A 72,089-nucleotide genomic window follows, 5' to 3' on the forward strand; every position below is an offset into this window, starting at 1 on the left:
AAAAAATATTTAGAGTCAATTTACGTGCAATTGGTGCAAAATAAGGAACAAAATAACTGTGTTTTATAATATTGTCTGAAATTGACCCAACTTGGCAACGTTAGAGTAAAATTGCTCTTAGATGTCAACTTTAGAAGTAAAATTGCACTATTTTAGACGTTACGAGTTAAATTGCTCCTACCTAAAAGATTTTGAGAATATAAAACCTGTTGAAACAAGAGTTGTACAATCACAGAGGGATAGGGATTAAGAAATCCTATCAACCCACAATTGCAACTCTAACCGTCCCTCGCAAACTGAGGATGAGGGCAAAGTTTTAGACGATCTCGGAGAATGTAAAATGCACACTTAATAAAGGCTTGGTTAGAATATCAGGAACATGATCCTCACTTGGAATCAATCGTACTACTAGAAAACCAATGTATACTTGTTCTTAAACAAAGTGATAATCAAGTTCAATATGCTTACTACGACGAGTATGAAAAGCTAGATTAAATGTATACTTGAACAGGGCGTGGTCTTGGAAACCAAAACTCACGGAGAAGAGGTTGAATATAGAGCAGCTCAGTTGTAGCATTAGGAATCGCTTTGTATTCATTTTTAGTGGATGAGCGAGCAATTTTGGTTTGTTTATAAGTATGCCATGAGATCAAACTTTTTCCAAGATAAATGTAGAAGGCTCTAGTGGATCGACGATCATTAGGGCAGCCACTGAGTTGCTATCAGAATAACAATGCATCGTAGTGATGAGTGATGTAGAAAAGATTAGTTTAAGTTTCCAGGAGGCTTAAATATAACGCGGGGTGGGTTGATACATTTCCAGTGCTTATTTGTATGACACTGGAAAAATTAACATAAAAGACTATGCAGGTTGAGTTAATGTGAGGTATTGAAGCACCCGATAATGTTGCGATACTCATCACATGATTTGAGCTGAGTGACAAGCTCTCGAGAAAGATTTGGAGTGATTGCCATTTGTGACGAGAAAGGCTCGCAATCAAACATATTTACACTCAAAAATATCGTCAACATACTTTGCTTGAGATAGGTGAAAACCTTTACTCAATCTCAATGCCCAAAAGTAGGATGTATGCCCTAGATTTCGAATGGGGAATTTTTTTTCATTATCCACTATAATAGACTGAATTAAGCCTGGATTGGTCCCCGTAATCAACAAGCGATCCACATAGATAAAATGAAAGTTTTAGCAAAATCTGTGACTTGTATGAAAAGAGAGTTATTAGCATAAGACATGACAAATTCAAGGCTATTGGGAAATAGTTTTAGTCTGATGAATCACTCACGATGAACCTATTTTAAAGCATATAATGATGTTTGGAGGAGGCACACACATGATATTGAAAATACATATTTAAACCTGTCTGATTTATTTCTGGATTGTAATTTTTCTGACCTGCACTATTTTTTTTTATATGAATGTTTTTTTTACTAAAAAAAATGTAGACAAAAGATATAATTAAGTCTCTGAACTTTACTAGTTTTAAAAATTAAGCCTCTCATTAATTATTTTTCCACATTGAGCATTTGATCATTGATTCAGTTATGGATTCGATCCTAATTTAAACTTTCCGTCGAGTTTGGGCGACACTTATCGTTAGGACGATTCGGCCTATTGTCATGGACAAATAAAAATAGGAGTTTATTGACTAAGATAGATAGAAAGTAAAAAGTAAAATGAAATTACAGAAACCAATTTCGAGTATGTTCCTCCAATCTTGATCTTCTTTTCTTCCATTTTGCGATTTTCGGCATTAGAATCGTCAAATCGATCTTCTCCCTTAATACCAAAATCTATTTCTAGCAGGTTTTTCCAAGTTTGATTTCCAATTTGAAAGAACACAGTGGAAATCAATCAATTTTTGTAATTTCTTTTTACTTTTTACTTTCTCTCCCCTAGTCAAGAAAGTTATTTTTTATTTGTACACATAGAAGTGAAAATGTCTAGGCCAACATGCCGAATCCCTCAAAGACTCGTGTTGCCCAAACTCGGCGAAAAAGCTAAATAATAGTCATATCCATAACAATGATCAAGGCCTCAATATTATTTAATAATTGATCATTGATCTTTAAAGATTTAAATCTCATGGGTTTAATTATGTTTTTTTTTTTTGTTAAAAATGTATTTATCATTATTTAGTGGCATAATACCATTTAGCTCCTCAAACTAAGACTTTAAAGTTAATTAGCACTTCAAACTATAAAAATCATTAATCAAATTTCCGAACTAACAAAAAAAAAATCTCCAGAACAGTCCAATTCTAAAAAAAAATCATCTATCGATGACTCATCGATTCGAACAGTTTTAAAATCTTCTCTAAATCAATTTTGAATCAAGACACTGTTTATATCAAATAGTGACATCTTCTCATTTTAGGATAGAATAGATATTTAATTTAAGGGTAATTAATTTATTAGTCCCTATATTTTGACAAAACAGATTGTTTAGTTTCTGTATTTTCAAAAACACATGGTAAGGTCCCTAACCTTTTTCTCAGTAAACTGTTTAGTCCTTACGTCTGTTTGTTAGATTTTTTACCGTTTATGAATTCGAAAATGACTAAATTACCCTTTACTATTTACCTTCAAACTTCATAAGAGGAAATCCAATTTAGAAAAGGAAGCTATTTGTATGGAGAACAAGAAAATAAAGACCCAATGCTTAAGAATTTGAACGATTAACAAGAAAATCAAGAAGAACAATTGATATGCATTAGAATTTAAAGGAAAGGAAAATAAAGGAAAAGAAGAACGCAAATCCAAATTGACTAACAGAATCTTCATGAGAGTCTAACGGCAGGGACTAAACAGTTTACCGAGAAAAACGTTAGGGACTAAACAGTTCACCGAGAAAAACGTTAAGGACTTTACCGTGTGTTTTTGAAAATACAAAGACTAAACAGTATGTTTTGTCAAAATATAGGGACTAATAAATTAATTACCTTAATTTAATGATTTTGATTGATGGTTTTGACTATTTAGGATCTAACTGACTTTCAAGTTTTAGTTTGGATATTTAGTAGTTGAAGTATATCAATTATACGGGAGCTATCAGCGAAATTTTTGTTTCCATTGTTTGCAAGCAAATCATACATCATTTATCTGGTTTTCCTGCAAAAAAGAAATTAATCACTGTATCTAAGAATATGGCTGAATCAGAATCCATAGATGTTGAAAAAGATGGTGTCAACACTGAGAATTATTCAATTCAGACATGGACGAATCGCTTCACTCAAAAGGTAATTAACGACTCTGATTAATATTTCTCAGTTAATTTTGTTAAGTATATCAACTAATCAAAATTTCCCCCTTCAGGTGACCCTAGAACGCATAATCCTCATTACAAACACCATTTTCGAGCTTCCATCAGCTGTTTTCGATCAGCTATCGTCTGTGCACAAGCCAAAATACGCATTAATTAGTATGTTAATGTCTTTCACAGTCTTCATACTTTCGATTATTGATCTTGTTTACAAGGGTAGAAAAGAGAGTGTTCGTTTGAAGATGAAAGGGTTGATTCCGTGGTTTTATTATCCATATCCAAATTCGAAGCCGTTTGGGAGATTTCCTGATATTATTGGGTTAATTTGTGCTTTCTCTCAATGCGTTTTTGCGTCAATTGCATATGCCTATTTGAATCAGCATACTAATAATCCTGTTAACTTGAATGTTTGGCCTTTGATCTTTGCCTTAGGTCTATTGTGTTCTAGATTTTCAGAAAATCCACCTGAAAGGAAGCTAACCCATATTATGAGGAGAAAAAGATATAGAGATGTGTTTGTTGCAGATGTAATTTCTCCACAAAGGTTCGCCCACCCCCCACTTTTAAGGGGATTGAGCATATGAAACTGAATTTCATCATCTGACTAAGTTTCAATTGAGCAAAGATGTAAATTCTACAGTTCTTTTGTGCAATTATGGAAGGTCTGAACAAGGAGGGGGCCGCTATGAGGCAAGAATGAACCCTACATTGGAAATTGAGAGGGGTTGATTGGAGTATATTAGTAACATGTTGACGCGTTTTAAAGCCCGAAGGAGTGAGATTTAGACCAAAGCATACTATATCTACTTGGACCAGACTGTTACAAATGCTAACAAGGCGGAAGTTGGTGGGTGACCCTAGTCCTGAGGACCGTTCTGGAAGTATTCAGGCCGAGTTGTGACACAAGAAGGGATCAGACTAGAATTGTTATTGAGCAGAAGATAAGAGCAAAAGCTTCTGACCAGAAAACAAGCGAAATATCAACATCAAGTTGGTTTGATTATGTAAAGTTCCTCACATGCAATGTAATGTTAAGGTATCTCTCGAATACTATTTATTTTCGTTTTCCTAATTAGAATAAGAACTGAAAACTTGAATCCTATTATGAAAAGGATTATACTTTTACGTCTATATATTACAAGGTAATTTGCTTATTTATTTGTGTTGAGAGTTTTGGAGTCGTATTGCTAGAACTTTTGACAGGGAGAACAACTACATTCAAGGATATTGACAATGAAGATCATAGTTGTCAAATTGAGATTCTACTCGTGAATCGAAATCCACATTTTGTGAATCGAATGGAATTGTAAGATTCGGTTCAAATTCATAATATTATAAAAAATAAAATATTTACCATGGTGAACTCAAAATATTATCCAATATTAGTCTTGAAATTCAATTTTAATGTCAAAAAAGAAATCATATCAACCAATTACTAACAATTCAACTCTAATGCAAATGCAATCCTAATAAAACTAATACACAATGAAACACTTTGAAAGTTTGAGCTTATGACTCTTTTTGCCTTGTTGTCAACTTGATAATGATGGAATGATACTAGTTTGAGTTGATAACTTGATAAATAACAATAAGACTAGAGGATAGTGGATATAGTAGTTAGTGTTGTTGATGTTTTTGATGAACACTAATGAAGACCCGACTCGAAATAGAGCTGAATCGAATTGAATGATTTGAATCACGAATCACAAGATTCTGTTACAATTTAGATTCCACTCGAAATAGAGCTGAATCGAATCGAATTGTAAGATTCGAATAGTGAATTGTAAGATTCTAACAACAGATGAAGATGCAATATAGATTATTTTGCAGTGCTTAAATTTTTGCCAAATCAAAATTTCCAAATTTTGGACAGCAGGATAAGTCCATCTGCATTAGAAAATGAAGTGGAGGCAATTAACTTCATGACATATGAAGATCAAAAAGACTTTTATTAGATTATTTTTTTTATGGTTAAACTCTACCACCACTCATACAATAAGACTTTTTATTCCAAAGTGTTTTTAACAATAATAAACAGCTGCATCAATCAACCAAAGGCTGCATCCTGCAGCTTTTTTTTATACCCATTAACCGGCCGGGAGAGTTACTGAACTCCCATTAACCCTCCACTAAAGATGCTGTTATAGATAGCACGAGTGATATAAGAAGACTCAGAAGATGGAGTAGTACTAGTATTAGTAGTAGTTCCTGGATCAACATATAGTGCAAGTTTCATGCCACTTTCACAGTGTCCAGTTACTGCACTGATAAAATAGTGAGTTCCTGGTGTTTTGAGTTCAATAGAGGTTGATCCACTGCTGTCCGTTGTTATTGCTTCCCCAACTCTGCATGTCTTGTAATCACTACCATTCACTTCATCCACTGTGTCCTCTCCTCCATAATTGAACACTAATCATCAAAATATTATAGCAGTTATGTTGCGATTATCAATCATCAAAGGCAAACAAACATAGATGTGTGAGAAGAGAGTAATTACCAAGGGTATCACCAACATTAAAAGTCTTGTCAGTAGCCCAAATGCTATAATCAACACCGATTGCCCAGCCACTGGAGTCTCCAACAGTGTAAACAGTGGCCACACACGGACTCACCACCATACACACCACTAGAGTTGTAGCAATAACACCTAATAATCCACAACCTGCCATTCTAGGAAGAAGAATATTTCTTAATGCATTGTCGTTGTTGTTATAGGATCTGGATGGGTTTCTTTATATATATTATAATGTGGTCCTCACGGCTTCAAAACGCGTCTATATATATATTAGAAATACATCTTGCTAATATATACTTTAGTCACTATCTCTCCCAATTTTTTATATGGGATTCAATTCATTTATACGTACATCATCATTCTTTAGAACCACTCCTTGCTTATTCTTTAGTTTAAACTTTTGGATCAAATGGTTCATTAACATGTTCAAATCCTGACTGTGGTAGAGGATTCAAATCCTAACAATCCTGTAAAGAACACCAAATGGCTATGCACTAACTATTTTTTAAGAAAAAAAGAAAAGAAAAAGTAACTTAACATATGCTTTAGATGAATAAATTAAATGTTATTTAATAAAGTGGAACTTTAGAGGAGTTTTTACATTGGAAAGGAAAGTATTTTTGAAAATTTTGTAATTTAATAAGATGATACTAAAAAATAAAGGAAAAACGAATCTTTCCATTTGAGATGCACTAATACCATCTCATATGCAATAATAGAGACATGCATTTTCATTTGTAATGAATTCTGAGGGAGTATACTGAAGAACAGCTAAACTTCAAAGAAAATCAAAGTAGAAAACCAAAAATTGAAAGTTGAAGGGCTTATTTCAAAATTTTACCATCAATGGTCCCGTGCTTACAAAATTGTACTTTTTAGAAGTTTGTGAATGATTTTTTTTCTATTTTAGAAATTCTTAAGAGGTCTTTAGTGACACATATGTTAATATATAATTGATTGCTATAGGGAAGATGTCAGGGCGGTCCGGTGCATTACGCGTCCCCGCCTCGCTTAAACGAGGATCCGGGGAGGGGTCCCACCACAAGGGTGTACTGGGGGCAAGCCTTCCCCTGCCAATATTTTAGCAAGAGACCGCTCCTAAGACTCGAACCCGTGACCTCTCAGTCACATGACAACAACGTTTACCGTTGCGCCAAGGCTCGCCCTCCATAGGGCAGATGTCAATGTCACAAAATAATAAATCGGGGGAAAACGGAAACATTTTATAGGTCAGGCACAAATAATACTTTAAGTGTATCCTTTTTCCATCAATAGTGAGCATTGTTTTTTTTATGTTTTGTTTATGAAGAGTCAAATTTTGACTAGTGGAAAGTCAACAGGGTACCTTTCACATATCCATCTGAAGTCTATGTCTTGTGGAGCCAGATGAAGAAATTAGCAGCTTATGTATTTTATTGAATAGTCAACATACTTCTCTTTCAATTTTCAATCTATAACCAAAATAACATTTGAAAAATCAACTTACCTTTGGGTTTTAGTTTTTGACAGGAAGTTTGATAGTCAGACATAGTATGGCTCAATCTCTCCAAATAGAAGTTGAACAGGAAGCCAAGAGCAGCGAGAAGACACATAGTAGCGAATATAGCTGCAATCAAAAGGTTAGCAAAAGATGGAGATCCCATGTTGCACGGAAAACGGAATCTGAAATGGGCACCGGAAAACGTTATTTCTAAAAAAATATGGAAAAGAAACTAGAGTTTCCGTGCAACATAGTGGAGATGATGTAACAGCATGTTTTTGACATGATTATGAATGATATTCATTGCTAATTATTCTTTTGCTGTAACAGCTTACTTCCCTGGAAAGCATCTTTCTCATCATGAACTTCCTCTTGGAGCTTCCATCAGCTGTTTTCGATCAGCTTTCGTCGGTGCATAAGCCCCAATTTGCGCTACTGAGCATGTTAATGTCATTCACAGTCTTGATTATTTCTGTCACTGATCTTGTTTACAAAGGTACACAAAAAAGAGTGTCTTTGATGAATAAGGGATTGGTGCCATGGTTTTATCACCCGTACCCAAATTCCAAGCCTTTCGGAACATTTCCTGACATTATTGGGTTAGTTTGTGCTGTCTTTCAATGGATTTTTGCATCAATAGGGTATGCCTTTGTGTCTCGAAACACTGACAATCCTGTCAAAGTCTCTACTTGGCCTATATTCTTTGCCTTCGGTCTATTATATACAAAACTTTCTGGAAATCTTCTACAAACAACGTCCCACTCGAATCTAAGGAAACTCCATAGAGCAGAGGCATTTACTCTAGCTGAACTTGCTGCAGCCACCAATGATTTCTCAGCTGATAACAAGATTGGGAGTGGAAGGTTTTGCGTTGTTTATAAAGGGCGATTGCAGGATGGTCGCGAAGTGGCGATTAAGAGAAGGGATATAAGTCAACAGAAGAAGATTGAAGATGATAATGCATTTGAATCTGAACTGGTGCACTTGTCAAGGCTTCACCACAAACATCTAGTCGGACTTGTAGGATACTGTGAACAAGGAACCGAAAGGCTTCTAGTTTTCGATTACATGATGAAAGATTTATATTCTCTGTTGTTTCACAAGGACAGTAGCATCAACATGATTGATTCCTGGGTAATGAGGATCAGGATTGCATTAGATGCTGCGCGAGGAATCGACTACCTTCATAATTATGCAGTACCGCCTATAATTCACAGAGCCATAAAGTCCTGCTGCATATTACTTGACACGAATTTGATAGCTCGGATTTCAGACTTTGAACCGGAGTACAAATCAAAGATGGCAGCAGAGAGAGATGGTTATGTTGATCCTGAGTACAATGGTGGAAATGTCTTAACTGCAAAGAGCGACGTGTATTCTTTCGGTGTTGTATTACTAGAACTATTGACAGGAAAGACGGCTATATTCAATAACAGAGGCAAGCTGATAAATTTAGTAGAGTTTGCAGTTCCTAAAATATTGGGGAATGAATTACCCCTGATTTTAGACCATAGGATTGGTTCACCAGAGTCCGCGAATGAAGCTGAGGCAATTGAAATGGTGGCATATACTGCAGTTCATTGTGTAAATCCAGATGGAATTAACAGACCAACCATTACAAGCATTGTTAATAATTTGGATCGAGCTTTGTCTCTACTCAGTAACAGTACTAGGACTATCGAAAAGTCCCGGTGAATAAAAGAAGCTACCGACATCGATCGTCAGCTGCGCAATTTCAGAAAGGCGACAATCTTGATGCAACACCTTAGTCCTCGACATAGATGATCAAATTCTTCATTTCCACTATCACTGTTTGTATTTTGTACAATGAGTTTTTTTTTTTTTTTTTTGAGTATGTGTTTTCAGTTTTTACAAGTATGTGAATACAAGTTTTCTCCTGTTATTTTAGAAAGGCTTATTGCATCATTTGACTCGTGAACTTGTTCAAAAAGCTTGATTGGCCCCCTAAACTTTCAAAGTGTTCCGATAGCTCTCTTAACTTGCATATAATGTTCAGTTAGCCCTTTAAACTTGCGTAAAATGTAATAACGTGTGCAATACATCTTACACATTTAACTTGCTTTTTTTGCAACCGAGTAATCAATTGATTATATTTTAAGCAAGTTTGGGGAGCTAACTGAATATTTTATGCTAGTTGAGGGGCTATGGGGACACTTTAAAAGTTTAGGGGTCAATCAACCTTTTTGGATAAGTTTAGGGGGGCAAAATGATGTATTAAGCCTTTTAGAAATCATTGAAAAGTTCAATAAAAACACGAAACAGCTTGTGAAGAGTCAAATTTTTACTAGTTGAAAGTCAACGGGTACCTTTCAGAGACGTATATGATGAGAAATGGATAAATCTGAAATCTATGCCGTGTGAAGCAAGATGATGAAAGTCAACAATGAAGTTTGGTCCATCTGTATCTATCTGATGTATTTATTGAATAGTCAACTAGTTGATGAAAGCAACTTATGACCTCTGTTTTTCTTTCCATTACCAAAATGAATTTTGAAGACTAATTTGCTTCTGGGTTTTTTGGTTTCTGCCAGAAATTTTGATACTCCCACATTCTATGGCTGAAGCACTCCAAATAGATATTGAAAATGAAACTGAGAGCAGTGAAAAGGCGCGGCAGGGTATGGCAGATCGCTTCAGTCAAAAGGTTTGTAAAAAATGGAGATCATAACAGCACGTACAGGGCCGGCTCTAGAGGCAGGCTGCATAGGCGTGCGTGTTCGATATAATTATGAAAATTTTATGATATTGTAAGATAGTCAAATTCTAATTATACTTTTGCTGTAACAGGTTACTTCCGTGGAAAGCATCTTGCTCATCATCAACTTCCTCTTGGAGCTTCCGGCAGCTGTTTTCGATCAGCTATCATCAGTTCATAAGCCGCAATTCGCGTTACTTAGTATGTTAATGTCTTTCACAGTCTTGTTTATCTGTGTCATTGATCTTGTTTTCAAGGGTAGACAAGAAAGAGTGTCTTTGATGAACAAGAATTCCAAGCCTTTCGGAACATTTCCTGACATTATTGGGTTAGTTTGTGCCTTCTTTCAATGGATTTTTGCATCAATAGCGTATGCGTTTTTGTCTCGAAATACTGATAATCCTGTCAAAATCTCTACTTGGCCTATATTCTTCGCCTTCGGTCTATTGTATACGAAACTTTCAGGAAATCTTCTACAAGCAGGGTCCCCCTCGAATCGAAGGAAACTTCATAGAGAAGAGGAATTCACTCTGGCTGAACTTGCTGCTGCCACATATGACTTCTCAGCTGATAGCTGCAAGCTTGGTGATGGAAGGTACGGCATTGTCTATAAAGGGCGGTTACGAGACGGACGTGAAGTGGCAATCCAGAGGAAATACATAGGTGAGCAGAAGAACATCAAGGAAGATAGTGAATATGAATCTGAACTGGTAAACTTGTTAAGGCTTCACCACAAACATTTGGTTGGACTTGTCGGATACTGTGAATAAGGAACCGAAAGGCTTTTAGTTTTCGAATACATGACAAACGGAATTCTGTATGACCAGTTGTTTCACAAGGATAATAGCATGATTCATTCCTGGGTAATGAGGATCAGGATTGCACTAGATGCCGCGAGAGGAATTGATTATCTTCACAATTATGCAGTCCCGCCCATAATTCATCGAGCCATAAAGTCCTCGTGTATCTTACTTGACACGAATTGGACAGCAAAAATCGCAGACTTCGGATTGACGGGGCTTGAATCTAAAGAGGATTACAAATCAAAGGTTGTAGCAGGAAGAGATGGTTATGTTGATCCAGAGTTCAATCGTGGAAATGTCTTAACCGGAAAGAGTGATGTGTATTCTTTCGGTGTTGTGTTACTAGAACTATTGACGGGAAAGACGGCTATATTTGATAAGGAAATGAATCTAGTAGAGTTTTCAGTTCCGAAAATCTTGGGGAATGAATTGACAGTGATTTTAGACCATAGGATTGGTGCACCTGAGTCTGCTAATGAAGCTGAGGCAATTGAAATGGTGGCATATACTGCACTTCGTTGTGTAAATTCAGATGGATTTAACAGACCAACCATAACAAACATACTTAATAATTTGGAGCAAGCTTTGTCAAGGATTAACGAAGAATCCAACGGTCGACGACGAGGATGATTAAGAGTCCGTTGGTTTCACATGCTCCTGTTTGTTGTTTGCTGTTACTGTTAGCTTGCTCTTACTGTTTGCTATTACTGATACATAGTAGATATTAGGGCCTGCTTTTGAAAAAAATCTACTTTTCAGGGTATAAAACAAACAGGATGTCACTAACTAAACACCTAAAACTCTTTTTTTTGAAATGAAAAGGCAAACATGAGCATGAAAAGGAGATACCAAACACTTCTTAGTTGATTTTTCTGTAAAAAACAGTTGTTTCGAATTTTTACTAAACAATTTTTTTTCTCCTGTTTAGATTTAAAAGGCAAAAAACAGTTTCGAAAATTGAAAACAAACAGGCACTAAAATCTGTTGAACAACAAAAACTGCTGGCATCAATCAGCTGAGCATTTCCTTGGACATTTCTGGTTTTGAATTTGAAAAGTTTTATCTGTACTATACATCCTATTTTATTTTTATGAATTGATATTTACCGTCCCCAAATTACCAATTACCGCCTTTTATTCGACAATTTTACCATTTTCATATTTTTTTTTCAAAAACTATGGATGGTTTCTCTTCGGATCAAAACTGAAATTCTAAAGAGAATTGACGAGTTACAATCCGAGAATCCCGGAAATGGATGATTATGAGTCGGAGAAATTGGACGAGGTACATTTTTCGTGGAAATATACGTTATTTCCCCTAGACGGTCACGAAAACCGCCTGGCCATGGACCAGACGTTTTTTTTGTGGCTGCCTGGCCATTGGCCATGCGGTTTCTGTGACCGCGTAGCCATTGGCCAGATGGTTTCCGTGACCGTCTAGGGGAAATAACGTATATTTTCACGAAAAATGTATCTTGTCCAATTTTTCCGACTCGTAACCATTCATTTTCGGAGTTCTCAGGTTGTAACTCATCAATTATTTTCAGAATTTCAGTTTTGATTGGAAGAGATCATTCACAGTTTTTGAAAGAAAATCGGTAAAATTGTGTCCAATAGGGTAACTAATAATTTGGTGGCGATAAATAGCTAACACCCTCTTCCAAAATATAGTGAATTACATTCCTAGAATCTTAATGATCAAATCTTTATAGATTTGGGAATTATATATGCATAATCTTAATGCGTATAAAGATCAAATCTTTATAGATTTGTGAATTTGGGTTCCATACATCAATAGAGGCTTCGAGTTGCGTCTTTATTTACATTCTTCTTTTTGTTAGTTTAAAGTCCCAATTAAATGAGGAATCATTTATGTAATTTGTATTAATTAAGAACTTATTTATGTAATTTGTAAATAATAATTAAAAAAAATATGAAAGTTGGACCACCGAAATTGGTGGTCCAAGTAAATGAAGTTGACCACCGAAATTTCGGTGGTCAACATAATGGGCAGCAGCAATTTGCTGCTGCGTAATTAATTGCCTAGGGCCAGCAATAATTGCTGGCCTTGTCTCCTCCTTGGCTTATAAAGCCAAAGAGATGCTTAATTTTATTTTGGATTTTGAGGGAGATTGAGTGAGAGCAAGGAAAGGTGAGGGGAGTAAAGTGAGGCAGATTTTTCTGCGAAAATTGAGAGAGAGTTTGAGTGTGTAATTTTGAGGGTAGTCTAATTATTTTCGGGGAGAGAAAAAATAGTAAGATAATTAGTTTGGGGTTTTTTGGGAAACACCTGAGTGCTACTATTTTGGTTTTATCTCATTATAACTCTAGAAATTTTCTAGAGAACGCCCTCTTTGTACGCCTACTATTTTATAGTGGAAGAATTTACTCTCAACCTTGTTCGTGGACGCAGTCTATTAAATTATCGGTCTCAATTTTATTGATTATTTTGCTCGTCAATAATTTTACGGAATAATTTTTCAGCGTTTATTCCCAACAACTGGTATCAGAGCCTAGTTAACATGGAGGCAAAATTGACAAGCAAAATGGTCAGTCTAAATGGTTCGAACTACCACATATGGAGAAGCAAAATGAAGGATCTCCTATATGTGACGAAGATGCATCTTCCGGTGTTCGGGACAGACAAGCCCGACGGCAAGTCGGATGGAGACTGGGGTTTCGAGCATGAGCAAGTCTGTGGATTTATCCGACAGTTTGTTGACGATAATGTGTATAATCACATTGCTGGCGAAACTCATGCACGAACGTTGTGGAATAAGCTCGAAGATTTGTACGCCTCAAAGACCGGCAACAACAAATTATTTTATTTGACCAAATTGATTCAACTGAAATATCGAGACGGTACTTCTCTCGCAGACCACTTGAATGAGTTCCAAGGGATCGTGGATCAACTTTCCAGTATGGGGCTTAAAATTGAAAATGAGCTCACTGCTTTACTTACACTGGCTTCCTTACCGGAGTCATGGGAGACTCTAAGAATTTCACTTTCAAATTCAGCACCAGATGGCAAAATTTCCATCGAGTTTGTCAAAAGTGGAATTTTAAATGAAGAGATGCGGCGCAAGATGCAAGGAGCCTCTACACCACAATCAGATGTTCTGGTTGTAAATTCTAGAGGAAGGAGCGAAGCTAGAGGATCCAAAGACAGAGGCAAGAGCAGGGGAAAATCCAACAAGTATGCCAATGTTGCTGCAAGAAAAAAGGCCACATCAGAAGATTCTACAGGAAGCTCAAGCAAGAGAAAAGCAAAGGCAATGAAGAGAAGAGAGATGACAGTACCGACGACGAACGAGCAAACGTTGCTACCGAGTTCAATATTGTCTACGATGCTGATATTATCAATCTTGTAACCCAGGAGACTAGTTGGGTGATTGATAGTGGTGCTACAATTCATGCCACGCCTCGAAGGGAATTTTTCTCATCTTACACACTAGGAGATTTCGGTGTTGTAAAGATGGGAAATGACAACTTCTCTAAAGTTGTGGGAAAAGGTGACGTTCACCTAGAAGCTGAGAATGGCATGAAGTTAGTATTGAAAGATGTCAGGCATGTTCCAGATATGCGCCTGAATCTGATCTCCGTAGACAAGCTTGATGAAGAAGGCTTCTGTAATACCTTCCGCAATGGCCAATGGAAGCTCACCAAAGGTTCGATGGTGATTGCAAGAGGCAGAAAGTATTTAAGGATGTATCTTATACAGACAAAGCTCTCTCAGGAAGCGATCAACGCAGTGGAGAATGAAAACGCAATTGAATTGTGGCATAGACGCCTCGCACACATGCCTGAGAAAGGCATGACAAAATTGGCCAAGAAAAATATGCTGACTGGATTGGATCATGTTAATTTAAATAAATGTGCTAACTGTCTGGCCGGAAAACAAAATAGAGTTGCTTTCAAGAGTTCCTCTCCTTCTAGAGTGGAAAATGTATTGGATCTGGTACACTCAGATCTATGTGGGCCATTTCCAAAGTCACTTGGTGGTGCTCATTATTTTGTGACTTTCATAGATGACCACTCTAGAAAAACATGGGTATACACTCTAAAATCAAAAGATCAAGCCTTATATGTTTTCAAGCATTTTGTAGCCCAGGTTGAGAGACAAACTGGCAAGAAGCTGAAGTGCATTCGGACAGACAATGGTGGAGAGTACACTAGTCCATTTAATGTGTACTGCAAGGAGCATGGTATTCGACATCAACAAACTCCTCCAAAAACACCGCAGTTGAACGGGTTGGCTGAAAGAATGAACAGAACTTTAATGGAAAGAGTCAGATGCTTGCTTTCACATTCAAAGTTGCCAAAGGAGTTCTGGGGTGAAGCTCTAGTCACAGCAGCTTATATTCTGAATCTTTCACCATGTGTCCCGCTGGATTACGATGTTCCAGAAAAGGTGTGGTCTGGAAAAGACTGTTCCTACAAACATCTGCGAGTGTTCGGTTGTAAAGCTTTTGTCCACATTCCTAGGGATGAAAGATCCAAGCTTGATGTCAAAACCAAAGAGTGCATATTTATTGGTTATGGCCAAGATGAATTTGGCTATAAGTTCTTTGATCCAGTCCACAGGAAGTTAATCAGAAGCCGTGATGCGGTCTTTATGGAAGACCAGACAATTGAAGACATTGAGAAGTCTGGAAAAGATGCTTCTGGACCCGAAACCAGCTCACCAAGCCTTCAGTTAGTGCCTCCAACTACGGTGTCAAGACAGGTTGGAGAAGAAATTCAAATTGATCAACCAGAGATAGTTGCTCAAGACGCTCCCATTCAGAATGAACCAGTTGATGCTGATGAAGAAGTTCACCATCAACCACCAGTTGCAGAACGCTCTCCAGTTCGAACAAGATCCGGTAGAGCCATTCAACATTCTACCAAATATTCTCCGAATGATTATGTCCTAGTGACTGACAGGGGAGAACCAGAAAGCTTTGAAGAAGCCATGGATGATGAACACAAGCAAAAATGGTTCGAGGCCATGCAAGATGAGATAAAATCCTTGCATGAGAATAAAACTTTTGAGCTGGTAAAGTTGCCTGAAGGCAAGAAGGCTTTGAAGAACAGATGGGTGTTTAGAATCAAGAATGAAGAAGCTAACTCACAGCCAAGATTCAAAGCCAGATTGGTTGTGAAGGGATACAGTCAAAGAAAAGGCATCGACTTTGACGAGATTTTCTCACCGGTGGTGAAGATGACATCCATTCGTACTGTGCTAGGGTTAGCAGCAAGTCAGAACCTGGAGGTTGAGCAAATGGATGTGAAGACTGCCTTCCTACATGGCGATTTGGAAGAAGAAATATACATGGAGCAGCCAGAGGGTTTCAAGAAGAAAGGAAAAGAGGATTATGTTTGCAAGCTAAAGAAGAGTATTTACGGCTTAAAGCAGGCACCAAAGCAGTTGTACAAGAAGTTTGAGTCAGTTATGGGGGAGCAAGGCTACAAGAAGACTACTTCAGATCACTGCGTCTTCGTTCAAAAATTCTATGATGATGATTTCATTATTTTATTGCTCTATGTGGATGATATGTTGATTGTTGGCAGGAACATCTCCAGAATTAACAATCTGAAGAAACAGTTGAGCAAGTCTTTTGCCATGAAAGACTTGGAGCCAGCAAAACAAATTCTTGGCATGAGAATTATTCGAGACAGAAGCGCCAAGAAGATATGGTTGTCGCAGGAGAAGTACATTGAGAAAGTACTTCAAAGGTTTAATATAGATAAATCTAAAATGGTTAGTTGTCCTCTTGCTAATCATTTTAAACTCAGTTCCAAGCAGAGCCCTTCTATTGAGAAAGAGAATAAAGAAATGAGCAGAGTTCCATATGCTTCAGCAGTCGGAAGTCTAATGTATGCCATGGTATGCACACGACCGGATATTGCACATGCAGTTGGTGTCGTGAGTAGATTCCTTTCAAATCCAGGAAAGGAACATTGGGAAGTTGTTAAATGGATATTCAGGTATCTTCGCGGTACTTTAAAAATCTGTTTACGTTTTGGAGATACCGAACCAGTGCTAGTTGGCTACACAGATGCGGATATGGCTGGTGATACAGACACAAGGAAGTCTACATCAGGGTACCTGATTACATTTGCAGGGGGAGCTGTGTCATGGCAGTCAAGATTACAAAAGTGTGTCGCACTTTCCACGACTGAAGCAGAATTCATTGCAGCAACGGAAGCGTGTAAAGAGCTATTATGGATGAAGAAGTTCTTTAACGAACTTGGCTTCCGTCAGAAAAAATATCAGTTATTTTGTGACAGTCAGAGTGCTATTCACCTTGGAAAGAATTCCTCTTTCCATTCCAGATCAAAACATATTGATGTGAGATATCATTGGATCAGGGATGTGCTAGAGATGAAGTTATTACAGCTTGAAAAGATCCATACCAATGAAAATGGATCAGACATGTTAACGAAAGTCTTACCAAAGGAGAAGTTCGAATACTGTCGAATGGCTGCAGGAATTACGATACCCTCATGTAATCGGGAGGGGGAGAACATACCAATGAAAATGGATCAGACATGTTAACGAAAGTCTTACCAAGGGAGAAGTTCGAATACTGTCGAATGGCTGCAGGAATTACGATACCCTCATGTAATCGGGAGGGGGAGAATTGTTAGTTTAAAGTCCCAATTAAATGAAGGATCATTTATGTAATTTGTATTAAGTAAGAATTTATTTATGTAATTTGTAAATAATAATTAAAAAAAATATATGAAAGTTGGACCACCGAAATTGGTGATCCAAGTAAATGAAGTTGACCACCGAAATTTCGGTAGTCAACATAATGGGCAGCAGCAATTTGCTGCTGCCTAATTAATTGCCTAGGCCAGCAATAATTGCCTAGGCCAGCAATAATTGCTGGCCTTGAAAGCCAAGGAGATGCTTAATTTTATTTTGGATTTTGAGGGAGATTGAGTGAGAGCAAGGAAAGGTGAGGGGAGTAAAGTGAGGCAGATTTTTTCTGCGAGTTTGAGTGTGTAATTTTGAGGGTAGTCTAATTATTTTCGGAGAGAGACAAAATAGTAAGATAATTATTTTGGGGTTTTTCGGGAAACACTTGAGTGCTACTATTTTTGTTTTATCTCATTATAACTCTAGAAAGTTTCTAGAGAACGCCCTCTTTGTACGCCTACTATTTTATAGTGGAAGAATTTACTCTCAACCTTGTTCGTGGACGCAGTCTATTAAATTATCGATCTCAATTTTTTTGATTATTTTGCTCGTCAATAATTTTACGGAATAATTTTTCAGCGTTTATTCCCCACACTTTTATCATCAAGTTCCAAGATTAATATGGTTTTGAGAATCTCAGGAGAGTATGGTTTTGATTAATATCATAAATGCCTAAAATTTGAAACTAGTTATCTCTTTATAATCAAGATAATATAAGAAACTAAATCAAGAATAATACCATATATATCTAAATTTATGTAAAAATGAACAAAAATAGAAGAAAATTATTATATTTAATATAGTAACTTAGTTACAAACATAGCATAGGAATAGGAAAGTACAGAACTTAATTAATTACTACTAATTATAATTAATTAGTAGATGAGAGCAAGATTTTCCTAATAATAATTATGCAGAAGAAGAAGCTCCAGCATTTTGTCCTTTCCTCTCATAGTGATTGTAAATTGCTGCTCCAGACAGCACTGCCAAAGTTATGGCCTGTGCATGCATCCTATAATTCAAAAAAATAAAAATAACAAAATTAAAAAATTATTCTGAAAATATAAAACAATATTGAAAAATTGAATAAAGAAATAAATTTAACTTTTCAATTTATTTGGGTAAATTACACCCATGGCCACTGAACTTTATCAATTTAACATAAAAGGCACTCGACTTTACATTTTGTTTCACTCATGACCACTAAATTTCAATCAACGCCTCAAAATAACCGTCGACTGCCTCAAAATAAAAAATTCCAAGAATTAATGATATTCTAAGCAATTTTAATTCTTGAATTTTTTTAATTTGAAGTCATATAGGTTTTGTTTGGAGGACAGAGAAAGTTACAAAAATTGTGATTTTAGAAAATAAAAAATGTGGTTTCATGGTAAATATCGTCCGAACAACTTTGATTCTTGAATATTTTCATTTTGAGATCGTTAAGGGTCATATTGAGAAGTTAGTTAAAGTTTAGTAGTCACGGGTGTAATAAAGTATAAAGTTCAGTGGCCATAGGTGTAATTTACCCCCAACTTATTTTAACTATTTAGAATTTTAGGATATTGATTTAACCCTGCAACTTAATACTTTAGATTAAATCACTTAAAAATAACAAGTTCCTAAAAAATCATTAATAACAATTAATATGTGTCCTTTTTAGGCTAATTTGATAAACATACCAAAATTATATACTAAATTAACAGATAAATTGATTGTGTAAGCTAAATTTATAAAATTAAATTGAATAATATTATGATTTTTCTCATATAAATTAATAAAAAATTAAATTAATTAAAAAAAAAACTGAAAATTACCTAGCATGAATGAGCCTAAGGCTTGGTTTCATAGGAGTTTTAGAACTTGAATAAACCAGAGATCCCCCAACTGTTGTTGCCCATAATGCCCCTGCAAAACATTATAATTATCACTTAAACCATACTTAATTATTCATTAGTAAATATTACATATCTATGACGGAGACAGAATTCACTGAATAGTCTGCAAAATACAGATTGTAATTTTTTTTATAAGAAAAATATAGTCATAGCTTAACTTTTGTTTTCCTATCCAGTTCATACATTATTTCCGCTCTACCCCAAACAAAACGATTTTATTTTGTTTTAAGTAAAACGTAAATTTGTATGAGCTGGGTTGACCGGAACCATCCCTTTCAGAATGGTATTTAGAAGCTAGAAATACAACAATTCAATACATCGCTCTGTTTCCGTCTCTGTATATATGAATTAGTATTATTTACCAATGCTGGAGAGCTTGTGCTTAGAGATCCAAGATTGAAGTGACTCCATTTTGTTGATTTTTCTGAAACTGATTGAATAAAAATTAAGCAACGAAGAAGAGTGAATGGAAGTGGAAATTAAAGTAGAGGAAGTTTAATATTTATAGGGGAAAATAATAGATAATTAAACTTTATGGCCCCTTGTTTTACTCTTTTTCTTTGTTTAATATTATAATTATTTTTAGTTTGTTGTGTTTCACTTTTTATTGGAACACTGAAACCTTAAACTGGAGGCTTCACTGTCCTGGTTTTGTTACTTCTGCAGTGCAGGGGTATCTTTCACCCCCTAATGTGAGCCGTTGGATTGGTTTGGATTTATTTAGATAATGAAAAGTTTGGATAAATTATAAAAATAAGTCTAAGATTTTGGGAGTATAAATTTAATTATAAAGTAACAACAATGTAGATTTACAGTTCAAAAAAAAATATCAATTTAGGTATTGATAGCGGAACGTGACACGTCATTCATATTACTCCGTTACCAAAATAGACATAAGATTTTTGGGAATAACAATATAGGTTTACCATATACAAGAGAGTATCAATTTAGGTTTCGATAATTCATATTATTCTGTTACCAAAATAGGCTTAAATTTTGTTGGGAGTATAAATTTAGACTCCATGTATAAAATAATAACAATGTTTTCTCATTTTCATGTTTTTGCCTTTTTCCGATTTTCGCATTTGTTCGTTTTTTGAATTTTTTTCGATTTTTTCACATTTTTCTCTTTTTCAGTTTTTATGTTTCATGTTTTTTTTTTTCGTATTTCACCATTAGCAATAAAAATACAAGGGTTAATCGTAATGGAGATTCATGTCTCTTTTGTTCGTAATGTTCATTATATAAATTTGTAAAAAAATAAAATAAAAATTAAGTGATGTATTTGTGATTCCATTACGACAAAAATGATATGATTAACCAAATATGATAATAAACCTATATTGTAACGTACTAAACGGGGGCATAAGTGTTAATGTTTATTAAATAATGCAATTAAAGATCCCATCAATAGAAATTGAAATATCTCTTAATGCTTGAGTTGTTAGCCAAAAGATAATTCATATTGTAATCAATGAGTTGTGTTGATAATTCATAAAAAAAGAAGTATTTAAGTTTGTTAATATTGACTTTCGATTTTAATAACCATGTAGTATTTGATCATTAGATTTAGATTTATTACAATCCTATGATAGAGATTTAAAGATATTATGTGAATGATCAAATATCATTAAGGTCCATGTAAACACATCAATACTAAATATTTGATTTAAGTATATAGCGATTAATAACACTAATATCTAACATCAATTTATGTTAATAAAAATTTTAATTACGAATAATTTGATCAACGTTATTATTTTATAAAGGGTGCTAAATTAACTCTTTGTTAAAAAAGCCTAATGCATCACCAACTCCATGAATTTGTCCATAAAAGTAGATTGACTTCCCGAACTTTGTTAGGCTCTGTTCTTTATCGCTGAAAAAAACTGAACTGAACTGAATTGAACTGAACTGAATTGAACTGAACTGAACTGAATTGAATTGAACTGAACTGAACTAAACTGAATACTGCTGAATACTGAACTGAATTTAACTGAATACTACTGAATACTGAACTTAACTGAATGCTACTGAACTTAACTGAATGCTACCCAACTTAACCGAACTTAACAATAATGATGATATTAGACTTTAAAATAATTTTCATGATAATATTGGACATTAATGAACTTATAATAATAATAATGGTTCTAATAAATTTAATAATATCAATAATAAATAAATATATTATTAAAGATAAAACTAAATTGAATATCAAATAAAAGTCCGAGATGATAAAATCTTGGCTCGATAAAAGCCTATGAAATTAAATAAAAATAAGTCTAATTTAAGTTAAAAATACAAATTACATACAAACACAAATTTATATATAATTTAAAGCCTATGAAATTAAATACAAATCTTCATATGAATACAAACTCTTAACTTTTTATTTTAATTAAGGGTTAAAGTGCAAAAATAACGTTTTGGGTCAGAAGTAATTTTACCTCTAACGTCTAAAATGGTGGAATTTTATCCCTAACATTGATAAATTGGATAAATTTGAGAAATAATTCATAATATGGATGCAATTCCTAATTTTTAAATACGGATGCATACTTTAGTTTTATTTATTTTTTATTAAACCATATATACTTTAATAAACTATCATTTCTTGACTTTGATCTAATTTATAGATAATGATAAACTATAAATAATAATAATAATAATAATAATAAATAATGATAAATTATAGATAAATAATAATAATAATAATAAATTATATATAAATAATTATAATATAATAAATAATGATAAATTACTGAATACTGAAACTGAATGCTGAAACTGGATGCTGAAACTGAATGCTGAACTGAACTGAACTGAACTGAATTGAATTGAACTGAACTGAACTAAATTGAACTGAACTGAACTGAACTAAATTGAACTGAACTGAACTGAACTGATTGTTACTGAAATTAAGTGATAAAGAACAGGGCCTTAGTGTCTTACCAGCTCTTTGAACTTTGCAAATGTCTCACTAGCTCATTGAACTTGCTTATTCCGTAACAACTAAATATAAAAATCATAATACTAACTCTCGATCCTCATCTATTTGATCTCTCAAATCTGCAACACTAATTCTTATAATAGGTTGAAAGGTATGAGAAGAACAAGTTTAGGGAGTTGGTGAGACACTAATTTTTATACATCTTCATCTATTCGAGAGATCGAATAGATGGTGATACGAAATAAGTAAGTTTAGGGAGGGCGAGCCTTGGCGTAACGGTAAACGTTGCTGTCGTGTGACCGAGAGATCACGAGTTCGAGTCTTAGGAGCGGCCTCTTGCCAAAAAATTCCTAAAGGAAGGCTTGCCCCCCCCAGTATACCCTTGTGGTGGGACCCCTCTCCGGACCCTTACTTAGCAGGGACGCGTAGTGCACCGAGCCGTCCAAAGAGCTGGTGAGACACTAACAAAATTGATGGAGTTAATTTATTTATATGGACAAATTAAAAGAGCTTATAGGATATTAATGAAATTTAGAAAACCAATCTATTTTTATGCAAATTCTCGTAATAAATTAAGCCTTTTAAAAATCTTCAAACTATTGTACTAATACTTTATGACTTTATAAAAATGTTCCCTTGTGATTTTCAAAAGCTCGTATAGTGCTCATATGTACAAAAAAGTAAGAATCTGAGACACATACACGTGCATATCAATGTTTTCAAATAAAAACTAAATTTATTTTTATTTAAAAATATGATTTTGTAAGAGTGAAAATTTTGATTTATTAACTAGAAAGAGAAAAAAAATTTATTATGAAAACAATATCTTACTGGTTAGTGTTAAACTAAACTATTAACATCATACGTAGGATTTGCTTAAAATAATATCTTGAGAGGATGAATTTATTGTGGATAATGTAAAAAAATATATCTATAAAGTTGATAGTCGGGGTAAATTTTATTTTTAACATTTAAAGTTGTACAACTTTACCTTTAACATTTATAACGAAGAAATTTTTTATCCTCGATCACCTATCGTTGGATCTCGACGTATTGGGTTTGGATGGCCTGAAAAATTTGGAGAGTCTCCATCAGTTTTGTAGTGGGGTCCCTAGTCTCGTCTCTTGAGCTTGTCTTCACGAATATGCTAATGTCTAGATTTTTATGGATATTAGGACTCTCATTTTCCTTATCTTTTGTTTGTTCGCTGTCTCCAACAATTTCCTTCATAGGGATAACTCCAAGGGGGAGGACTTCCAATAATTTTTATTTTTCTTTCCTTGATTATAGTGAAGGACAAGTAGTGTTTTCCTCTACGTTCACTGCACCAAACGATGAAGTATTGAGATTGTACTTTTCAGATCCCTCTATAATGTCTAATCTGCATCAGGTGCGATCACCTGAATCCATTATGAGGACTAAGTTAGTATGAGTATAAAGAATCAAGAAGGGATAGAGAAAAGATTAAGAGAGAGAAATCTCGAATTCCTTACATATACTTGAGATGAAGGTAAAATGTCCTTAATGCCCCTTCTTACTATGACCCGCTTGGGTGTGAGTGGATTTGAGTTATTCATAGGATCTGGTGGATTGTGCTTTTAAATGTGCCTAAATCTATCTATTTATTGAATCTGATGAGTCTGAACTCATTTGTCACATCACAATATAAACATAACGCCATGTTAAGTTTACGAGTCAAAAACATCATAATGCATGAATTAGCGACTTATTAAATAGGATTTGAATAAAAAAATATGAGTTGATATAGTTAATTATTAATAAAATATTTAAAATTATTACTATATTCTCTAATATTTTTATATTTCATCTTTAATGGAACTAATAAACCTATATCTGACTCATGGATCCGATTAGATTGACTCTATTATGATCCAATATATTTTGAATCGGGTTAAATTTGGCTCATTAAATTCACTTTTAAAAAACTAACTACAATTATATTAAGTAATGATTTTAAATTATATCAAACTAATAAAATTAGTACTTAATATATTTTAAAGATTAGAATATATAAATTAGAAGTTTAGAATATATTTTCTAGGGTTTATGATTTATGAATTAGGATTTAGAATTTTTAAATTATAATTTAAAATCATAATATATAGAAAATAATAACATATTAAGAATTAAATTTGATAATATGATTTTATTGTAATTTTATACTTAATTATTGATATTCATGTAATTGACCCATTAAACAATGACTCGATAATCGATACGACACAAACACGGTCCAAATACACCAATTGCCATGGACTATGATGTAAAACTGTCGGAACTTGAGGCTAAGCCCAAGCCCAATCCTAAGCCCATATATGAAGAGCCCAATAAATATCTCCCTCTAAAACTTTCGGTTCAAACCTCACAGCCATAGATAGAACTCGAAAAAGTGGAAGAAATTTCCAGAGTTGAAAACCCATCAACTAGAACAACGGAGATTTTCCCGCCAATTCAAAATCTAGCTTCCTTTGTACCTCTTCACTTTTTCCTCATTTCCGCTGATTTTGAATGAGATTTTGCTTGTCTTCTATAATTGGGGAATAATTAATTTACAACTGAAATTACTAGAATGGAAGCTTCAAGCAGTCGAAGTAGAAAGCCCTTTTCAGATTGCACAAACACAGTTGATGCAGTAAATCCATCTCAATCTTCTTCCACTTCAACCAAAAATTCTTCGTCTATCATCAAACACAGTAAGTTGATAAGCGCAAGCACTAGCAAAACTTCCGTCGCCATCAAACCCAGTAAAACCCAGGCGGAGCCAGCCACTGGATCTAGCACCACCCCTAGCCGCAAAGGCGACGATAAGCTAACGAAACCTAGTGCTGTTTTGGTCCCCTCAGTTTCCACGCCTCCTCGGACTCTGAAACCCTCTTTTCCTGAAGGTAATTTCGTCGTTCTCTTCTTCAATTGGAGCTCAGTTTTTAGGTTTTGAATTGGGGATTCTTCTTTTGTTTTTTTATTTTGTTCTTAATTGGAGCACAATTTTTATCCTCTGATTTACATTTTGAGATTCTCTTCGGAGCTTAGTTTTTAGGTTTTGAATATGGGTTTTCTTCTTCTTCTTTAGGTTCGTGTGCTGCTGCTGTTTTTTTATTCTGTTCGTAATTAGTAATTGTTCCGAGGTTTGATAATGGAGCATAATTGATCCTCTGAGTTGCATTTAAGATGGTATATTCGAGGTTTCTTTAGCGTGATATATAGATTGTGGCTAGCGGTAATGGGTAAGTGCATAGATTGTAAGAATGGGTATTTGATTTAATTGTTTTTTCTTTTCAGTTGGACATATGGCTATTACTATAGTATAAGATTGGGATTCCAAATTTACGTTTGGATGGTCATTTTAAGAATCTAAGATGTTTGGGAATTTGAGATAGATACCATCTGATTTTGAGTTATTGGGTTTCTGTTTTCTCTGGCTGCTTTTATCATCATACTTCACATTGCCTTTTCCATTCATTTTATGCTTGGTAGGTACTGCTAGGCGAGAAGTTTTCGAACCATCTTCAGTTTATGTTCGGAGACAATCTGCTGTTAGAATACAGAGAAAAGAGAAGGAAATTGCTGTCCCTAAGAGTTGCTTTCCTGCAATAAAAACTCGATCCAAGAGGTTTAAATCTTAGTCAATTTTCCCCCCTGATTTGCAACAAGTTATTAGCAATTGATTTGTCTATTTAACTTTGATATGGTAGTTGAAATGCTAGTAATGAATCAGCATCATATTGAAGGAGAATTAGTGTTCAGGGTGAGCATAAAGTGACATACCATGACATTTACTTGATAACTTTAAAGCCTAATGCTTCTTAAAAAGTTTCCCATCTTTCTGAAATGTATGGTTAAATCTAGGCTTTACTTTGGCTTTTGAGATGTTGATGAGCAGGTGGCTTGTGAACTTTCGAATTTTCAATTGATAACATAAAATATACTCCGATGGTATTTATTTAGAGAGATGCATTGGTTTCTACATTCTGCAGACTGGAATTGTTTTGAGGCCTCATTTCAGTTTTTACAAGTGGAAGAGCTGAAGGGATAAAAATGGTAAAAGAAACCGAAAAGTGGCTTGAGTCTAAGTTAGCTGCTAATGATGATTATGGCTTCTAGTAACCTGAATGCTTACACCAATTCGATGACAAGTTGCTGTTTAACTTGAGAACTTTCTCTTGGAATAACATATAAAACACTGCCATTTTCTGTAACTACATATGATAGTTTAATGCCATTTTTTTTACCTCTATACTTACTTTGCCAATTCTGTCTCTAGAGACTTTGAGGATTGATGGAACTAAACATTATTGCCTTGGAACTTTTTCCAGGGACAGAGTGGATGAAGATGGAGTTTCCAGTCTATCCAAATCTTGCCCAGTGCCTAACAGAAAGGTTTGGAGATTCTTACCCATTTGTCATTGCTGCAACTCTTACTTTCATCTGCGGCTTTGATGTCGTTTTACTATAGGAAATCAAATAGTTAATTGTTGCTTCGCTTGGAATGTGGCCTAATATAAACACAACCCCTATAATTGGCATGAAAGCTGATGGACCCCTTGAACTTTGAAATCAACCGATTGGCCTTCTAAAAACTTGCTTAAAATGACATGTTTGCCTCCTCAATTTGCTTAAATTGACCTATTTGGCCCCCTGAACTTGCTTAAGGTTACCAGTTGGTCTCCCTGAACTTATTTAAAGTGACCTGTTGGCCTTTCTGAACTTGCTTGGAGTGATACGGGCTTCAACTTGTCTAAATCTCGACTTGCTTTGTCACATAAGAATTAGGGGGTTAATCATGTCGTTTTAAGCAACTTCAAGAGACTAATCGGTTGTTTTCAAAGTTGGAGGGGTCATTAGACTTTTCTGGACAAGTTTTGGGGGCCTAGAGATGTATTAGGCCTTGGAATTTTGTGGATAGAATTTTGGCATGTATGTCCATGTTCACCAGTGCAATATTTAAAGCTCACATAGACCATTGGAAAGAGTTATACATTGGCATGACTGGTTGGAAGTTGACTTGAGCTACAGAAATTTGGGACTACAATCTTTGGAAGTTGTGCTAATATTGTCTAATTTGTCTTGGATAACTGGAACCTGAACTTGAAACTGTCATATTCATTCTGTTTTGAGGTTAAATCGAATTTCATCCTGCATATGTGCTGCAAATTTCATCCTGTCACCATCAAATCTACGGTTTTTGCTTTTTGCTGAAGATAGGGAAAAAATCATGATAATTAGCATAAAACTTTGTGTTTAGATTTAGCAAATCCTGCCCTCTCTTTGCATAATCTAGACGAACTTCCTGCTTTGAATTTAATAGTGTTCATATTAACAGTTGCTACCATTTTACGATGTTCTCGCAGAAACGACACCAGACCACCCCGACTACCTCTAAGGAAGATGTCGCTATGCATGCCTTACCACAAGATTTTATTGAGCAGCAGAGAGCTTACTTTGCAGAAGTAGATGCTTTCGAACTGTCAGAGGAGGAAGTAGATGCACTTTCCGAGGAGGAAGCTTCTTAAATCGATGAATCGAATCAATACGAGATGAACGAACAAGGACTCGCAACATTGTATAGGTGAGATTAGTTTGATATTCAGCTGAAATTTTCACTAACCAACCATATATTGTAAGCACTTAATACTCAATTCTATGTAGTTTAATGTACTAGGAGAAAGAGAGAGAATGATTCCTTAAGTAAATAAAGACAGCATATTATTACACATTAATGAAGCATAAATCTTCAAATCATAGTACACTCAAGTCCTAAACCTTGATTCCAAATTCATACAAAACAAAAGCTATTTATTTATTTTAATAATTAGGCTTCTCCTTCTCACGGATAGGTCTACCGACTGCCATTAAAGTTCGTGGTCGATTTCATAAAGGTCCTCGAAGTTTACGTTCTTTCAATAAAATCACCTAACTTCACATTTGATTTCAATAAAGTCATTTCATCCAATTTGTACATAAACTTAGCACAAAAGACAATTGACTATATAAGGATGTGTAGTTAACTGTTTTTTGTGCCACATCCAAATTGGCTGGAACGACTCTATTGAAATCAAATTTGAAGTTCGGTAACTCGATTGAAAGAAAGTAAAGTTGAACGATCTTTATTTCAATAGACCCCGAACTTGGGTTTCTCTAGTTGGTTTTCCTGCAATTTTTCCTGACCTCTCCTTGGTTTCCGGTGAGGGGTTTAATGTTGCTCATTTTAACTATAGCGTCAGCAAAATCTTTGAAGAATAGAGGAGGAGCATTAGCATAAGATTGAACAAGGGAATCTGCAGAGTTGTCATCAAAGAGAACTTGATCTGAATGAAGAAGACCTTTCTTGTGGATCAGATTTGTGTAGTAAGAATTGTCAAAATGGTGTGGATTGGGAAAATCAAGAGATGCAAGAACATCATCATTCCCTTTAATTGGGCAAATTTTCTTCAAAGAGTTGGCATAAAGTGGATCAATCTTAGAATCACCATAGATATGACCTCTAAATGATGTGCACCTTGAAAATCCTATGGTATGTGCACCTGCAATCCGTACAAAATATCAGAGTAATATGGTTATTTTGTATTGTATTAGGCCTAAAAACTATACGGAACCCATAAAGTTATCTGTTTTGGTCACTTTGCCCTCCGAACTTAAGAGATGATCCATTAGCCACTCTAACTTTTTGAAAGTGACATAATGTGTTTCTTATTTTTCTTTAATCGGAGAAGATTTTGACCACTCGCCTTTCAATTGTCTTCTGATATACAATGTGACTTTCAAATTTTTTTTTTTTTTTATCAATTCTTAGAGTATATTTTGCAATAGACTCTCTAAACTTATATACATTTTGAAATATATATCTCAAAGGCTATGTTGCATTTTGTTTATAAAAAGAAAAGTCATATTGCATATAGGAAGTCAACTGAAAGATAGACGAGTCGTTCTTATGGGTCAATATCTTCTCCGATTGAGAAAAAAATAAGAGGCATGTTATGTCACTTTTAAGGAGTTAGAGTGGTCAATAGATTGTCCGTTAAATTCGGGAGACAGCGTGACCAAAGATGACAATTTTACGGGGCTATGTATAGTTTAGGCTAAATTATTTTATAGAAAAGCATAAAAAATATCAATTTATCACCCATAAATCACGAGAGACCGCTGTAAACACGCTTATCAGTGAATCTAGATCCGTAATTGAGAATTAGTAATAAGGATAAGAGTTTACCTGAAAGAACAACCATGTCCTTGAAAGAGAGACCTTGTACGGAGAAACTTGTTACGAGAGCTTTAAGATCAGAAGAAGGTGGAGGTATGGATTTGTTGGCAAGGTCTTTACTTGCTGTAAGAGAATCTCTTCTTCCCAACCCAACCTTCCAATTAGGTCCACCCATCTGTATTTAATAATAGTTTTTTTTATAAAAAGAGAAACACAAATACGTAGTTTTGTGTGAAATTTTAGTTCTGTAGGTTTCAAAACTTCGTAGTTTTGTGTTAAAGAAATTTCAAATAAAAATAGTTAATGACTTGTCCGGGACCAAAATACATTAACATGATTAACGACTTGTTCGTGAGCAAAGCTGTGAACAAATAAGCGAGCAGCTCACAAACAAGATGTCGATCGAGCTCGTCTGTTTTCTACCAAGCCGAGTATGAGCAGGTTAAAGCTTGGTTTAGTTTGGCTCGATTGCAACACTACCCGAGTACAATAAATGTTCTCAAAATTAAGTAAGTTTCTAGTTAAAAAGAACTTACAAAAACGACCGAATCTCGAGCTACTCGCGAGCAAAACTCATAAACAAATGGACATAGTTAACAACTTGCTCACCAACAAAACTCGTGAATAAATAAATGAGCAGCTCGCGTGCAGCTCATAAACACAAAATGTGAGCTCGATCTCGAACTCGACTTCTTCTATTTTTTATCGAGCCGAGCATGAGTAAGCTAAAACTCCGTTCGACTCGACTCTATTACAATCTTACCCGGAATACGATAAAAGCTCTCAAAATTGAGTAAGTTTGTAGTTAAATGGAACTTACCAAAACGACAGAGTCTCGAGCAGCTAAGGCAACAATATCAGCACAAGAAACAACACCAGGACATGCACTTTCTAAGCTATCTTTAATGTCATCAATGATAAAATATCCCCTGATTGAGTTTATGTTTGGAACTGCTGTTTTCTCTCCCACAAATGTTGCATTATCATCCAGCAAGATTGATCCGTCACACCCCTATTTACATTACAATTCAAATCAATAATCATCAAACATTTTATTCAATCAAAAAAAAAAAAAAAAAACAATCACTGATTTTTTATTGTTAAAACGAATTCGTTTATTTTTTTAGTATATATATACATGTTAAGAATGTGTCGTTTTGAACGAACTTAAGAAATTTATCCCCTATCCTGTATTAATCAAAGTTTGATTTTATAATTAAATATAAACTTAACGAGCTAATTAATCACCTCTAACCTTAATTTATCAGAAACAGAGGAACTAAAACCATCTATAATAGAGGTAGTTCCGACAGGCGGGAGGTTTCTTTATCTCCGCCCGTATTACACGTGACACTAACATAGCCTTAAGTTGATTGCTCTATCTATCTCAATCAACATTATTAACGAAAAATGTGAATGACCGACGATGCTTAACCCGAACAACAATGACTAACCTGAACAAAGCAGTCATGAAAATGCATCCTGAGTAAGGATGCCCCATTACGTGTTTCATTCTTCAAAGCTTCCGCAACTCCTGCACGAACTATAGACTCTGCTTTCGGGCAACTAGACGAGTAATAATCCCCTGAAAGCTGGGCCATGGCATCAAAAGCTGCACAAGCAGCAACTAAGAAGATCAACAAAGTTTTGTAAAAGGCCATATTATCAATCAAGCAATAGATCTTGATTTCAGATGGAAAGAGTATATTCATCATAGCTTAGCTTCTCCATAATTTATAGTACTAATGCTCATTAATTCATAATAGAATCATTTCCCATTAATAGGATAAATTACATACATTGACCTCTCAACTTTATTCTTACTTTCATGGCTTATCAAAAAGATTGATTGGCTCCTGAACTTTCAAATGTTCTGATAGTCTCTTAACTTGCATAAAATATCTAGATACTCTCACTTTGTGTAAAATATAATCAATTAATTACTCGGTTGTAAAAAAAAATAAGCTGTATGCGGAAGCTCTGGTGATACACGTGCATTAAAATGTTATTACATAATTCACAGAATAAATTAAAACATATTAAAAGGAAGTTCTTACTTTATAAACTGTAAACTTATCTTCTCTAAAATTAGAACCGCCTACCCCGACCTTGGTCGTTTTACTTTTTCAAGACACGTGCAACACACCTTTCTCACATAACTTACTTTTTTTTTTGCAACCAAATGAGCAATTGATTACATTTTACACAAATGGAGACACTTTGAAAGTCCATGGGACAAATGATGTCAGTGGCAAATACAGAATTGTTCGGTTGGGGGGCCGATTGTATACGTGGTGTGTAAATTTTTTTTTTTACTAAAGTGTCTAAGAGAAAAAAATCGGATTTAGGGAGGGCCAAAAAAATTAGAAAGTTAGGTTTAAAAAGGTCGTAACAGACAAAAAAACAATTAGAAATTTGGATTTAATGAGGGCCTAACAGGCTAAAAAATTAGAAATTTGGAGTCTAACAGGCCAAAAAAATTGGAATTTTAGATTTAGAGAGAACCTAACAAGACCTGAGCCAATTTTGGGATGCTAATTCAGCACCCAATCTAAATTTCTTGGAAATAGGAGAACCAGAATACCACAACACCTTAAATTTTGTAGAGACAGAGAGACCGAAACTACTTCTGACCATGGTGGTTCCGGTGGCCAGAGGAGCCCGGCCTCCCTGTTTCCGCCCCTGAATGATGTATTAAGCCTTACTAATATAATGTCCTCTTTTAATGCTTATTAAAATGACCACTTGAATAAGGTAACTCTTCATTGCAGAGTTTATGGAAATATTATTCTAAAAAACTTTAATTCTTGAACTTTTTGGTTTGAAGGACATTTAGCGTTTGTATGATAAAGAGAAAAAATGATTGTTTAAGGAGTGAAACTTCCAAAATATTGATTTGGAAAATCTAAAATGACGGTTTTACGAGAAATGTGGTTGTAAACAACTTTAATCATTGGATTTTTTCATTTTGAAACTGTGATCGATATTTTTAACTTGATCAACAGTAAAATAGAACATTATGTTAGTAAAAATTTATAGTTCAACGGATATATAATGTATAATTTTGTAATTTAAGAGTCATAATTAAATATACGGATCACAAACTTCAATGACTGTGGTTGTCTTTTACGCAATAAAATGTAAAAGATGCAAGCAATAATATTTTGATATTTTTATTAGAACTTAAAAATAGGAATGAGCATCGATTTGATTACTAATTTAAACCGAACTATTGGTTAATCTAACCGATTTTCTTTAAAATTAAAACCAAATCGAACCAAAGTAAGTTTTATAATCGAATATAACCAAACTGAATTTTATCAGTTCGGTTCAATTATTATAATAAATATTAAAATAAACAAAAGAATGAGAAAATAGTAGTATATTAATTGTAAATATATTAAATAACTAAGTAAAATCATAAAAATATAAAATAAATACTATATATACACATACAAAATATATTTTATATTATATGTCTAATTCGTTTCGATTTTCAGTTATATTGAATTTCTTTTAGAATAACCGAAATGATAATTAATAACCAAATTATTTTATTTTCAAAATTAGAACAAACCAAACTAAATAAATAATTTGATCAAATTATAATTTCAATTCGGTTTGGTTCGATTCGGTTCGTTCCGCTATTGATTATTTTTGCTAACCTCTAATTTGAAGGGAATATTTCTTCCTAATATATCATGACATTCTCTTAAGTGGCCATATGCATATTATTATTGTGGTTGGTTTACATTTAAGTATACATAGTTTACTTTAGATAATTTAATTAATCCTCTAATTAAGAAACTATCTCCTAATTCACATATTTAATTAATTTGTAATTTTATGAGCTAATGGATGTTTCTATTAATTGAAGAGTGGTTAGGAAAAATATAAATTTAAATATAGAGAAGAGTTTCTTTCAAGGGTTGTTGAAAATATTTTTTCATGGTAAGCAACAAAATGTATTAAAGTATTTAATTACATTCCCAACATTTTATCTTGGATAAGGTGCAGAAATACTTTAAACATTTATAACTAAAAGCAATTTTATTCCTAACATTTAAAATGATGTAATTTTACCATTGACATTAGCAATCAAGAGAAATTTTACCCCTAACATTGATCAATTGGATCAATTTGAGAAATAATTTATTAAACTGTCTTCTCAATCATAAATATTGTCATTTTCACTTCACATGTATATCATTTTATCATTAATTAGTAATAGATCACAACCATATGATTAGATGTGAAAAAAAAATAAAAAAATAAAAAATTGTATTTTGTATAAGTTTGACACAAAAAATTCAAATATTTCATCGAATTTAAAAATATTGATCTCCAATTCTATTATTAAATTATAAAAAGTATTAATTTTTTTTAGAATCAATTGATATTCAATTCGCACAGGATAAAGAAAAAACCACTTGTGTTTTATAATTATGTGTGAAATTGTCCCAAATTGATTTTGGCTGTCAACTTCATGGATAAAATTGCATCATTTTAGATATTAGAGATAAAAATATTCCTGGTTATAAATGATATGAGTATTTTTATACCTTTTCCTTTTTATTTTTGTTACTAATGACATTTTTTATACAATATTAAATAATTATGACTTCCGACATTTCTCTTGCTTTTAGTATAGCGCGCGGGTCCCTACGAAAAGCCCACGCGGTGAGCTACTACCTCCGTTTCGTATTACATGTCTTTCTAGAGATTCATTTTTATTTCATATTACATGTCATTTTATATGATCAGTACACATTAAGTCATCATTTTTTCTACTATAAAACACGGGTTTACGAAAATTAATTAGCATAATGGACTTATTATAGAATAAATAAATATTAGAATCAATAAATAAGGGCAACAATGTCTTTATTTTAATATCCTTAATTTATGTATAACTCTCTAAAAAGTCATGTAATATGAAACAGATGGAGTAATAAATTACTTTGTTGTGTTTCTACACAATATATTCAATCAAATAATTATTGATAGTATTTGTATATATATTTATATTTTAACATCAATTATCTCACCAATGAAGTGGTATATATTTATCTTTTAAATTTTTTATTAGTCGGAATGTATTATTTTCAATAAATACAGTAAATTTTATTAACTAAAGATATTTAAACAGAAAAATATCCCTTATTGTATCTTTTATATATATATAAAAGTTGGGCCAAATTTATTCATCTTATTTTAAAGGGTCAAATATATGAATATTATAAGTATAAACTAAGTCATATAGAAATGAGAGAATTACACACAAATTCATCTTTTAAAAACTATTTACAACCATGTCGAGTCATCATTTTGAATTATGTGAAATTAGTAAAATCATTACTTTTAATATATTTTAAGGATTAGAATTTATAAATTAGAAGTTTAGAATATATTTTCTAGGCTTTATAATTTATGAATTGGAGTCTAGAATTTTTAAATTATAGTATAAAATCATAATATATGGAGAATAATGATATATTAAAAAGGGTAAATTCCAAAAAAAACCTATGTGGTTTCATGTTCTTCCAAAAAAATCCTTGTGGTTTGTTTTTATCAAAAAAAACCCCTGTGGTTTACGCCGTTACCCAAAAAACGGAAAATGGCTTAACACCGTTAAAAAAGCTGACGTGGCACAAGGGTAAAATTGGAAAATCAATTTTTTTTTTATTTTTTTCCTCTCTCTCTCCTCCTTCTTCTTCCTTCTTCCTCCTACTTCTTCTTCTTCTTCTTCTTCTTCTTCTTCTTCTTCTCTCCTTCTCCTTCTTCTTCCCCTCTTCTCTCCTTCTTCTTCCTTTTTCTTCTTCCTCCTCCTCCTTCTTCTTCTTTTTCTTGTATTTTTTTTATTTCCGATACTCGAAGAAATCTGGAAATTTCCGAAATCTGGAAATTTCCAGATAATCTCCAGATTTCTTCGGTTCCAGATTTCCAGAGAGAGAGAAAAGAGAGTAAATAATCACAAAATCATTCAAGTATGAAATACATTTGAGCATTCATGATAATTTAATTTAAATATATAAAATCTTCAACTAACAGACTGAACTATGAGAATGTTTTAATTTAAATCCATTTCACAATACATAAAAACAGACGTTTTCTTTCATTTTCCTCCACTTTCTCAGCAACCAAACAGAAATTTCAGAGAAAAAGAGGGAGAGAGAGATTAAAAAAAAACCAGACCTAATAGAACCACTAGCAAACTGAGCTATAAGAGTGTTTTAAATCAATTTCACAAAGAAAATCAAAACTCATTTCCCCTCATTTTCCTCCGTTTTCTCAATAACCAAACAGGAATTTCAGAGAGAGAGAGAGAAAAACAGAGCGAATAAAACCACTAGCAGACTGAGCTATAAGAATGTCTTTAATCAATTTCACAAAGAAAATCAAAACTCATTTTCCTCCGTTTTCTCAGTAGCCAAACACGAATTTCAGAGAGAAAGAGAGAGAGAGAGAGAGATTAAAAAAATAAAATTACCAGAGCAATAAAACCACTAGCAGACTGAGCTAAAGAATGTCATAAATCAATTATATCACAAAAAAACCACCACCGCAACCCCTCTGTTTCTACTAAAATGCGCAACACAATCACCGGCGCCCATTTTTTTTACAGAAGAAGAACAAGGAGGAAGAAGAAAAGGAAGAAGGAAGAAGATGAAGGATGAGAGAGATGGAAAAAAAAAAAAAATTCGATTTTTCAATTTTACCCCTGTGCTACGTCAGCTTTTTAACAGTGTTAAACCATTTTCCGTTTTTCGGGTAACGGCGTAAACCACAGGGGTTTTTTTTTGGTAAAAACAAACCACAAGGGTTTTTTTGGAAGAACATGAAACCACATGGGTTTTTTTTGGAATTTACCCTATTAAAAATTAAGTTTGGTGATATGACTTAATTATAATTTTATACTTAATTATGATCTTCATGTATTTGACCCGATAGAAATAGGCCGATTTAAGTAGGTCTAGAATCGGGCCAAACTGAATGTTATTTTTTTTTTGAGAAAATTACATTAGACATCAAGTATTAATAAAAATTTACAATTAATTCAAATCTCATTCTTATTTCTATCAAATCACTCTTAGTTTATTTTGTTTTTGTCAAATCTAGCAGTTAAGCCTATATTATAGGGTTCAACAACTGCTTTCTTTCATCTCTTTCCTTACATTCCGGAAACAACGAAAAGAAAGAAACAAGCCATAAGATAGTTTGGACTAAAGACTACTCTCCATTATTCTTTCTTCTTCCTGTTGTCAATTAACAGTCATAACTCTTCCATAATAAATATACCCTTCAGTATCTATTTCAGTTTTATTCACAGAGTATTAACTTTTTCTTTGTCTTCTTTAGTTATTTTTTTCTCCCACCGAATTATGGAATCCGGAACTCAAAGCCTTAACATTAAAAAATGGCAAGTCATGATTCTATATATCTGAACAATAATATTTAATTTGGTAGAAATACTAGAATTTGGAATAGAATGACAAAAGAATGCGGATATAAATTGATATTCAGAAAAAAATAATGTTGAAGTGAACAATTACTATTGTTTTTGTTGTCGTTCTGAGAAAAATAACATGATAATATACCCGAAAATTATATTGTTCATCAGAATTTACAATATGAAATGGAAATTTAGAAGAGTTATAGAGTTTCATGATTTTTTTTTTGAGTATGCAAAACCAGAAGTTCAAGAAGTATTGTGATTGCTATTTAAATCATGGATATTAGAAAAACAAAAAAAAAATTCCGATGTGCAAATGAGTGGGAGTGATGCAGTTTTGTTTTCATTCACAAGATGCACTTGACATTTTCAATATATATTTAAGTTATTTGATATAATAAGAATTAAACTCAATGATGTGAGAGATATGTATTTATTTTGATCAATTGTGAGTTTTATGTAACCAACCCTTTTTTTTTTCGGTCCAGACCCGATTCATAGGATGCAGATTTGGACGGACCGGGTGAATACCCAGGCCCAAGAACATGCCTAGTACTGCCTAGATGGTGGGTAAGAAATAGGGAAAATCAGGCCTCAGCCCAGCCCAAATTAAATTTGAATCCAAGTGCGACCCATTTGGCAACTCCGACGAATCTTTATCGTTGAGAATTGATTCTGAACAGTTAATTCATACAGTAATGGCTCCTGCTCTTAAATCTCTCTTTTCTCTCAGATTTTGAACAGGTTTCTCCAATCTAATCATTAATGGCTGAAGCAGTTCTTACTTACTTTGGGGAGGCAGCACTGAACAAGTTGATTCTACTCATAACTGAAGAATTGAAATTCGTTTGGGGATTTGATAAGGAGCTGAACAAGCTCCGAGAATCGCTAGATGCGAACAAGTAGCGAAGGTAGCTGTGAGGCAGTGGCTGAAAAAACTGAAAGATGTAGCTTGTGAAGCTGAAGACTTGCTTGATGAGTTGACTTATGAAACTCTGCGACTCAAGGTACTAGATTATCTTGACATCTTTTGTAATCTCAACTAGTTGAATGCTTTGGATTATATTTTGATCAATTTGGCATAAGATTATCAACTGATGATTTTTTTTCGAATTGGCTGCTTAATCCTTGAATTTCTTTTAAATGCAATGAGATAATATATGTTAGGAATTGGATTGTTTGTTGATTATAACAAGCTTGATTTGCAGAACAGGAAATTAAGCATACGATCACAATAATAATAGATTTAGTTCCTAACAAGTGGTATCAAAGTGCTAGGTTTGGTGTATTGATTATGTTTGGTATTGATAGTTTCATTGAAAATTCTTGGGAAGCACTTGTTTGAGCTACGAGCAAAAGAATAATACTAAAGAGTTGGGATACAATTTCTAGGAAAATTCTTGGATTTGGAATTGTGAGTTCTCATAAATGCTCATGTAACTTGTTCTTAGTTGCTTTGATAATAGAACTTCTCTCCATGGACTTAAGCACGAATTGGTGGCACTTTGTTAATTCGTTGTGTTGCTTATTTTTATTTTCAATTGCTCAATTAATTCGCGTTAGACGATCTTAATCTTATAACAATATAGATAGGCCAACTTTGTTCAAGATTTGGATTAGATTAACTTTGCTTCTCTGCGGATATAGATAAGAGTGATCACAAACAAACTTTGCTTTTCCAACACAGGTGATTAGGTTCTCTTCGAACTTGAAAGCCATTGAATCGGTAAGGAAAGCTGGATTTCGTCTCAAAATGGCGCATAAGCTTAAGGAAGTGATTAAGTCATTACAAAATATTCAGACTGAAGCCCTGCTGTTTGAGTTTATCCAACGAAACACGGTGGATATGCTTCGAAATAGGTTCAAAACAGACTCAGTTCTTGACAACCCAGTTGTGAGGAGGGACATTGATGCCTCTAAAATTGTAGACCTGTTGACTGGCTCTTGTGATCAACGAGTTCTTACCATTATTCCCATATTGGGAATGGGGACTTGGAAAGACAGCGTTAGCTAAACTTGTGTGGGAACAAGTCACTGGAAAGAAAGCATTTTGATGTCAAAATATGGGTGTGTGTTTCAGATAAGTTTGATGAGCATAGAATTTTAGGAGAAATGTTGCAGGCGCTCGATGGGAACATGAGTGGAATGACCAATATTGATGCAATACTCAACCAACTTGAGATATCATTGCAGGGCAAAAAATTTATTCTTGTTCTTGATGACGTGTGGAATGATGCAGCTAGGGGCTGGGATGATTTGAAGAGGCCATTAATGAAAATTTGTGGAGTCAATGGAAATGCTATTGTTGTTACAACTCGTAGTGAGGAAGTGGCATCCATGGTTGAGACTTCTATTGAATATCGACATAAACCGGGGATCTTGTCTGATGAAGATTGTTGGTCTATAATTGAGAAAAAGGTACAATACGGGCATGGGGGAATATCAGCTCCCCTTAACTCGGACTTGTTGGCTATTGGAAAGGAGATTGCAGAGAAATGCAGAGGAGTGCCATTAGCAGCTAAAGTTCTGGGTGGGACAATGGCATTGAAAAAAGACAAGGAAGCTTGGTTATCAATTAGAAACAGCACTGCTTTTAATGCATCCGATAATAGGGATAACATCGAGTCTATTTTAAAGTTAAGTTTTGATCACTTGCCTTCATCTTTGAAGCCATGTTTTGCAATCTGTTCAATTTTTCCAAAAGATTACTTCGTTGAAAAAGAAGAATTAATTCAGCTATGGATGGCTGAGGGACTCCTTGGGACACCTAATGTAGATACAGGGAATGAATATTTCAGCTACTTGCTTCTGAATTCATTTTTCCAAGACATTGAGAGGAACGACTACGGTGATATTAGTAAATGCAAAATGCATGATCTAATACATGATCTTGCATTGTCTATTTCCAAGTCTGAAACAATGATGTTAGTAACTTCTTCAGTTCAGATCCGTCACACAAATCTCATTCGTAGGAAGCCTACACCGCCTTTTCTAACAGATGGTGCTAAGAAATTGCGTACTTTATTCATAGAAAATGCTTTCTCTGTTGGCTTATGGAAGTTGAAAAGTTTGCGGACTCTAATTTTAAAAGGTAATGATGTTGAAGAGTTTCCATCTTCAATAGGCAAGTTGAAACATTTGAGATACCTTGATGTCTCGCATACAAATATGAAAGCATTGCCGGAATCTATCACCAAGCTTTACAATCTTCAAACTTTGAGATTTGAGGAGTGCATATCACTCACGGAGCTCCCTAAGAATAAAATGTTCAACCTGTTGAGCTTAAGACATATTCATTTTTCTTATGATTTCCAGATGCCATCCATGGTGGGAAGGTTAACATGTCTTGAAACATTGCCACTTTTTGCAGTAGGTCCTGATAGGGGAGGCAGCATTCAAGAGCTTGAATTCTTAAACAACTTAAGAGGGAGTTTAAGAATAGAGTATCTAGAAGAGGTGAGAGATAAAGATGAAGCGGAGAAAGCAAATCTGCAGAAGAAAACGAAACTAGAAGCCTTGAAATTTGTATGGAGTACTTATGGAAGAGAAAGTTTCGGAAACGATGAGGAAGTGTTGGAAGGTCTCCAGCCTCACGAAGCGATAAAAAGCTTAGAAATTAAGGATTATTTAGGTGAAAGATTCCCCTCATGGTTATGGATGATGAGAATTCGGAGTGAAAGCAATTCTTCAACCATACTCAATAATTTGGTGAAGCTGAATTTGATTGACTGCAGCCGCTGTAAAGAATTACCAAGGCTTGGACATCTTCCTTATCTTGAAGTACTTAGTATAGGAGGATTGGATAATGTCAAATACATAGTGAGTGAGTTCTATGGCAATGATCAGACACTGTTTCCATCGTTAAAATCGTTCGAGATGATGTCAATGGAGAGTTTAGAAGAATGGAAGGAGCCATCAGGAGGTGATCCGGGAAGCGAAATAGTCGTATTTCCTTGCCTTAAGGAATTGATAATTTGGGAATGTCATTGGTTAACAAAAGTTCCTATGAAGTATCTTTCCTCACTTGAAAGCTTGGATATCAGGGATTGTGAAGAACTGAGTAACATATTTGATGAAATCCATGGATTCCAGTCTCTAAGAACTTTGCAGATCAGTTATTGTCATGGAATAACTCGTCTTCCAAGTGAGATACGATCCTGCACTTCTCTACAAGTCTTGGAGATAAGCCGTTGTGATAAACTGACAAACGTTTCCCAAGATTTAGGGAATGTGAATTCTCTTATGAAGCTAAATATAAGACATTGTCCAAGACTGAGTAATTTTCCAGAGGAAATACTACAAAGGCTCGTCAACTTCAAGCTACTCGAAATCGGTGGTTTCTCAGAGGAGTTGGTGGCATTCCCTTATCTGAATTAAAGATATGTGGGGGCACTTCAGCCTCTCTTTCGGATCAACTTCAACGTCTCGCCTCTCTCAAATCATTGTTTATATGGGATTTCAGTGATGTGGAAGCTTTGCCAGAATGGTTGGGCAACCTTTGCTCTCTTCAAAGGCTTTCTTTTATGGTTCTCCATATCTTGCAGAAAGTTGTGCTGAGGAGAGTGGCTCTGAGTGGCACAAGATTTCTCATATCCAGCATATTACAATATATTAAGGTAACAGTTTTTATATCTTTTTCTCGGCTTAATACATCATTTGCTTGGTTAACTTGTCTAAAAAGATTGATTGGTGTAGTTTGGGAAAACTCAATAATGTATTATTGGAACATTAGGTATTTATATACAAAGTGGTATAGATGCTAATAGGTCCCTGAACTAATATGCTAATAGGTCCCTAAACTATTATCTATATACAATTACATACATTACACTCCCCCTCAAGCTGGAGCATAGATATTTGACATGCCCAGCTTGTTACAGATGTAATTTACCCGAACCCCATTTAAGGCTTTGGTAAAAATGTCTCCAAGCTGTTCATTGGTGCCAATATAGGCTGTAGCAATGATGTTTTCTTCTAGCTTTTCACGAACAAAGTGACAATCTATTTCAATGTGCTTAGTACGTTCATGGAACACAGGATTGGAAGCAATATGAAGAGCTGCTTGATTATCACACCATAATTTTGCCGGAGTGGTGACGTTGAACCCAAGTTCGGAGAGGAGATAACGAATCCACATAATCTCACACACTGATTGAGACATCGCTCGATATTCAGATTCTGCACTGGAGCGAGAAACAACATGTTGCTTCTTGCTCTTCCAAGAAATTAAATTACCTCCAACAAAGACACAATAACCGGTAGTGGATCTCCTATCATCTTTGTCTCCTGCCCAATCTGCATCAGAGAAACACTCAATCTGGGTATGACCATAATTCTTGTAAAGTAAGCCTCGGCCAGGAGTTCCCTTTAAGTAGCATAAGATCTGTTCCAGTGCAGTCCAGTGATCAACAGTGGGAGATGACATAAACTGGCTAACAACACTGACAGAATAGGCAATATCCGGTCTAGTCACTGTAAGATAGTTTAACTTTCCAACCAAACGCCTATATCTTCCAGGGTCTTCAAAGGGCTCTCCTTCTGATGTGAGATGCGCATTCGGTGTCATAGGTGCACTGCATGGCTTAGCTCCAGATTTTCCAGTTTCGGACAACAAATCAAGAACATATTTTCTTTGAGACAGGAAAATTCCTTTCTTACTCCTTGACACCTCAATTCCTAAGAAGTACTTCAAAGCTCATAGATCCTTGGTATGAAATTGACCATGGAGAAATGATTTCAAAGACGAGATTCCTGACATGTCACTGCCTATAATAACAATATCGTCTACATAGACGACCAAGAGAATGATACCTGAAGCAGAATGTTTATAAAAAACAGAGTGATCACACTTACACTTCTTCATCCCAAAAATCTCAATTGCTTGACTAAACTTTCCAAACCATGCTCGAGGACTTTGTTTCAACCCATATAGAGATTTGCGGAGACGACAAACTTTGCCATACTCCCCCTGAGCAACAAACCCTGGTGGTTGTTCCATGTAAACTTCTTCTTGAAGGTCCCCATGTAGGAAAGCATTTTTTATATCTAACTGATGCAAGGGCCAATTAGAGTGAGCAGCTAGGGAGATAAAGAGACGAATAGAGCCCATTTTAGCCACTGGGGAGAAGGTGTCAGAATAATCAACCCCATAAGTCTGAGCAAAGCCTTTTGCAACAAGGCGAGCCTTTAGTCGAGCAACAGAACCATCAGAGTTAACTTTCACAGCGAATACCCAACGACATCCAACAGGTTTCTTACCAACAGGTAAATGTACCAAGTCCCAAGTACCATTAGCATCCAAAGCATTCATTTCATCAATCATGGCGTGGCGCCAACCCGGATGGGACAACGCCTCAGATACAGATTTAGGAGTAGTAGTAGAGTCAAGGGAAGCAACAAAAGACTGTGAAGGAGAAGATAAGCGCTCATAGGAAACAAAAGCAGAAATAGGATGGGTGCAAGATCTTGTACCTTTACGAAGGGCAATGGGAAGTTCATCAGTGGTTTGGCTTGACTCGGGAGCAGGATCTGAAGGCGGAGCAGAAATTGGTACTGGATCAGAAGTAGGAGGTCTCTCACGTCGTGAATATACCTGAGTAATTGGTGGCTTAGAGGGACATCCATCCGAGACCTGGTGAACGTGATAGACCAGCTTATCATCAACATCAGTATCACCTGTGGAGATATCAGACGACATGGGAAAGAAGGGAAGATGTTCCATAAACGTGACATCAGAAGATACAAGATATTTATCAAGAGAAGGAGAAAAACAACGATACCCTTTTTGAAGACGAGAGTATCCAAGGAAGACACATTTAAGGGCTTTGGGGTCAAGTTTAGTGACTTGTGGACGAACATCTCGAACAAAGCAAGTACACCCAAAAATACGAGGTGACACAGGAAACACAGGTTTATGAGGAAAGAGAGTACCATACGGAGTCTCACCTTGTAACACGGAAGAAGGCATACGATTGATCAGAAAACATGTTGTAGAGACAGCATCAGCCCAAAAATGTTTAGGAACACGTGTTTGAAACAGAAGAGCTCTAGTAGTTTCAAGAAGATGACGATTCTTGCGTTCAGCAACACCATTTTGGGATGGTGTATCAACGCAGGAAGATTGATGGAGAATACCATTCTGGATCATGAAAGACTGAAATTGTCCAGAAAAGTATTCTTTTGCATTGTCACTTCGGAGTATATGAACAGAAACATTAAATTGTGTTTTAATCTCAGCACAAAAAGTAGTAAAATGAGTAAATAATTCAGAACGACTTTTCATTAAATATAACCAAGTAGTTCGAGAATAATCATCCACAAAAGTAACAAAATATCTGAAACCAGGTTTCGACACAACGGAACAAGGACCCCAAACATCAGAATGAACTAATTCAAACGGAAAACTGGACCTTTTATTGACTCGGGGAGGGGAAAACAAACGGTGATGTTTAGCAAACTGACACGACTCACAATCTAAACTAGACAAATCCTGAAACTGAGGACATAATTTCTTCAACACTGGTAGAGACGGATGTCCCAACCGACAATGTTCATCAAAAGGTGTGGATACACTAGAGAGAGCAACCGGTCTTCTAACATTTGTATCCAAGACGTAGAGACCGCCAGCTTCCCGTCCACTACCAATAATCTGCTTCGTCATGAGATCCTGAAATAAGCAATGATCAGGGAAAAATGAGATAGAACAATTAAGTGAACGAGTAAGCTGACTCACAGAAATTAGATTGAATGTAAATCCAGGCACATTAAGAACAGAGGAGAGGGAAAGAGAAGAAGTTGGGTTAATAGTGCCAGAACCAATGACAGGGGAATGTGTACCATCAGCTAAAGCAACATGTGAAGGAAATTTTTTATTATGAGAGGTGAACAATTCAGAATTACCTGTCACATGGTCTGTTGCACCAGAATCAATGACCCACTTTGAAGTAGACGAAGAAATGAGGCACTTATTAGAATTACATGAATCAGCAATAGCAGTGATAGGTGAAGTAGAATGCTGAGGAGCTAATGATTCTTGATACTTAGCATACTCATCTGCAGTAAGGGTGTAGGTCGGGCCAGAGGATGTAGCATCACTAGTGACAATGTGAGCAGACCGGTGCCTGTGCTGCCCCTTTGCCTTAAGTTTGGGACAAGTACGCGTGGTATGACCCGGCTCATGACAGTAATAGCACTCAAAGACTCTGTTCCCTTCAGTTGGATATCTGGTGTCCCGGAAGACTCTGTTCCCTTCAGTTGGATATCTGGTATCCCGAGTACCACCCTTAGTCGGACCCTTATAAGAGCGGTCAGATGAAGGCTTGTGGCTAACTAGAGCACAGGAAGCAGGAACAGCAGGAGTGGGTGACAGAACCAGCCCACTTCGCAAAACACGGCTAAGAGCTTCCTCAGCATCAGGAATGGTGGCACTAGAGAGAATCTGGGAGGTAACACCCTCAAAATCAGAACCAAGTCCACACAGATAGCGAAGAACAAACATTTGTTCCCGTTGAGCTTGCAACACTCTTATATCAGTACTCAAAGGCAGTAATTCATTCAACTGCTGAAAAATTTCCCTCAACTGCATATAGTAATCCTGAGCAGATTGACCCTGGCGATCAGTAGTATAGAAAGATTTATACGTATCGTATAAGCGAGACAAATTATCCTTCCCAGCATACATATTTTGCAGATAGTCCATAAGTTGTCTGACATACTCACAATGACGAACCAAACCAATAATCGACGCATCAATAGAGTTCTTAATACCCAAATAAACAGGCATCATCTGCCATCCAATCCTCATCATCTGTCTTAGGATCATCAGTTAAGTGACAGGTCTTTTTGATGCTACGCAAATAAATCTTAATTGTTTTAGACCAGTCTAAATAGTTGGAACCCATCAATTTATGATCAGTAATCTTAGGAGAAACTGTCATAATGCTACTAACCACATTCTTACTAGATTCAACTTTCTTATCCTTGTCCTGAGCCATTTTAGCAAAGAAGAAACACAAACCAACAAATTTCAGCAAAAAAGAAACACAAACAGGGACCAACCTTCACGGGTGCGAAAACAAAAGTTGCCGGAACACAAAATAAAGTGGACAGGGAGGCCGATCAGAGGGAGACGAAGCCAACGGTGTCGGTCGGAGTTGGATCGGTGGCCGAAGGTGGCCGGACGCGCCGTCACGCGCCGGCGCGTGGAGGAGGCTCGTCGGAGTTAAAGTGGCGCGTGCGGTGCACTCGCCGGTCGGAATGATGCCGGACCGCCGCGAAACTGCCGATCTGGGGATGGGTAGACGGATGGGCTGGGAGGTGAGACTCGGTGGTGACCGGAAATATGTAAATCGGAAGAAGGTGGAACCCTAAATCAGTTTGCACACTAGGGCAAACACAAAAGAAAAACCGCTGCACACTAGGGCAGGCTCTGAACTTGTGTAAAGTGTTCCGAAACTTTCAAAGTGTTCCGATAGCCGTCTCAACTTGCATAAAATGTTCAGTTAAACACTGAACTTGTGTAAAGTGTAAACAATTAATCACTCGATTGTAAAAAAGTAAGTTTCATGCTGAAAATGTATTCCACACGCCTTAAAATGTTATAACTGAATTGCCTCGACCTTGGTTGTTTTTACTTTTTTTTAAGATGCGTGCAAAAGATTTTTCGCATTAAACTTACTTTTTTGCAATTGAGTTATTAATTGATTACATTTTATGCAAGTTCAATGGGCTAACTGGGCATTTTATGCAAGTTGAGGAGGCTACGGGACACTTTGAAAGTTTAAGGGTCAATCAAGCTTTATAAATAAATAAATAAATCCCAAGCCAGTTAGACTTGAAAATTAGATCCCAAGCCAAACCAGTATAAGTCCATCTTAAAATTTATAAATAAGTAATGATAACAAACGAGCCAGTTGGTCCATCCTATTTTTATAAATTCCAAGTCTAGACTAGAAATAGACGAGTTTAGACAGACTTATACCAGATGTCATTTTTTCTGGTCCACACTCAGCCCGTTGGATGTAGTCTAGGACGAGCTAGGGCGGATACCCAAACCTCTTGCATGGGACTATGTGAAACATGTAAATAACATAACACGATTATAACGTGTCAATCCGAATTACCACCACTATTTAGGGCTTCAAGAATTATTTGACAATCAGCAAATGAACAATTAAACACAATACAATTATTACAGCAAATGTTTCCACATGAAGAAGTAAAAAAAACAACAGCATACCATTACACATTAATGAAGCATAAATCTTCAAATCAAGTCCTAACCCTTGATTCCCATATTCATACAAAACAATAGCTATTTATTTATTCGTAATATTTAGGTTTCTCACCGGTAATTCACACCGACTGCCATTAAAGTTTAGGGTCTATTTTATAAAGGTCGCCGAACTTTATTTTCTTTCAATAAAACCATAGAACTTCACATTTGATTTCAATAAAGTCATTTTAGTCAATTTGTATACGACAACTCACTGAAATGTTGACGTGACACAAAATACAATTGACTATATATGAATTGGCCGCAATGACTTTATTGAAACCAAATGTGAAGTTCGGTAACTCTATCGAAAAACGTGAAGTTCGACGATCTTTATTTCAATAGACCCCAAACTTGGGTATCTCTAATTGGTTTTCCTGCAATTTTTCCTGACTTCGCCTTGGTTTCCGGTGAGGGGTTTAATGTTGCTCATCTTAACCATAGCTTCAGCAAAATCTTTGAAGAATAGAGGAGGAGCATTTGCATAAGATTGAACAAGGGAATCCGCAGAATTGTCATCAAAGAGAACTTGATCTGAATGAAGAAGACCTTTCTTGTGGATCAGATTTGTATAGTAAGAATTATCAAAATGATGTGGATTCAGAAAATCAAGAGATGCAAGAACATCATCATTCCCTTTTATTGGGCAAATTTTCTTCAAAGAGTTGGCATAAGAAGGATCAATCTCAAAATCACCATAGATATGCCGTCTAAATTATGTGCACCTTGAAAATCCTATGGTATGTGCACCTGCAATCCATATAACCAGTGAGGGGTTTAATATTGCTCATTTTGTAAACAGACAGACAGAAATAACAGAGTAATATGATTATTTTGTATTGTAATATGTCTGTCCTCAAAGCTAAAATATGTTTGGTTAAAAATCTAAAAAATAGAAAAAAAATGACCAAAGAATTAAGGGTAACGAAAGTTAGAGATAGTATACTGTGTTTTTCCAAATAGATGACTAAACTATGTTTTATGTAAAAAGAAGGGTAAATAATTTATAGGTCTTCACCTTTTTATCTAACATATTGTTACTATTTTGAAAACATATTATATGGTTCCTATTTTTGTCAATATTAATCATTTGGTCATTTTGTATGATTCTTTTAAATTTTTAACTGAACATATCTTAGCTTTAGGGCAGCCATAATAGATACAAAATGGTCTACGTTACTCTGTTATTTTTTGTTTGTCTGTTTATGCAAAATATAATATTGACAAAAAATAGAGATCTTGTAATGTATTTTTCGAAATAGGGGGGGCTAAACAATGTGTTAGGTAAAAGTGAAGGGACCAATAAATTATTTACCCTAAAAAGAATAAGTCTAATAAATTATTTACTTATTCTCTTTTGCTTAGCAGAATTAGGAGGGACGGGTTTAGAGGATTGAACTGATCGTCGGAAAACGCTATAAATTTCATGAAAATTATGTATTGGGCTCTAAATTTTTTTTTTATGTAAAACATAAAAAAAAACTATCAATTTAATACTCATAAATCACGAGAGACCACCATAAGTAATAACGGTAAGAGTTTACCTGAAAGAACAACCATGTCCTTGAAAGAGAGACCTTGTACGGAGAAACTTGTTGTGAGAGCTTTAAGATCAGAAGAAGGTGGAGGTATGGATTTGTTGGCAAGATCTTTACTTGCTGTAAGAGAATCTCTTCTTCCCAACTTAACCTCCCAATTAGGTCCACCCATCTGTAATGCACCGTATACCAATCAATTGATATCACTTGTAAATATTTATTTCTTAACAACAATCATCTTTTATAAAGTGATATGCAACCCTCTTTCAACTGGTCAAATGTAGTACTCTCAGAATTAAGGCTGTAAAAAGTCAAACCGCTTATGAGTTGAATTCATATATGATCTTAGCTTTACCATGACGAAATTCAGTTCGAAAGCTCATGAGTAGGTTCGTTATAGGTTCATGAACAAGCTCGATTATAATGTTCATGAACAGGCTCATGAGCAAAGTTGGTTCGATTATTCTTTTGATAATAATACTTTTATAAAGAAGGATCTGTATAACTACACAGCTTTGTGTGAAATTTTAGTTTTACAGATCTCAAAACTACGTAGTTTTATATGAAAGAAAATAATTAATAAGCTGTTCTCGACCAAATTTCATGAATATAATTAACGACTTGTTCGTGAACCGAGCTTGTGAACAAATAAACGAACAACTCACAAGTAAGATGTTGCTTGAGCTCGAGCTCGTCTATTTTCTACCAAGTCGAGCATGAGCAGGTTAAAACTTGGCTCGGTTCGGCTCGGCGATTACAACCCTTACCCAGAGTACAATAAGAGTTCTCAAAATTAAGTTTCTAGTTAAATAGAACTTACAAAAAGGACTGAATCTCGAGCTACTCGTGAACAAATGGAAATAATTAGAGACTTGCTCAAGAGCAAAACTCGTGAACAAATAAACGAGTAGCTCGAGAATAGTTCATAAACAGAATGTTAAACTTGAGCTTGAACTCGATGTTGTCTATTTTCTATTGAGCCGAGTATGAAAAGATTAAAACTCGGCTCGATTACTGCCTTACCCAGAATACGATAAAAGATCTCAAAATTGAGTAAGTTTGTAGTTAAATGGAACTTACCAAAACGACCGAGTCTCGAGCTGCTAAGGCGACGGTATCAGCACAAGAAACAACACCAGGACATGCACTTTCTAAGCTTCCTTTAATGTCATCAATAACAGAATATCCCCTCAATGAGTTTATGTTTGGAACTGCTGTTTTCTCTCCAACAAATGTTGCATTATCATCAAGCAAGATTGATCCGTCACACCCCTATTTACATTATAATTCAAATCAATAATCATAAAAAAAAACAATCACTTATTTAAACTTTAAATGTACAGACTGTCATTCAACTATCATATCCCGGCTAGGGTTATAAAAGAGCCCCCGGTATTGGAAATCGGCCTGACAGCAACATAGGGTCCTATATAGCTCATGAGTCACGAGGTACGAGGATATTCGAGGGTCGATTCTAGGAAATTTTCTACTCTGGTCCTGGACTACACTAGTCTCGAATTGCTAAGGATCTAACACGTCAGTAGTGGTGCTGACGTGTTGGTATCTGAGCGGTTTCGGACCAGTGTAGTTCGGAGCACAACAGAGCTACTTTGATGCCGGATTTCTACTAGTTCATTTGGATTTTGACACTCACAATGCTAGTGTTGACAGGGGCGGAGACATGAGATAGCTCCAGGGGTGCTCTAGCACCTCGGCCAGGGGGAACCACCTTGAAAGGGTATATTGGGGGTGCAAATTTGCACCTTCAGCTTTCGAAATCTGTAATCGTCTTTGGCTACGCAGGCTGACTCCATTTTCGTGTAATATTTGATTATAGTCACCCAATTTCAATTTATTTCTAAGTTTTATTTTGTTTCAATAAAATTACATTTTGACAAATTTTTAGTAATTCTAATATTGGAACGCACTACAATCACATACCAAAATTTGAATTGACTCCTAGAATAATTCACGTCTAAAGACAAATGTTAGGGGGGTATTGGGTCCTTTTGAGGACCCCAAAACATTTTTTTTATTAGATATACATGTTAAGATTATATCGTTTTGAACAAATTTTGAGAAATTTATCCCTTATCAAATATTGATCAAAGTTTGATTTTATAATTAAATATAAATTCAACGAGCTAATTAATCACCCCTAACCTTAATTTATCGAAACAGAGGGACCAAAACCAGCCACAATAAAAGTGGTTCCGACAGCCGAGGGGTGCGGGCCTCTCTAGACCCTTTATCTCCACCCCTGATTACACCTGACACTAACATACCCTTAAGTTGATTGCTCTATCTATCCCAGTCAACATTCTATTATTACCGAAAAATGTGAAGGACCGACGATGCATTTAACCCGAAAAAGATAGACAAACCTGGACAAAGCAGTCATGGAAATGCATCCTGAGTAAAGATGCCCCATTACGGGTTTCATTCTTCATAGCTTCTGCAACTCCTGCACGAACTATAGACTCTGCTTTCGGGCAACTAGTCGAGTAATAATTGGGTGAAAGCTGGGCCATGGCATCAAAAGCTGCACCTAAGAAGAAGATCAACAAAGTTTTGTAAAAGGCCATATTATATGAATAAAGTATATAGCTCTTGATTTTAGATGGAAAGATATTCATCATAGATTAGCTTCTCCATAATTTATAGTACTAATGCTCATTAATTCATAATACTATCATTTCCAATTAATGGGATAAATTACATACATTACCTCTCAACTTTACTCTTACTTTGATGGCTTATCAAAAAGACTGATTCGCTCGTGAACTTTTAAAGTGTTCTGATAGTCTCTTAACTTGCATAAAATGTCTAGATAGACTTCCAATTTACATTTTTAGTCTAGTTATCCAACTTTTTACAAATATAGGCAGTTTTGTAAACTTTGAACAAATTTTCCCTTTCTTTCCCATTCTCTATTCTTTACCCTAAACGTATCAAACGATGTGATAGGAAGAGGAGGAAGAACGAGAAGCGACGGCGACACACTCGAAGAGGTGGAGAAGCGAACGGTGGCAATAGGAAGAGGAGGAGAAGCGAACGGCGAGGAGAAAGAAGGAGAAGCGAACGATGGCGATACGAAGAGGAGGAGAAGACGGCGAACGGCGAACGGCGAATGGCAAACGGAAGAGGAGGAAGAAGGCGACCCTTTTTCATGTTTTTTCTGGTCGTGCGAACCCCAAAAACAGTGGCATTATTGTCTGAAAATGCATTTTGGTTGAATATCAGGTTCAGATTTTTTTCCAACAGTGTCGATATCTATCGATTTCTGATCAATATCGACAGATATGACGATATAGCACCGTATCGATATTGTATTTGTCGATATTTGTCGATATTGAAGACAAATATCGATAAATACAACATCGATAGATATCGGCCAATATCGATACGATGCTTGTCACGTCCGTGACTAAATTTCTAGAATTTATATTTTGATATTAGTATATATGATAATTATTAGGTGTATGATTTTTATTTGGTGTTATAGGAAAAGTTTAGAGTTAATTTGGGGCTTTTAGATGTAATTAAAAGTTTAGGATAATTTTTAAAAGATTATATAAAGATGAGGATCAAACGGGATATTCTCCAGATATGGATATATATATATATATATATATACGCAGGACGTGGGGAGAGATGATCATTATCTGATTTCTTTTTCCTTTTTCTTCTTCTTTCCGTTTCTTCTGCAGATTATCGTTCCTAAAACGTTTTTCCACCGTTTCTTTGATTTACGGATATTCGACCGTCCGAATCACTTGAAATTTAAATCATAGTATCCTTATGTATAGATCTAAGTCCTAGCCGAAGAGTTTTTGAGTTTCAGCAGTGTTTGGAGGAAAATGTCTTAGACAGAGTTTAGAGGCGAATTGAATGGGTTTGTGGTCTTCAATTAGTGACCAAGGTAAGTAACTATCACCTATATGTTGAGTTTTAGGTATACATATATATATAATCAAAGAATTTTCAAAAATTGATATTTTAGGGTTATGCAGGAATTTTATAAAATTGAGGTTTTTCACGATTTTGCTTTTTATTGTGAATTTATGGTTCAAATGAAGCTATTGATTATGCTTCTATGTGAATTTCAGATACTTGATTATGTTGATTTAAGGCTTAATTTGGTTGATTTACATATATACATATATGTTTTTGGTTTCAATATATCTCTATATTGAACAAAATGAATTTGATGATTTCTTACGAATTGTTTTTGGATTGAGAAATCTGTTGCGGTTATTGTTGTTATTATTTTGGGTTGAAGTCCAAATATGATTTTTATGATACAAAAGGGCTAATTGAAGCCAAATGATTTTTGGTTATCAAATAGTTTGGAATTTGATTGTGAAAGGATATTTGAGCACGTTATGATTTTATATCCATCGGGAGTTATCCGGATCGGTGGTTCCATATGTGAAGACCATGTTCAGTGAGGGACATGGCCTGTGTACACAGTCTGAAAACCTATTGGGTATGGCAGTGAAGTGTTGGGTAAGACCATATGGGATAGGCAATGTTAAGAGACGTCTCGCTTATATATGTGGTTATGGATTGATACTTAAGGGGAGAAACTCGAGGATGGATACAATGTTTTAAGTTCATTTGGATTATGTTTTCGGTTATGATTGATTTTGATATAAGGTTTTACGTTTGATTATATACGAGTTGGTTTGAGAAAACACTTATTTGATTACCATATTTTATAAGGTTTTGAACTCAAGAATGAATACAAGATTATATATATTTTTGGATTTTGGTTTAATCCTTTGACTATATTATGACTTTACGTTTTGAGTATATTTTTATCAGGTTTTGATTAAATCCCTTTATAAATGTATATATATAGCTATGTTAAATAAAGTTGGTTTTTATAGCTGATAGTTTCTTACTGAGATTTTTGTCTCACGTTTTTAAATGTTTTAATGGTTTTAGGTGAGAAAGTACAGGATATAGAGAAGGTTACCGACCGTTTAGGCGGGGTTTGGAAGTTGGCTGCTTATTGTGAGAATTATGGTTAGAACTTTGGCAGTTCAATTGTAATATAATGGCGTTGGATAATTTGGAAACTCTTAAGTATTGATTACGATCTTTTTATTTCACGCCCGATGCCGATTGAGGTCGTCTAGGGTCGGGTGTGACAATGCTATATCGTCATATCTGTCGATATTGATCAGAAATCGACAGATATCGATACTGTCGGGGAAAAAATCTGAAACTGATATTCCAACCAAAATGCATTTTCAGACAACAATGTCACTGTTTTTGGAGTTCGCACGACCAGGAAAAACATAAAAAAGGAAGAGAAACAATATACATTGGGTTGTAGAGAAACAACCTACTAGATCTTAACGATGAATGGACTAAGCTTTGAATCTTTTCAATAAAACTAAAAACCAATGAAAAACTTACATGATTGTAGAAATCTTGTTGTATGAACTGTGGGTTGGATTGATTGTTATAGTATTCGTAGTTGTTCTGTAGATTGTTCTGTTCTTTAGAGAGAGAGAGCGCGAGAGAAAGAGAGGGAAAGACACGAATTTCTGTTTAGGAAGAAGATGAGGGCAAAGTTGGAAGTTGTCTGTTGAAATAAGTTAGTTTTATAAAAAAAATTGAAAGATGCTAGAAATGTAAACTAACCCCTTAAAAGTAGCTAGTTTAGTAATTGTCCTTATGTGTAACTAAGTAAATAATTAATTACTGGATAATATATAGGGATAAGTACACAAAAAATGTCTGTTGTTTACACGTTTTACAAACTCGAACCTGTGGTTTTTTTTTTACAAACAGAGGTATGTGTTACACGTCGTTAACAAACAGAGGTAAAATTGACTAACGGTGTTAAAATTCAAAGCGAAAAGAGTTAATTTGGTCCTTATATTTATTTATTTTATAAATTAACCCCCTAATTATCTAATTATCACAAATAAACCCCAAAATTAAAAATAAAAATAAAAAATACCATCTTCTCCATCCCTTTTTAATTTTTGATTTTCTTCTTCTTTCTCTCTTCTTCTTCTTCTTCAGATTTTTTTAGTTGCAACGATATGGATACAGCAGCCAAACGATTAACGCCAATCAATTCTGGGCATCTCAAACGATTAACGCCATTGATGACGAACAGCAGCCATTGAATTTCTTAGCAAATCAGTTCTGGGCATCTCAAACGATTAACGCCTTTGATGATGAACATCAGCCATTGAATTTCTTAGCAAATCAGTTCTGGGCATCTCAAACGATTACGCCATTGATGATGAACAGCAGCCATTGAATTTCTTAGCAAATCAGTTTTGGGCATCTCAAACGATTAACGCCATTGATGACGAACAACATCCATTGATGACGAACAGCAGCCATTTTCACCCGTAGCCATTGCTGATAAATTTGGAATTTCTTAAATTGGGTAAAAGAAAAAATTACAGTAGCCATTGCTGATGAAGACGAACAGCAGCCATTGATGATAAATTGCTACAACTTCCTTCGATTTCTCTCTCTCATTATCTTTGATTTTAATTTCTGATTCGATAATATTATAATCGATCAATTTCATCAGAAGAAGAAGATTTCAGAAGAAGAAGAGAGGAGAGAGAAGAAGGAAAATCAAAAATTAAAAAGAGATGGAGAAGATGGTATTTTTTTTTTATTTTTGATTTTGGGGTTTATTTGTGATAATTAGATAATTAGGGAGGTTAATTTATAAAATAAATAAATATAAGGACCAAATTAACTCTTTTCGCTTTGAATTTTAACACCGTTAGTCAATTTTGTCTCTGTTTGTTAACGGCGTGTAACACATACCTCTGTTTGTAAAAAAAAAAAAACCACAGGTTCGAGTTTGTAAAACGTGTAAACCACAAGCATTTTTTTGTGTACTTATCCCTAATATATATTATTACTTTGAAAAAGGTTGTATTCCTTTTTTTTAATATTTAATTGACATTCGGTCAGTTTCGGTTAGTATCGGTTTTTGAAATATCAAAACCGTAATCATTAACCACTATTTTTAAAATTAAAAATCGTACATTAATCCATCAATTTCGATTAACTTTATTTTCAATTCGGTTTCGATTTAGTTTTTCGGTTTTTCATATATATTTTTTGTGCACCTCTAGCTTTTGGCATAGCGGATCCCTACCAAAGGCCCACATGATGAACTAATAAATTACTTTATTGTGTTTCTACGCAATATATTCAATCAAATAATTGATATTATTTGTATATATTTTAACATTAATTATCTCTCCAATATGAAATGATATCTTTTAATTTTTTTTGGTAGGAAAAAGTTTAGGTAAGGGTGGGTCTATGTTGAGCGATTTCCACAAGTGCACGGTTTCTCTTGTAGTAATAAAAAATATCGATCCCACAGAGAACGCTTTTTAACGAAAACTTATTTTAATTCGGTTTGATTCACGTTTTTGGTTTATAATATGGAAAATCGTTAATTGAATTTGGTTTTGAGATTGAATTAATAAGAATTAGATTAGAATATATGTAGAATGTTAGAAATCAATTCTGTTTTGAATATGAATTACAAAACAGAAACGTTTAGTGTTTAGAAAAAGAGAATAAATGTATTCGTTTGTATTAAGCAAAGAAAACAACTTTAAACTATGTAATAACGTAAACTCCTTCAATTAAAAGGCTTTGAACCGCAGACAATCCTCCTACGGTCGGGTTAGATGCTACCTTAACCAAATCCATTCTTACTTCCGATAAGCCGACCTAACGATCATATCGATTGTAAGAATGAATTTGCCCAAGTGTTCAACAAAGTTTCCTTGTAAAGATATTGAATTCAACTACGTATTAATGAAAACACCAGAACTCACTTCGGATCAATTACAGAAGTGCTACATAAAAATTTATTGAATTGCATGAACTTTATTAGATGAAGTATGAATTTGATACAAGTTTACAGAGAACAAGAAGCATGGAAGCATTCAAAACGACATTCAAGTTCCGGGTTGTCAATCCTTTCCTCAAACCTCGTTAGAGTTTATCAGGCTCCTGGGTCGAATCCTCTGTTGAAACACCTTTCCACATGATTTTGATTTGACAAAATTATTTAAGTTAATCCATGATTAAGAGACAATTAAATTTAAGTGCTTTGATTTAATTGTACTAATGCGTTTGTTCAATGTTGAGTATAAATACAAATACAAATAGAAATAAAAAGTAAGTCAGGACGAAGTCAGCATAAGATCACAGCACAAGCTGAGTAGAGTGGAACTCAGCATGATAGAAGATCTTCAGAATAAAAGCCTAAAGATCAAACAAATCAACGAAGCTGAGTGGAACGGAACTCATTATCAAAAGCAGGAAAGTCTTCTTGAAAACTGTCTTGCAGAACGAAGCTGACCATGGAAGCTGAGTAAAAGAGAACTCAGTATTTGTATTAGCAACAATCGAAGACAGCGGTTATCTAAGTCAAGCTGAGTGATCTTCAGGACAGCGAATGATCCGTTTGCTAAAAGACAAGATCCGACAACTGTCTGCACCAATAATAGAAACCTTGGAATTACGCAAAAGCTAATTTCAAGATGCATGGGTCAACTATTCTTCTGCTAAAAGACAAACTGGCACAAAAAGACGACAAGATTGGCCTGCAAGACTGAAGCTGACCAGAACTTGTCTAAAAAAGGAGTCGTTTGGATCAACGAACAAATCCAAGACTCAAATCATTTCTGCTTCAGACCTTAACTATAAAAGGACATGATCATTCTTGGATCATTAGCCGATTACAACAAGAAAAAAAGATCATACATACAAAGCACACAAAATCCAAAAAGAGATCTTACACCAAATTTCTATTCTTGTGTAAAAGCTAGATTGATTTTCTGTAATCATCTAAGGTGTTCTTCATCCGAAAAGAACAAATTATATCAATTGTAAAATTGAGAGTGTTGTGCTGAGTACTTGGTGTTAAGTGCTCAGTGGTAGAGAAATCTAGGTGTTCGGTTATAGCACTTAGTAGGAGTTGAGTAGACGAATAGAGGACGGTACTCTTGCATATTCAACTATCTTGTAAACGGTTTGTACTAGTCCTTTAAAGAGCTCAGTATTGGATTTAAAAAGCCCGGAGGGATTCTGGGGACTGGACGTAGGCGGAGAGGCCGAACCAGGATAAATCGTACTGAGTAATCTCTAACTCTCTCTCTCAATATATATATATATCTGTATGTGTTGCTTGTCATATTTACTCGGCATATAAATTGTTTAAACTGACACTGAGTAAATAAGAGTGCTGAGTTGGAAGCTGACCACAAAAGTGTCAATTCCCAACTCATATGTAAAATAGCTCTAGTCAACTTCTGAATAAAGCTGTCTTACGCTACAATCGGCCGTGCTGACCAAAGCTGAGTTAACGAACTCAAGAAACTATATTAAGTCAGCTCAATTAAAAAGAAAAAGTTATATTAGTTCCTAACCCCCCCCCCCCCCCCCCTTGGAACTAATCACACGGGACCAACAAGTGGTTTCAGAGCCTAATAGCTCACTACTCAAAGATATAACTATCTTGAGCTGATCCCGATAAATGGCTGAGAACAGCACTCGTTTCCTTCCAGGGAACCAAACAACACAGATACTCCCTGAGGGACTATCAATTAGTCGGCCTCCCCTATTCTTTGGATCTAATTATACGTTCTGGAAGAATAGGATAAAAACTTCATTCAAGCCACAAATATGAGTGCATGGCTTGAAATAGTTCAAGGCCCATATGTGCCTTATAAAACTGTTGACAATGAGAAAATTATTAAGAGTGAAACTGAGTGGTCAGAAGATGACCTTAAAAAATTACAAAACAATGCCTCGGCTATCAATATGCTTCACTGTGCGTTAGATGCTGCAGAATACAATAACATTTCAGGTTGCGAGTCAGCACAGGAGATTTGGAAAAAGCTTGAAGTCACCTATGAAGGTACAAGCAAGGTCAAGGAATCAAAAGTGAACCAACATATGAGATTATACGAGCTGTTCGAAATGAATGACAATGAAGACATCTCTGGAATGAACGCTAGATTCACCAACATCATAAATGAGCTAAAGAGGCTCGACAAGAACTTCACCGAAGAAGAGCAGGTGAAGAAAATCCTGAGAAGCTTACCCAAGAGCTGGCAAGCCAAGAAAACTGCCGTGGAGGAAGCTCAAGACTTGACCACATATAAATACGATGAGCTGATCGGATCTCTGCTGACCCATGAGATCTCTATGAAAAATTTTGAAGCAAAAGAAAAGTCAGAAAACAAGAAACAAAAATCACTTGTCATGAAAGCTGACTCAACCGAAGCTGACTCATCAGATGATGAGGAAATGGCCATGTTCACAAGGAAGATGAAGAAGCTGTTCAGAAAGAATGAAAAGAACAGAAAGAGGCCATTCAGAAGAGGCGACAGATACAAAGCTGAGTCCAGTGACAAATACAAAAAGGACAGCTCCAAGTCTGTCACATGCTTTGAGTGCCATCAAACTGGGCACATTAAGTCAAGCTGCCCTAATCTGAAGAAAGAAAAGAAGGTAAGCAAAAAGGCAATGGTGGCCACATGGAGTGACAACGATGAGTCAACATCATCTGAAGCTGATGCCACCGAGTCAACAAACATATGCTTCATGGCCGATGACGCTGCTGACCACACTCGATCTGAGCAAGCTGACCTCTTTGAAGAATCTGAACGGGAGGAGTACTCAAATGAGGTAACTTTCTTACACTTGCTTAGAAATGAAATGATTAACGCCCTGAGTGATTTATATACACTGACTAAAAAGTGTAACAAGAAAATAAAGGCACTCAGCAGGCGATGTGATGAGATCGAAGAGGTCAAACTTAGTGACCTTCGATATCTTCCCCAAAACAACTCAACTTTGCATAATAACATGGAAATTATGCACAAGTTTGTCTCGAAGGTCCAATCAGATTCAAAGAAACTGAGAAAGGATGTCACAAACCTACAAAACCAAATAAAAGGTTCAACCAAATCCCATGCTGAGTACTCAGGTATTGGTCAGCATAGACAGTTCACTCAGTGTGACTGTTGTGGGAAAAAGGGACACACAACAGATGTGTGTTGGTATAACAAGCGGATTGTCCAATGTGACTTCTACGGAAAGAAAGGACATACCACTAAGGTATGTTGGCATGCTCAGCACAATGGTGCTGACCAAAAACAAAGTCACCCTAAAAGGGTAACTCATTGTGACTTCTGTGGTAAACAAGGCCACACTATAAAAGTATGCCGTCACAAATTAAAACATGACTTTGCACCTGTCTATACTAACAAACGAGGACCCAAAAGGAATTGGGTACCTAAAGATGAATGATTCAATTTGCAGGTGAGCCTGAGGTGCGTGGAGAAGTCAAAACTCTGGTATATTGACAGCGCATGCTCGAGGCACATGACCGGTGATGAAACTTAGTTCATCACACTTGAGCTTAAACGAGGTGGAAACGTAAGCTTTGGAGTCAATAAGAAGGGTAAGATAGTAGGATCAGGTACTATCGGAGGTAACCCCACCATTGAGTCAGTCTCCTTAGTTAAGGGTCTCAAATATAACCTATTGAGCGTAGCTCAGCTTTGTGATAGCGGTAGACAGGTTATATTTGATGCTACTCAGTGTCAAATATTCGAGGGAAAACGAATAATTTGATTTTAACTGCCCCTCGTGTTGACAACGTATATATGTTGAGTTTAGAAAAACAGTTTTCCAAAAATATATGCTTAGTATCTAAAGAGGATAACTCCTGGCTATGGCATAGGAGACTTGGTCATGTAAGCATGGACCTCCTTGCCAAATTAGCTAGAAAGCAACTAGTTGAGGGATTGCCCAAATTGAAATTTGAAAAAGATCAATTATGTAATGCTTGCCAGCAAGGTAAACAAACGAAAAAGTCTTTTCAAAGTAAAAACATTGTCTCAACTAAGAGACCATTGGAATTACTACATTTGGACCTTTTCGGACCTGTCTCGACTAGCATTTGATGCAAATTCTATAGACAATAGCAAGTATGAGCACACTCAAGAAAAAAAATATAAACCGAGCAATGTGTAATAAAATGCTCAAATAGTTGGTCTCAAAATCTCACATATGTTCGGGTTAATATTTGTACCAAAAAGTTTAACCAAATGACAAGTTCAATGCTTATTTTCAGTCCACAAATGTAGTCTCCGGAACTCCCATTTTAATCCAAAGTTCCTCAGTTTCGTAATTCTATAAAAAAAAATGTAATTTCAAAATTTATGACTGCTATGGTGAAGTTTCATCCTATTAAGGGTCAATTGTTTACGAGTTTTCTTCCTAAGTCCATCTCAAATCCTTGAAAAAGCAAAGACAGTGATTTTAACATGTAAGGAAGCATGCAACTAAATGAAATTATCCTAAAAAAATAATAAACACAAACATAAACAATAAATAATAAAAACTTAAACTAAGATAGATAAAACCCTTTTTACCCTTCCTCACACTTTAGAGCATGCATTTACTCCCAAAAATGCGATAAAAGGTAAAGTGGAACAATAAAAAGGGTTAAAAGAAAAACTCCCTTAAACCAAAGTGGTAGAGGAGATGAGATAGTTCAATTCAACTGTTGGGCCAATTTGTTTGTTTTTCTGTTTTTTTTTGGTTTACCAGCAAAATAAATAAACAAAAAAATAAAAATAAAAATAAAAATAAAACTTACTTAAAGAAATATTGTAAATAAAAGAGAAATTAAAAAAAACTCGGGTTGCCTCCCGGAAGCGCTAAGATTATAGTCATTTAGCTCGACTATAAACCTTCCTTTTATGTAAATGAATAAAGCATTATAAGGAATCCAAATTCTTTAATAAATATTCTATGAATGCAAATTGGATTATGATATTCAAAATAAATCAACAAAATCCATGACATAAATTTATAAAAGTTATGAAAGAGTTTAGATGTCTCCCTTTTTTACTCTTTTGGTAAGTCATATAACACGTAAAATTCTTCAGTCGCGGTTGTTTCAAACTCTTCAGTCATGGACTTTTGCACCACAAGTTCGGGTGTGCTCTTCTCATCTATTTGGGTGATGGAACTTTCCACTTGATTTGAAATTTCCAGCTCTTTTTTCTCTATTGATTTATCTTCACAACTTATTACCAAACATATATCTGAACATTCCTCAAGGACTTCTTCATATTGAGGTTCAATCAAGTTATATGCTTCACTCGAAAAATCTGAATATGGTTCATCAGTTGACGTAATTGCAATCAGGTCTTCTAAAGTTTTCATTATATTTCTCTGAGAAGCATCGATATTTTTGGTAAAAGTCTCCAATGAAGAGAATTTATTATTTATCTGCTCAACAATTTTGATTATTTCATTCCATTGTGGATCCTCCTCGTGCTCAAAATTTGGTGATAAGGTTTGAGAATCTTAATGACACACATAACCATTCTCCCAATATGGGAAAAACGTGCTTGAAATTTCTTCTCTAGGCAGCTCATATTGATCATCCATATAGCAAGAATGTGTATAAAGATTTGAATTTTGATATTGACAATCCAGTTCAAAATGTAAACCCCCGCAATGTATACATGCCGCATCGCGAAGAGAGACATCTGGAAAGTTATCCTTCATAAACATCAAAAATTTATCCTCACTAACTTGAGCTTGCATCTCTAAGTGGTTGTTGAATGTTGGAGCATTCAACCACCATGGATAACTATTTTCGTCCATCACCTGGCAAAATAAACATAAAAGAAAAAAATAAAAAGGAACAAAATATAAAAAAAAACGCTTAAATTAATAGAACTTCAACTAAATCAAAATTATAAAACAACAATCTCCGGCAACGGCGCCAAAAACTTGATGGACGAAATGTGTATCGTGCAAAACTAAAGGCAAGTGCACCTTATCATGATCAAGTAATATAAAGTAAGTAGAGTATCATTCCCACAAGGATTGTGTTTATAGCTATTGATTTTTATGAATTTTTATTATCTAAGCAATAAATTTTGGATTTGATGATTACTAAACTAAAAACAAAAATAACTGCACTCAATTAATTAAAGAAAATAAAAACAATATTTGTAACTCTTATGATAAAGGTGCTAGAGCAAGGCTTCACCTAACCTAATGTATATAATCCACACAACAATCCTATCCAAGTTCTTAAGTTTTAATCTAGAGACGGTGATTATTTCCTAAAGTAATTAACCTAGCTTTGGGCCAGTCAAGATTAATCCTATTTCACATACAATTATCTTAGCTTTGGTCCAGTCAAGAATAAAGATATAATGAAAGCATTAAGTTCTCTGAAATAACCCCAAAGTTAAGTCGTGAAACTAAACCCTGAAAAACCGCACCGCATAGACACATGTCTAAACTATATAATTACATTAATTATCTTAGTGTCGGTCAACCAAAATAATTAATTGTAATTTATCTAAATATTGGTCAGATATCTAACTAGGAAATTAAGCTCCATAATTTAATTCTCTATTTAATAAATTATGAACTTAGAATTGGATTGCAAGTAAATCATCTACTTCGATTAGGATCCGCCATAGCTCTAGCTATGGAGGAGTTAGTTCATGGTAGATGGAACAAAACTAAGAAATTTAATAGAAAACAAACTAATAGAAAACATAACTAAAGTAAAGAGAAGAAAAGATGAAGTGAGAATAAACTTTGAAATAAAAACTAGAATGTTTTTACAAGAAAGAGAAAAAGGAACCAAAAGAAGACTATAATAGGAAATTAACAGATGTGTTCCAGCTCTGTGTTGAGGTCTGTTCCACGTCTTTTCCAGGTCTGATTTCATGCTTCCAAATGTAGGTATTTATAGTTGCACATGCCTTCATGCATTCCTTGAAACTTCCAGATTTAATGCCATTAAAGAGAAGATTAATGGTGGATTGAATTCTTTGCTCTAACTTCTTAACTTTAATGTAATTAAAAAGAAGATTAATGGAGAGTTGAATTCTTCTTTGCAACTTTTTAACTTTCATGGAATTAAAGGAAGCATTGAGTATTGTAACTCCTTCTTAAGCATTCAGAAGATTCTTTAACTTTCATAACATTCCTTAGATAGTTATTTTAGGAATTTATGACAATAATGATTTATTTAAAGAGTCATGAGTCTTCATTCTTCAACTGCTACGAGGTCACCGACTAGAAGGAGTTCTAACTGTGCAACTTTATTTACTTGAATAATGATTCCATAATTGTATTTTTGCCCCAAATAATACCTAAAAACATATGGAACACACATTAGTTCTTGAAACACAAAACTAAACATAAAACAATTATAAAATATTAAAAACTATCTTAAAATGTATGATTATTATAATTAAAATATATTAAAAACTATATGAAAATGCAAGATAACATAAAGCAGGTGGTATTGACCACAATTTCTCTGCTCCTAGAACGCCTCAACAGAATGGGGTGGTTGAAAGGAAGAACAGAACAATTGTCGAAATTGCTAGGACAATGCTGAGCGAAAATAGGCTTCCAAAGTATTTCTGGGGTGAAGCTGATCACACAGCATGCTACATACTCAATAGGGCTTTAGCTAGACCTATTCTTAAGAAAACCCCATACGAACTTTGGAAAGGACGAAAGCCCAACATTGGCTACTTTCGTGCCTTTGGGTGTAAATGTTTTATACTCAATACAAAAGATAACCTTGCAAAATTTGATGCTAAAGCTGACGAAACGATTTTTTTAGGGTACTCAACTAACAGTAAAACATATAGGGTGTATAATAAACGAACTCAAGTTGTTGAAGAGTCTGTCTATATAGAGTTCGATGAAACTGACGCTGCAGGAAAGACAACTCAGTCCGCCGAAGATGAACCAAGCTTAGCTTCCGCTGACCAAATAGGAGCCACTGAGTCATCAGTACAAGGGCTGACCAAAGGTAAACATGAACCCGAAATTACCTTTGCTGACCAATCTATTCCTGCAGATATTTTAGAAACACCTATTCCAGACAACTCAATATTACCTAAAGAAATAAAAATCCTAAGAGGACATTCGGAGAAGTCCATTCTTGATGCAGCTGACAACAAGCTGATGACAAGAGATCAGCTTAAAAAGTATCTTGGGAATGTTGCATTCGTCTCAGTAAATGAGCCAAAGAACTTCGCCGATGCTGAGCACGATGAATATTGGATCAATGCTATGCAAGAAGAGCTTGATCAATTCACAAGAAATGAGGTATGGGATTTAGTACCAAAACCTAGGAATCAAAAGACCATAGGAACTAAGTGGGTCTTTAGAAATAAACTAGATGAGCAAGGCAACGTAGTCAGAAATAAAGCCCGACTTGTAGCTCAAGGCTATAGTCAGCAAGAGGACATTGACTATGGTGAGACCTTTGCTCCCGTTGCTAGGTTAGAGGTTATACGTATATTGTGTGCATATGCTAGCTATATGAACTTTAAATTATATCAAATGGATGTTAAAAGTGCCTTTCTTAATGGCTTTATAAACAAAGAGGTATATGTTAGTCAGCCTCTTGGGTTTGAAGATCCAAAACTTCCAAACCACGTTTATAAACTCAAGAAGGCCTTATATGGGCTGAAACAAGCTCCAAGAGCTTGGTATGAGAGGTTGACCAACTTCCTGCTGACTAGGAATTATGTCAGAGGCAAAGCTGACACAACCTTGTTCATTAAGAAAAAGGGTAAAAATACCCTGCTGGCACAAATTTACGTAGACGATATAATCTTTGGTGCTACTGACGAATCCTTGTGCAAAGAGTTTAGTAAATAGATGCAAACTGAGTTCGAGATGTCTATGATGGGCGAACTCAACTTCTTCCTTGGACTTCAAATCAAGCAAGGTAAGAACGACATCTTCATTAGTCAGTCCAAGTATGCCAAAGAAATGCTAAAGAAATTCGATATGGAAGATTGTAAACCCATATCAACCCCAATGGGTACTGACACCGTCCTATGCAAAGATGAGAAAGGTAAATCTGTAGATAGCAAGCTATATCGAGGTATGATTGGCTCTCTACTTTACCTTACCGCTAGTAGACCTGATATTCAGTACTCAGTATGTTATTGTGCAAGATATCAAGCTGACCCCAGGGAATCTCACCTTATAGCTGTAAAGAGAATTTTTAGATATTTGCAGAGCTCAGTTAATGCAGGTTTATGGTATCCAACCTCAAATGACTTCACACTCATTGGATACACTGATGCTAACTATGGACGAGATAAGCTAGAGCGTAAGATGTTGGAAATTAGGCTAAGGTATAGCAGCGGAAATATAAAATTTTTAACCTATTTCCATTAACCATAGGATCCATTAATCGTTATTTCATATAAAGAAGGATAAGAAGAATTACCTTTTGATGATCAATCTACCGTTGTTAATGAAGTGCCCACAACTCTTCTCCGAGTTCCTAAACACGAAATAAAACACGGGAAGATTAATTTAGAATCAACCGTTGAATAGCAACCAAAGTAGATTGCCTCTAACTAATCAACACAAGATCAAGGATAAAAGAAATAAATGAAATCAATTGATCGGAAGGAAGCCGTAGAGAAATCTCGTCCTCGAACTAGGGGTGTCGAATTTTCTCTCTCTTTCACTATAGGGATTTCGAAAATCTCAGTAGGAATGCACTTTAGGATTTTGAAAATCACTAGGGGGGTATTTATAATCTCTTGTATCTAATCCCTAGTTAGATAGAATTAGGTTACTGAATAGGAATTCAATTCGGAATAGAATTCCTAATTATTATCTCACTATATATCTAATATATTAAGGATAATAATAATAACCTTATTGGATAATAATAGGAGTATTTTAATCTAATTAAAACTCCTAACTTATTTATCTCTTAATTAATTTAATTCATAATCCTAATCTAATTAGGAATAACAAAATCAAATTAATTATTCATGTATTTAATTACATGAATTTCGACCCCCCTTGGTCCATGGGCCTTATTGGGCTCAATTGGGCTTCCATCAATTAATTAACATCTATCTCTCTTTTAGGTTCCAAGTCTTATGTGTGACCCATTAGGTTCTTATTGCTTCTAGCCGTATGCAACGTTATTAAATTAATTTTCAAAGAATTATATTTAATCTTTGCATAACGGAATGATGTACAGAGTATGTGATTAGCAAGTTCGTAATCATTCCCCCAGAGCTATAAGAAGACAGGTTGATTCTGTCGTTAACCTTTCCGTATTAGTTACAGTATAATTCGATCCTTTATCAACTACATCCTTAAACTGAATCTTATGACTATGGATGATGTCAAGTCACATATAGCGAGACGTTCGTTTTACTTGTACAGGCCGAGTCAACTCAAATAGATAGGTTAAGTGAAATCTGTATTTCAAGTCTTAAGCTATCACCTTACAAGGATTTAGAGTCGAGTCTTCCATAAGCGATCCTTGAATGTATCTCCCATTCATCGGGAGTGATAAATGCTCAATCCAATATATAACGATCCCGCAATCACTTCCTGTGATACCCAACGTCTACTGTTCACACCCCAGAGTCATCTCTGTTAAGGATCGTGTTACACCAGAGTCAAAGCGTCACATTCCGTAATCCAGAATACCAATTAATATTCCTTTGAGTCTGAGGATTAGTTATACCTATTAATACCAATGAGATGAACAAGTGACAAGGACGAATCTACCCATCCTGTTATCTCAAATCGGATCCCCAATCCTGATGAACAACTTTTCATCGGATCTATGTAACTGTCCAGATATCTGTATATGTGAAGCTTGTGAGATCATCTTTCTGTCGGACAGAAGACATTGTTACATACAAGTCTCAACAGTGACATATCAATCCTAAACATATCACTTGACTTGGGGTGGTTTTAAGTTTATTAGTTTATTATAAAGTTTTGTCTCACTTCATGCTTGTATGAACACTTTATAATCACTTTAAACAAACTTACGGATTTCCTTTTATTAGACTTTATTTAGTGCTTAAAAGGGATTGCCTTTATATAGTTATAAAACATATATCTCATTAAAACAAATGATATAAAGAACAATTCATTTACATTAAGTTTGTATCCTAGAACAATTGTCTATAGGACACTAAACCCCAACATAAGAGTACTTCAGGAGGATGTCACTTCCTTGGAAGCTGTGTAGTATCTTGGTTCAGCAAGAAGCAGTCATCAGTTGCCCTGTCTACAACTGAAGCTGAGTACGTAGCTGCTGGAAGCTGTGTTGCACAAGTCCTATGGATTAAGCAACAGCTTGAGGATTACGGAGTTAAAACAGAAACAATTGAAGTCAAATGCGACAACAAAAGCGCCATTGACCTATCTAAAAATCCAATCCAACACAGCAGGATGAAGCATGTCAGCATAAGGCATCACTTCATCAGAGATCATGTACTCAAGGGTGAGATCAAACTGACCTACGTTCCAACAGATGAATAGCTTGCAAATATCTTCACTAAGCCTCTGGCTCGTGAGCAATTCAACATACTAAGGGAAGCTATCGGTATGTCTAATCCTGTTCAATAAAATTCTATGTGAACTTTGAGTGATTACCATGCTGAGTGATTTGTGCTAAATATGTAACTATTGCATGCTGAGTCAAATATGATATAAAATCACCCCATGCTGAGTAGATATACATGCTGAGTGATTATCTTAAGCCAAGTTACTAAGCACCCAATAATTCTCTACGTAAAACTGACTACTTAGAACTCCAAACGTTTAGAATTCTTAACGCTGAGTAAAGATCCGTTGCACAATTAATGCTGGCACGCGTATTAAATAGCCACCTAGGATGACGTAAGCGCAATAATTAGAAAACACACGCGCCGATTATGTCATAAATACCAGAATCATTGTCGGTTGATTATCTCGAGGTCAAACTGCCACCTCAACGCTTCAGATCAACTCGACATCCCTATAAATAGTGGATGAATTCCCACTTGTATCTCTTTACGCTTAAGATTTCTGGCATTCAATCCTATTCTCTATCTAAAAATTCCCAAACCTCTCAAAAATCTCTAAGAAAATCATGTCGGACTCTCAGAATATCTCCGGTGGTGATTACGACAGAAATCACTCCGATGAAAATCCTCCATCTCCTGCTCAACAGGAGTACGTCGAGACTCCCACCAAGTCTCAAGGACAAGGTCAGCATGACCAAACTCCAAGCAAGAGCCCTCAAGCTGACCTCGCAACCTCTTCGAAAAAGAAGAAGAAAAAGAAGGATAAGCAGCCCAATGAAAAGGTATTCCTTAAAGTCTATAAAAGTGTTAAGAACCATGAAGTACTTCGCTGTCGGTGGTTCTCTCCGAGCTTCGTAATGGCTGAGCAACCGTTCTGTGAGTGGATCTCGAAGAGTGGATGGGCTGGACTCTTCTCCCTTCCTGGTAAAACCTACCCTAGGTTGGTAAGGGAATTCTACCCCAACCTCTGTGTTGACGAAGAAGATGCTGACCATCTGGTAACCCATGTCAAAAGCCAAAAAATAACAATTACCCCATCTTATCTAGCAACCTTGCTAAAACTGCCAGCCAAAGGGAAAGAATTTAGGACTACAAAGGAGAAACTTGACCACACCGTGACGTTCTGTAAGCCGGAGGACCACAAAGGGGAAATAGCTAGTACATGTATGGGTCAGAATCAAAAGATGGCTCACTACATCCTGACTAACTTTATCTTCCCTAAAATCAACTCAGCATCATCAGCTTCAAACTTCAAGCAGTGCTTCATCTGGAACATGCTGACCTATCAACCACTCAACATGCCGGTGTTTCTTATCGGTGCATTTCAATGAAGTACTGGGAAACTCAGGATGGGGTCCCTCATTACAAGAATCCTTGAAGATCATCAAATAGACATGATTAATGAAACTGAGACTTGGGGAACTGAAATCACAGCGGCTCTGCTATTTGGGTTAGTATACAACCAACCCCTCAAGTCTAAGAAGGGAAAAGGGGCCATTGAGGAACATGAGGAAGAAGCTGATGTTGCATAGGAGGTGCAAACCAAGAAAGAAAAGAAGAGGAAAGCTATCCAAACTTCTTCTAAAGATGTTAATGCTGCCCCAAAGAAAATCCGTTTTGTATCAAAGGGGAAGAAAGTTGATGCTGAGCAAACTCAGGACACACCTAAGTCAGCAGAGAAACGAAAAAGGCAAGTTGAGCCTGAAGAAGAGAGTGAGGAAACTCCAGAGCAACCATTGTAGAAAAAGAAAAAGAAATCTTCGGAGTTAAGTCCTATTGATGCTGCCACTCTTGGTTTCGTGATCTCCGATGATTCGCATTTCGCCAGAAGTCAAGAAATTGACCTTGAGAAAATCCCTGCTGACCAAGATGAAGAAGAGTTGCGTAATCTCGAAGGTCAGTTCGACACTGAGGAGACAGTGGATGTTGATCCAACAATGGCTGCTGAGCATAAACAGACAATTAGTACTGAGCAGGTTGAAGAACAAGCTGAGCCAACAGCAAAGGAACATGCTGACCTAGGGGTAAATTCACCTTCTGAATCTCTTGATTCAATTCAAGCTGACCCCTCTCCTCCAAAGGATAAAAAATTAAGGCGACTCAAGAAAAAGGCTCATAAATCCCCAGTTATTGACCTTCTGGGTGATTCTCCTCTACGGGATCCCATCACTGATCTCTCTGACATGCAGTTCAAATTCTTCTCCAATCCCACTGAGCCTTCTCCAAGGGAACTTCAGAAAAAGCAAGCCTCTGTTACTCATCCTGAGGAACAAGCCAAAACTCCAGAAAATCTAATCCCTGCCGAGCAAGAGCTCGAAGTCCAAGCTGCTCAAAGTGAAAAGCATGCAAAGGAAAATCTTGCTCAAACTGAGTTGCCTCCTCCTGCACCAACTCAAACCAACATTGAGCAGGTCAATATCTCTGCCGATCCACCTCCTTCCAATCTAATATCGCAGAATATTGAGCAGTCAGTTTCCGCTGCTACTCCAAACAAAAGCCCAGCTGTTAACCAAGCTGGCCCATCAAATTCCACTCGAATTCCGGCAACTGAGCAAAATCCTGAGGCACAATATGCTTATCTTCATGCTACTGAGTCTGGGCGTCGAATTATTGAATCCGCTCAAACTATTCTCCAGGATTTAAACACTACTCATACCGATGCTGCTGGGTCTGCAAATATTGAGTCACCATAAATCTCGTCTGTCACTCAGCTCCTAAATGAGATCAAGGGTCTCAAAGATCTAGTAAGTGTCATGACAACGGTCCAAACATAGCAACCCAAGCAAGAATCCATCGTCAAGCTGGCCGAACTGCAGTTAATGATGGTGAATCACATGGATTCCCTTCAAGGCCAAATTAATGCTCTTTCTGTAGTCGACACGGGCTATGCTACCTCTGCTGAGTTGAATCAACACTTTACCAAGTTGAACTCTGAGCTGATCGGCACTCGCGAGCTAATCTCCTCAACTTCTCAATGTTCGGTTGAACAAATTAGCGAAGCTGTCCGTCTACTCAACTTGAGTAAGGAGGAAATGGAAACTGACCAACTCAAGACGAACGAACTGTTGCAATACTCTCGAGCCACCTACAAACATGTGCGCCACACGAATGCTCAACGTCAGTTCTATGATTCGGCCTTGCTTAAGATGTACCATCAAGCTTATGCTATGCTGACTGACACTATCACATGGGTAGGAAAATCTCAAGAATATATATCGAGTATGCTCAGTGCCTCTATCTGAATTCCCGGTGCTACCTTGGACGATGGTGTTCCAGTTTTTGATGGTCTAAGGGAAAGCACGAAACGGCTTAAGGCTTATTCCGTAAGATTAACTCGTGCTGCTCTCAACGACACCTTCGTTCCTCCTCCGCCCGATGCTGGAAAAACGGGGGAGAAAGAACAAGCTGATAGAACTCAGCACACAGGAGAAGCATCTGGTAGTCAACAGCAACAAAAAGGAAAAGGCAAAGTCAATACTGCCCAAGTCAATAGGAAGAAATAGTTTGGCTAGATTTGCTAGTTCTTATTCTTGACTTGTATTTTTTATCTGGTGCATTTTGTCTTGCTGACTATCTATGAAATTATGCATCTCTTATTCAAAATTGATTAATCTCATGTGATACTTACTTACGTATTGTACTTAATGCTGACCTGTCTTAAATTGAACAAACAAAAGAAAAAGGAATATACTCAGTACACACAAAGACTTGATACATCTGCTCTAATAATATTTTCTCATAACTCTGATACCAAACTAACCATGTATCAAAACTGAGTCAAAACATATTCCACACATTGACCTCTTCTGAAAGCTGACCTAGGCTCATCTGAATT

At 35.5% G+C, this 72,089-nt stretch overlaps 5 protein-coding genes and 2 pseudogenes across 10 annotated transcripts; 4 read left to right on the forward strand and 3 right to left on the reverse strand.

The window, feature by feature from the left end:
- The first annotated feature begins 3,046 nt into the window (after positions 1-3,046).
- Positions 3,047-9,166, forward strand: LOC136225595 (putative serine/threonine-protein kinase-like protein CCR3). Of its 5 annotated transcripts, none has more exons than XM_066013678.1 (5): positions 3,047-3,257; positions 3,334-4,316; positions 6,762-7,024; positions 7,295-7,414; positions 7,606-9,166. In XM_066013678.1, the coding sequence occupies exons 4-5, from the start codon at positions 7,328-7,330 to the stop codon at positions 8,968-8,970; spliced, it is 1,452 nt and encodes a 483-aa protein (XP_065869750.1). In that variant the 5' UTR covers positions 3,047-3,257; positions 3,334-4,316; positions 6,762-7,024; positions 7,295-7,327; the 3' UTR covers positions 8,971-9,166. The 5 variants fall into 5 exon arrangements, with proteins under 5 accessions (XP_065869750.1, XP_065869751.1, XP_065869748.1 ...); XM_066013679.1 differs by having other exon boundaries at positions 7,305-7,414; XM_066013676.1 differs by lacking the exon at positions 6,762-7,024 and having other exon boundaries at positions 3,334-3,439; positions 3,713-4,316.
- On the reverse strand, positions 4,647-6,251 carry LOC136227656 (blue copper protein-like). Its single transcript, XM_066016377.1, has 2 exons — positions 5,778-6,251; positions 4,647-5,689 (listed from the first exon to the last, which is right to left on the reverse strand). Exons 1-2 carry the CDS (start codon positions 5,947-5,949, stop codon positions 5,385-5,387), a joined length of 477 nt encoding a protein of 158 aa, XP_065872449.1. The 5' UTR covers positions 5,950-6,251; the 3' UTR covers positions 4,647-5,384.
- Positions 9,167-9,316: 150 nt separating the features above from the next.
- LOC136225596 (putative serine/threonine-protein kinase-like protein CCR3) lies at positions 9,317-12,067 on the forward strand (annotated as a pseudogene).
- Positions 12,068-24,726: 12,659 nt separating this feature from the next.
- On the forward strand, positions 24,727-28,092 carry LOC136226996 (uncharacterized). The gene is made up of 4 exons (XM_066015716.1): positions 24,727-25,238; positions 25,828-25,963; positions 26,667-26,730; positions 27,702-28,092. The coding sequence occupies exons 1-4, from the start codon at positions 24,923-24,925 to the stop codon at positions 27,861-27,863; spliced, it is 678 nt and encodes a 225-aa protein (XP_065871788.1). The 5' UTR covers positions 24,727-24,922; the 3' UTR covers positions 27,864-28,092.
- On the reverse strand, positions 28,020-31,257 carry LOC136226995 (peroxidase P7-like). Its single transcript, XM_066015715.1, has 4 exons — positions 31,006-31,257; positions 30,372-30,563; positions 29,561-29,726; positions 28,020-28,874 (listed from the first exon to the last, which is right to left on the reverse strand). The coding sequence occupies exons 1-4, from the start codon at positions 31,210-31,212 to the stop codon at positions 28,489-28,491; spliced, it is 951 nt and encodes a 316-aa protein (XP_065871787.1). The 5' UTR covers positions 31,213-31,257; the 3' UTR covers positions 28,020-28,488.
- Positions 31,258-37,692: 6,435 nt separating this feature from the next.
- Positions 37,693-48,124, forward strand: LOC136226144 (putative disease resistance protein RGA3). 2 transcript variants are annotated; one of them, XM_066014481.1, is made up of 4 exons: positions 37,693-38,011; positions 38,692-40,095; positions 40,375-41,620; positions 47,722-48,124. In XM_066014481.1, exons 2-3 carry the CDS (start codon positions 39,117-39,119, stop codon positions 41,379-41,381), a joined length of 1,986 nt encoding a protein of 661 aa, XP_065870553.1. In that variant the 5' UTR covers positions 37,693-38,011; positions 38,692-39,116; the 3' UTR covers positions 41,382-41,620; positions 47,722-48,124. The 2 variants fall into 2 exon arrangements, with proteins under 2 accessions (XP_065870553.1, XP_065870552.1); XM_066014480.1 differs by having other exon boundaries at positions 38,692-41,620.
- Positions 47,190-51,400, reverse strand: LOC136226146 (peroxidase P7-like; annotated as a pseudogene).
- Positions 51,401-72,089: the final 20,689 nt, after the last annotated feature.

Source organism: Euphorbia lathyris, chromosome 4, assembly GCF_963576675.1.
Source record: "Euphorbia lathyris chromosome 4, ddEupLath1.1, whole genome shotgun sequence".
In the NCBI taxonomy this organism is placed as follows: Eukaryota; Viridiplantae; Streptophyta; class Magnoliopsida; order Malpighiales; family Euphorbiaceae; genus Euphorbia; species Euphorbia lathyris.

Excerpts from the sequence above, each read along its gene's own strand:
- LOC136225595 (XM_066013675.1), top strand. Across the intron at positions 7,415-7,605 it reads AATATAGCTGCAATCAAAAG|CTTACTTCCCTGGAAAGCAT; the intron begins GTTAGCAAAAGA and ends TTGCTGTAACAG.
- LOC136226996 (XM_066015716.1), top strand. The coding sequence starts at position 24,923 with ATGGAAGCTTCAAGCAGTCGAAGTAGAAAGCCCTTTTCAGATTGCACA. Across the intron at positions 25,239-25,827 it reads GAAACCCTCTTTTCCTGAAG|GTACTGCTAGGCGAGAAGTT; the intron begins GTAATTTCGTCG and ends TATGCTTGGTAG. Across the intron at positions 25,964-26,666 it reads ATAAAAACTCGATCCAAGAG|GGACAGAGTGGATGAAGATG; the intron begins GTTTAAATCTTA and ends AACTTTTTCCAG.
- LOC136227656 (XM_066016377.1), bottom strand. The coding sequence starts at position 5,949 with ATGGCAGGTTGTGGATTATTAGGTGTTATTGCTACAACTCTAGTGGTG. Across the intron at positions 5,690-5,777 it reads TAATGTTGGTGATACCCTTG|TGTTCAATTATGGAGGAGAG; the intron begins GTAATTACTCTC and ends TTTGATGATTAG.
- LOC136226144 (XM_066014480.1), top strand. The coding sequence starts at position 39,117 with ATGTTGCAGGCGCTCGATGGGAACATGAGTGGAATGACCAATATTGAT.
- LOC136226995 (XM_066015715.1), bottom strand. The coding sequence starts at position 31,212 with ATGGCCTTTTACAAAACTTTGTTGATCTTCTTAGTTGCTGCTTGTGCA. Across the intron at positions 29,727-30,371 it reads CTCGAGACTCTGTCGTTTTG|ATGGGTGGACCTAATTGGAA; the intron begins GTAAGTTCCATT and ends TATTAAATACAG. Across the intron at positions 28,875-29,560 it reads GGACATGGTTGTTCTTTCAG|GTGCACATACCATAGGATTT; the intron begins GTAAACTCTTAT and ends TACGGATTGCAG.